Source organism: Cupressus sempervirens, chromosome 6 (assembly GCF_028749045.1).
Source record: "Cupressus sempervirens isolate cs-2001-9-10 chromosome 6, ASM2874904v1, whole genome shotgun sequence".
Classification (NCBI taxonomy): domain Eukaryota; kingdom Viridiplantae; phylum Streptophyta; class Pinopsida; order Cupressales; family Cupressaceae; genus Cupressus; species Cupressus sempervirens.
In genome coordinates, this window is record NC_143123.1 from 92,325,486 (window position 1) to 92,397,574 (window position 72,089).

At 35.5% G+C, this 72,089-nt stretch overlaps 1 protein-coding gene across 1 annotated transcript; it reads right to left on the reverse strand.

Moving 5' to 3' along the window:
• Window positions 1–5,512: 5,512 nt before the first annotated feature.
• LOC149551351 (uncharacterized) lies at window positions 5,513–47,610 on the reverse strand. The gene is made up of 5 exons (XM_089786887.1): window positions 47,086–47,610; window positions 46,878–46,915; window positions 6,775–7,057; window positions 6,268–6,554; window positions 5,513–6,088 (listed from the first exon to the last, which is right to left on the reverse strand). The coding sequence occupies exons 1-5, from the start codon at window positions 47,473–47,475 to the stop codon at window positions 5,635–5,637; spliced, it is 1,452 nt and encodes a 483-aa protein (XP_089643013.1). The 5' UTR covers window positions 47,476–47,610; the 3' UTR covers window positions 5,513–5,634.
• Between the last annotated feature and the right edge of the window lie 24,479 nt (window positions 47,611–72,089).

Here is a 72,089-nt window from a genome sequence, read left to right on the forward strand (position 1 = left end):
TTAGATGGGTTTTGAGCTATTTTACTACTCCCTCCTTCTCGGTCCTTCTTAATGGTGAACCGTCAGAGCATTTTGGGGCCTTTAGGGGTCTTCGCCAGGGGGATCACCTTTCTCCTTATTTATTTATCATTATGGTTGAGGGACTTGGTAGACTTATCAAGTCTCATGTTTCCCAAAATCTAACTCAGGGTTGGCAATGGAGAAATGGGTTGCCCACTCTTTCTCACCTCCAGTTTGTTAATGATACAACCCTTGTTGGAAGAGCTCAAATTTGGGAAGTTGAAGTCTTTTGGCTTAGCTTGGATACTTATTTGGCTACCTCTAGTCAAAAAATCAATGACCACAAGTCCTCTATTTTTTTCTTCAACACTCCTGAGCCTAACCAACGGAGGATTGCTAATATCCTGAGATTTCAGATTGAGTCTCTCCCTTTGACTTACTTGGGGGTCCCTATTGTGGTGGGAAGACAACTTAAGCTTTTTTGGCAAAGCTTGCTCAACAAGCTTCGAAAAAAAGTCAATCATTGGACTCATAGGTGGCTCTCTACTGCTAGCAAGGTGACTTTCCTGCAATCTGTGTTACAGGGTCTTCCCATATATAGAAGCATGGTTCAGGCTGCCTCGACATATTTTCTTAAGGAATTTGATGCTCTTTCTCGCCAATTTTTTTGGAGCAGCAATTTGCAAAATACTAAATGGAGCCTCATCAATTGGGATACCATTTGCAAGCCAAAAAAGGAAGGAGGCCTCGGCCTTCGTTATGCTATCTTGTGCAATCAAGCTCTTGTTGCCAAGCTCTATTGGCACTAGTGTTCTAGTTAGTCTCATCTTTGAGCCCGTATCCTATAACACAAGTATTTACCTAGCGTTGAACCTTCAGATATTTCCATGTTTCCTCTTGAGGGAAGAGGCTCCATGGTGTGCAATACCCTCAAGATTGGTACTCACTTGGTGAAGAGAAGTCTATTTTGGATATGTAATAGAGGAATTGAGGCTCTGTTTTGGAGTGATTCCTAGAATGGGCATCCTCCTCTCTTGTCCTCTTATCCGCACTTACAGTCTCTTTGTGATTTTTTCCTCTCTACTAGATGGAATAAGGTGGCTAATTATAAGGAGGCTCATATCTTGGGCCTTGTTGTTGGTTACAGATGGAAGAATTCTTCTGATTGGCCACCGAGTGGCTCTTTAGGGGATTGGTTGGAGATTTCTCACATCTTGGCTTCTAGGGAGTGCAACTCTCTGCAAGAACTGGATTTTTTGGCTTGGGGAGGTGCTTCTTCTGGCGAGTATTTTGTTTCTTCTGGGTACCTTGCACTGACTAAGTAACTATTTGGCAAGGTGGAGATCTCTTGGTAGAAGAAAGTTTGGAACAACTTTTCTTGGCCTAAGTGTAACTTTTTCCTCTGGATTTTGGTTTACAATTGTCGTCTTACTTGGGAGAATCTCTAAAAGAGAGGCTTGCAGGGGCCTTCCATTTGTGTCTTACGCCGCAAAAGCGAAGAGACCGTTTCCCACCATTTTTTCCAGTGCTCTTTTGTCAAGCAAATTTGGCACTTCTGGTAGTGTGTAGGGATGAACATGCTGGCATGTTTCCTCCTTGTCTAAGTTTTGGGACCGTCTAGGCCATCCCCCTTCCAAGACCTCTTTTCTTCAGGTGGCTTGGACTATTGGCCCTTCTCTTATTTTATGGCATGTTTGACTTGAGATAAATAGGAGGATCTGTCATGATGTGCAACTGGGGATCAAACACCTGTGGGGGAAAATTGCTAATTCTCTTCATGAAATACACCTGGATAAATGTGACTTTGGTGGAGGTTTGAACCCTAGAGATGCTTGTATTTACTCTCGCCTTTCCTTTCCTCTTCAAGGTGGTGCTCCCTCCCTCCCCCATAGACGCTCTAGGAATAGAGCTAGGCAGCGCTCTTAACGTGTTAATCATGAGGGGCATTGGACACCTCCCCAAGTTAGAGTTCTTAAAATCAACACTGATGGCTCTTCTCAGGGAAATCCTAGACCAGTTGACATTGGGGGAGTGGGGTGCGACAGCTCTCGTTATGTTCAATTTATGTTTTCTATCTACAAGGGTTACCATACAAATAACCTCATGGAAGCCCTTGCTATCTTGGTTGTAGTGGAGTAGTGTTGTCAACGTGGTTGGAGAAGAATTACCTATGAGACTGACTCGTAAGTGGTTGTGAATTTATTGAATAAAAGGCACCTTGTGGATGTGGATTGGCATTTGGCTTTGGTTATTCAACAGACCACTCAGTTATGCAATTCTCTAAATTCTATGTCTTTTATGCATATCCTTTGTGAGTGGAATGGTGTGGCTAATTGCTTGGCTAAATGGGCTTTTGAGCATGCATTGGATTGGAACATTATTAATCATAGGATGCTTCCCCCTTATTTATCTCAAAAGCTGGCTCAACTTGTGGACCAGGATAAAGTTTTTTAGTTTTCTTTGTTTCTTCTGTTGTTCTGTTTTCTTTGGTATTTAATAAAAAAATCACCCCTCTTTTAGTTAAAAAAAAATCTAAGAAAAAACATATACTCAAATAAAAACATTTTTAAAATTTTACTACCAAAGTTACATTTTTAATTAAATTTTATTGATATTTAATTCATTTAAATTATTTCCAAGATGTAATAAAATATTTTACATTAATCTACAAAAAAAAAAAAATTACGATAGTTAAAAGTGGATATAGAAATAATTATTTTTTTCTTTTGTCATTGAATCTTTTTAATTTACGTTGAAATTGATCCACTAAAATATGACTTCAAAAATTTGAAAATGAAAAATTACAAATAATTAATACTGGTAATGGAGTGATTACATTTTAATTGTATAAGCTTTCTCGTAGCATGCAATTGACCTCACACAAATGAAAGCCAAAATCTTAATAGCCCAACTAAGATCTAGATCACACCATTTGAGGTGTAAAACTAGCAGATGGAAGGTCCTTAAGGAAGAGTAGGAGGACATAGTTTGTAGATTGTGCAAAGAGGGAGTGGTGGAAATAGAGTGGCACCATGTGAAGGATCGCACTGCATACGAGGACATTCACAACCAACACAAAGAAACTTTAAAGGTGAACAACATAAAAGACCTTTTCGAAAGACCAAGACTCCTCAAGGGGGCCATCTTACTTATGCAGATCCACAACAAAAGGGACAACCTAGAGAAATCGCATCAGTCTGAATAAGGACTTTTATGTTGGTTCATTAGGCTTATGGCTTGATTGACATCATTAAAAACCTTTCATTCATTCATTTCTAGAACGTCATGAACAAAAACATGTATCACTTGACTAGGGCTTCTTTAGACAGGTGTATCAAACTTTCACCACCTGTGATAAATTTTAAAAGATGGGAATTTTGGGAAGAGAAAACCCTAGAAATGCAACTAAAAATTTCATCTGCAAGACTAGGTAGCATATTAATAGATATAGATTAGATGGAAGAATCTAGACAATAAATAATCCTCACAAAGAACTATTTGGCATCCGCAACCTTTTCTCAGTAACAAGCTGACATCCATCCCCAACAGCATAGTGACATCCATGGAAAAATAATTAGCACCTCTATCAAATGCACTTAACATTCTCTCTGATGTAACAAAGTTTTGAGATTTAGATTGCGAATAATAAGGAGCCGAAAAGAAAGCATTCAAAATCTAGGGCTTCTGATAGTCGTAAGGGAGCCTCTATGGCCTTTGGCATGTTCCTTTTATTTCCCTATGGTTGGGAAAGAGAATCTATTGCAAGAAATTTGTTGTTAGGTTGGACATCAACACTGACCTTTTTAAAACAAATTTTGCATGCATGACGACCTCTGCAGCTAGACTCTTTGTGACATGTTCGGGTTTGATGAATGTGTTGTAGCCCTTACTAACCAATGGTATGTAACATATGGTGACTCTGAGTGGAGAGTAAAGGCCCAATAGTGTTTGGCAAAGATGGAGCTTTATCATGATGAATCCAGACATGGATTCAAGCATACATTGGGTTGGCTTAATCAATGGGTCTGTTTTAGATAGTTTGGCCTTGGAACAAGAATTCCATGGGATGAGCAGTTTCTCGTAGAATATTTATCAGACTCCACACTATACATGGCCTATTACACTGTTGCTCACCTTTTACAAAATCGGGACATCTATGTAAGACTGGCACTACAGTAAACAAACAGATGAAAGAGGAAGTTTGGAATTATATATTTTGTGGGGGTCCTTTTCCACAATCAGATATTCCTATTGACTTGCTAAAGCACATGAAGAAAGATTTTGAGTATTGGTACCCCTTTGGCTTATAAGTTTCTAGTAAGGATTTGATTCAAAACCATCTCACCTTATCCACAATATTGAGGGTGCTAGTGGATGGGGTGGTCTTGTTGCGTGAGGGTTGCCTATGCCACCTACATGTGAAGAGAGCATTTCTTCTACTATAGTTGCAGGGGTCAGGGCTTCTTCAATGGATTTGGGTCCGTCTGAGGTGTAAGTTGTGTCTCCTCTCTAAGAGTGTTGCCTTGCTTGCGCAACCCCTAGGAGTTAAGCTTTGTCTCCTCACTATAAATGATGTAAGCATAGCCCCTAGGAGCCTCCGCTATAGCCACCACCACAGCCATTGCCTGTTCCACCTCCTACTGATGTCAATTTGCACAAATTGGCCGAATATTCCGCCTCTAAAAAAATGATCAGAAGTAAATAGCATGATAACCCCGCATAAGGGCCGAAGGGCATACCTATTACAATCCGCTCTAACTTTGCACTCATTGGGTAGTTGATTTTGATAATTATCTAGACAAGTTTCCAAAAACTTTTTTGTTTTTTTTTTGGTGTGGACAAACTAATTTTATCCCTACCATAATTGCTCCCAGCCAATCAAAAAGTAAGAATTATTGCTTCTAAATTTATTTAAAAAATAAACTTTTTTCTGGCCTTAGGAATTCATTATTAGCTTTGATTATAGAAATTAATTGTGCCCACCACCCAAAACACTAGTGCCGTCCCTTATGCAAGGCACGGACTAATAATAAACCACTATAGAAAGCAAAATCCAATTCCAATCAAATTAATTGTTTTCAAAAGCCTCAAAGGCTACTTCAAGTCATAGACCCTAACCAACAAGACATTTACAACTGAGAATTTTGCAGTGCTAGATGCAGCATTATAAGGACTGCCGAGATGCCCTAACTACATTTTCACGCGCAAAATCCACGCTAAACTTCAGCTACATAAGCTATGCTCACCAAAACCTCTCAAATAAAATAAACACATTTTTTCAAGATTGCAGTGTATCCTACCAGAGTTCATCGTCTCAAAACCATCCATAGACTATCAAAACGATTTTGAAGAAGGCATTGCAGCCTACCTACAACTTTTGTTTCGACAAAGACTGATAATATCTTTCGCATTCTATTTCACTGCATTTCTTGCACCCATCTATCAAACACCTCCTAAGGCAAAAAGTAAAAGAACATACTGACAATGCAGAAAACAATCTCCTGGTATCATGTTGTGTAACTCATGAATCTGAATTTTGGTTGACAGGCTATTAAAAGGAGTACAATGTAATTTGCTAAAACTAGTTTAGCATCAACTTACATTAAAAAAATCTGAAACACTAACAAGCCTTTTTCAGTGACTAGAATTTACGCCATCTGCAAGAAATTGCACTACCATTGGAAAAGTCTCTCCTAACCCATCTTTGATTAAACTGAAGGCAACCTCCCAAAGCCACAAGTCAACGGCAAGAATTAAAGAGAAAAGCAGCAACGCTAGGGTCTGGTATCTATCGAGTTGCCAGCCAATTGTCTTTACAACTCCATTCAAGAAGGGGGGAAGCTGTTTCTGACCACTTGTCTGCTGGTTTTTTATTGACCATGCAGTTTTCCAGGATATTTGAGTAGGTACAAGGTGAAATTCTGTCCGTAATCGTTCATCCATGTCTGGCATATGCCCACTTCCATATAGTATTGCTATTTTCCGGCAGCCATCTTTCATTGCTGCTCGCAATTCTTCTGTTATAACTCTGTTCCTTTCCCCAATGATGACAGAATTCTTCCCCAGCTCAAATTTTCCTTGATTCCACCTTCAAAATGTATTACAGATTTACTAGAGCTTCGACAATATATTCAGTTCTTTTTATACCGTAAAAAAAAAAAGGAAAAGATTCGTGACAAAACAGTTGAAAAATCTGCAAGAATAAACCAGAAACGATTTTTGTATCATTCCGCTTTTGCAAACTGAAGTAAGGAGCCTGATACATACTCTTTAGTTATCTGTTTTGCCAAAAACAGTTTTATTGCAGTTGCCAAATCAAGGCGAAACAAAGCTTTCATCTCTGGAGATCTACCAATTGATGATGATGAAAACCCACAAATGCTTTCTATTAGAAACATCCCCGCCAGCGGCATAGGAAAAAAACGTGAGAACAACAACAAATTTGATTTCCATGGATCAAGATCTTCTCGACCAAAAATAGACTTTGTGATCTCCTCACTAGGAACGGCACACATTTCTTCCGCCAATTTGAAAAAGTCCTCACCTCTTTCATGCTGAAGATAGAGATACAACAAAAAGAAATAATAGTAAGCCACATTTTTCCAGCATCCTTGATGACTGTCGTGATCCTCATAACGTTTATCGTTATCCGCGCATTGTGCCTTCACTATATGAGTACTGAGCAAAAAGACAAGACTGTATGGCTAGTAGAAGTATACAAATAACCAATGGAAAACTATAGCGTAGTCACACTTCAAGAGAGAAAAATATTACCTGCATCAGCTCGAATGTGTCATCATCTAGATCTGCGTGATACCAATTATCTCCCCGATAATCTAGACAGTCTAACTGAAAATGTAAACCAAGGCTCGAATCCAATAAACGGTCGAAAAATCCTATAATATCGACCTTTTGGTAGCCGGCTCCTGGCAACCGTTTAGGTGGTATAAAACGTGTTTTTGTATTTCTACTTGATTTCTTAAGATCCTCATTTGTAATCAATTCATATAGGACCCTGTCATAATTTGCGAGTTCCTGCTGAAGGACAGCAAAATACCTGGAAATCAACAAACTGGTGTGAATATCATCTAAAAGAAGACAACTTGCATGCAAAGTCAAAGCTGATGGATAAGCAAACCATCAAATTCAGCCGACACTTTAAAAAAAATTATTTGTTTACTGCTAAGTGAAATTAGTAGACTGTACAATTTCCACATTTTATAGAATTGCTACAGACTGTAAATTGAAAATACAAAATATGCACCCAGTTTCAAATTAAAATTTCATATTATGCACAGAAGCAAAAGGAGATCGAGGACTAGCAAAATAAAAATGAAGAAACAGAGGGTCAAAACCGGAAAAAGTCGATGATGGAAGCAGGTGGTGGCAATCAAATCACGTCTAGGAGAAGCGGAATGGGGATTGAAATCCCTAAGCACATCAAAAGAATGGCAACTAGGCATAATTGCAAAGAAATTTAGAGCAACGAAAGTTCGAATATCAAAGAATGTGGGATTCCAGGAAACTAATTGTGGAAAAAAAGGAAAAGATGCAGAAACCAACAAAAGACAGCTTTCAAAATGACCAAAGAACACCACTAATAGTAGTTACAGAACTAATCAATACAATCAGATAAGGTTAAAACCAGAAAATCCCTATCTGGAAATTTTGAAGTTGTTATAAAAATAAGACACCTTAAAAGGGCCGCCAAAGAGTGCCATCAATTAAGAAGAATTCGGAACTATATTTCCAAATTTTCATCCACGTAAAGAAATAATAGGAAAACCACGTATGGGTTTGACTATTGTACTTGCCACCAAAATTGCGAAATCACTTAATTCATGGCAACATGGAAAATTATTCGTAAGGTAGCTTAAGTAATATCACTATGAAAAAACCTCTGAAGCATCGACACACAGACAAATGTTAAAATAAATGTCTCCAAAGTTTATGAAAAACACCTAAGCATCTATGTATAAATATTATATTAACATAGATCTCTCCAAACTTTTTTTCAAAAACAATTAAATTTAATAAAACATAATTTTTCAAAAAGTTTGTCAAATTGAAATTAATGCAGTCCACGGATATCTAATTGATCTATTTAACATTTGTAACAAAGTCTATCATTCTTGAATGGATAAATCAGAAATCGTTTACATCTACCCACGATTTTCCACAAACCTCTTTGGGACGAGTAGTCTCTTCTGTGCAGGTCCAAATATTCAGAAAGTTTTTTAATGGACTGGTTAAATAATGTACTTGAGATTCAACAGATGCTATTTGTTCTCTACGAATCAAAGAGGGGCGAACAGAAAAAAAAATTATTATAAAAATAATTCTGTAGTTCAATATTATTAATTTTAATTTAGAGTAAGAAAAAAGAACGAGATCCATTTCTTTTTGTTCATGATCTAATATTCCTATATTTCAATCGAATGAATTTTTCTTCGGCATAAAAAAAATGCAACTTTTGTAGAATAAAGTTACCATCCCAGCAAGGTTTCATGTCGGAGTTTATCCAGCATTATTAAAAACAATGATACACTCTCCTTTTCCATTGAGAAAGAGAAAAAAACGGATGACGGAATGATTGATAAATTCACCATCTTTAAGGTCAGAGAGAAGAGCTATAGTGGATTATAGAACCGTGTCCCTTAATCTTTCCAAGTACCTCCAAGAGACACTAGAGATTCCCATTGCTCCTCTCCAGGGTCTTGGAACTTTTACATGCTTCAGAACCTGAACATCAAATAACAGATTACAGATGTTTACCCTTAAGGTTGCATCCTCTATCCCATGTGCTAGCACTATTTTGTTTATGTCATTTTGATGTGCTTTCATACATTGGTAGACCCTATGTAAACAACCGGTAAGAAATGCTTTTCACTAGGATTCTATGTGTTGGGTTTATGGTTGAATCCAGGCATTAGTCTTTATATTGATCTTAATGTTGACTGTGTTCGAATCTATGTATTGTCATAAACATTGTACCTCTAAGTTTCAGTTCTATTGAGCCCAACAATATCTTTGGATTGATCCAAATTGTCTTCAGGTTAATGTCTAATCCCTTGTGCGGGTTCCTTAGGTGGTTTTATTTCTCTACCTTGTTTCTATCATCCTAGATACCTTAACTCATGTCACCATGCCTGCCAATAAACCCATGCACCTTCTTTCTATTTTCTTGTGCGCACACTATCCATTCTTCTCTTGCCAGGCATCACCTTGATGGTGATTGCAGGTTCATGTCTTGAGATGGTGATATGGGATTTTCTTGGTGCACCCAAATCCATCCATGTGAAAAAAGATTCTTTTTCCATGCTTGTGGATTTACTTTTTGTGGGATGAACTGTTCTAATGTTATTGGAATGCGACTTCAATGCTTTTGGTAAATGTTGATTTTATCTGCATGTCTTCACCAACACTGTAAATGTATGGTATAATGCTCCAACATGGCCTCAGCCATGGGTTTCACTTTGATTCAAAATGGTTTGACCTACGTGCCCACCCTTAGCAATTCTAAGACATTCAACATGCAGACTGGATCTTATGCTTGCAAATTGAAGCAACAGCTCTCAAGATGGCACACATGATGGTTGAGTTTATTTTCAGCCATTGTGAAATCTCTTCATGCTTTTGATGGTTTCAATGGCAGTGGTTGAGTTACTTGTAGATTTTTTAAACTGTGTTATGTGCACCCTGTATCTAACTTTTTCTTGTTGTGGGCAACAATAAAAATTTGAAAGATTCCCAATGCAGCGCTGTTGTCATTGGTGATATGACTCAGCTAGTTGATGACTTGAGGAGAAGAGCACGAAGTTATTATTACTCCTGGTGCCATGTGCAATCTGTAAACAAGGGTTTTTCATTGAATTGGTGACCTTTTGTTAAGGGCTATATTTAATTCAGGGTATGGGCCATTGTAGACTTGAAACAATAATATAGTGACGCCCCATACTATTGAAGGTCGTAGAATATGACTGAGTTTCTCTTGTGCTGGGTGAGAAGATTTTTCCTTGTCTTCTTGTGCTCTGCACACATATCCAAGGAGGATTCTCTTCTCCTAGTGTGTAAATTCTCTATTTGCCAGGAAGTATTGATTGTGGCAGATATAGAAAATGATGTAATTTGGCCATGCAGTCATGGACAGAGGATCCAATTAAGGACAGTCCAACCAAGCAGAAAAATTAGACAACTCATTACATGTCAAAAAACTCAAGGCAATAATATTATCTTTATTGATTCATATTCAAGAACGAATTATGATCTGCTGCAATGAGCTTCCAACATGCTAAGCTCAACCATTTGATCACAAGAGTTTAAATGATACTATGAGAGAGTTCTATATCCTCTCTCTAATTGTTTCTTAGTTTCTTTATTGCCTTCATGTTGCTTCCAAATGATATTGAAGAGTGATTGTATATCAGCCTCAAGCCTCGTGAATGATGTAGGCTGGCCTCAAGGGTGCACAAGTGCCAATGTCTTAATGAAACATGTAGTTGACCCAAAGTTGCATGGATACAGATACATAAACAAATACAGATACAGTATTGAATACAGATACGACCATTTTTTAAGACCCCCGATATGGATACGGTTGGATATGATATTCATAGACAGTGCACATATATTTCACACAATTTTCTAAGTTGTTATAGGATAATTTCATTACTTTAAAAGCAACATACACATGTACTTGCCACATACATAATTATAAGTTGATTTCAATATTACAATATTCAAAGAATGATAGAGTTGATCAAGCTCAAAGACAATCCATAAAATTGGATAGCTGAAATAAAATTAAAAACATTTAATTTGTCTTCATCATTTGGTGTAGGTTTTGTTTATACCAACAGGAAACAATTGCATGATTGAAGTTTGTTTTCAATTAAGCATGATTTATGTCAAACGTTTAAAAAATTAAATCACGTAGCATTTGGTACAGTTGGAAAATTAAGGAATTTTTGGTACATGTGGATAGAGAATCTGACATGTATCCATGCCATATTGTATCTGTATCCAGTACGGATAGGAATGCAGGGGTACATGCGCCCAAGGTGGGGCAAGGAAAATTCCAGCTAGTCTGAGTTGGCCAAATTTGTTGGAAGGATCCCTCAAATTGAATGTATAGATGTTAAATTCCATGTGGTGAATTCTTAAAAAGAATTCTTGAAATCAATGGTTGTGTGTGAGCTTCCGAAGCAGATACAGAAATTTGTTTTTTGAAATCAGAGCAAGATGTTTAGGTCAGACATGGTTCTCAAGGAATTTTACAATATTGCCCACTTGAGTCATTAACGTACATTATAGAGTAAGTTGGATAAGAATGCTGTCATGAAAGCAATTTGTGCAGGCTTGAAGTAACCACTAAGCCAGTAACTTCGTTCAGTGAAGGTCAGCCCCTCTTCAATGAATATAGACAAATGAGTGTGAAAAATAATGACAGGTGCCAGGAAGAGACAGAGGCAAATATCACTGCTTGCAAGGATACATTTAAGCATTGATTATGTAAGTGCCATATTGTTGATGGTATGGAATTTCAGGGTAATGGATACAGTTATTGTGAAGCTGCTGTAATAGGACAGTGAAAGATTGGTTATGATGGTTGCTGGTACGAAACAAAAAATGACGAGACAGATTCTTCTTGTCTTAATCATATCCTAAAGGATGCCAACATCCTCCTGGATTCGATATTAATAAATATGGAGACATTGATGAATGCAAAGAAAGATTAGTGTGCCAATGCTCAGACTTGCTGCAAGAAATTAGAATACATGGGGTAGTTATGACTGCAATTGTGAAGCTGGTCATCTGTACATAAGAAAGCATGAAACATGGATAAGTATGCTGTTGGTACTATTAAAATTTAGATGGACTGCTGTATTGATTATATTATTAGCTTTGGCTACCGATTCTGTTGGAGCATATGCATCTACAAATACAATTACACAGACTCCATTCATACATGGATTCAGAAAGAGGAGCAATAATGGTGCAGCACATGGAATGGATGGGGAAGGAAATGTCCCAAATAGCTCCTTGAAATGCATTATAAATTGGGGAGCTTTTTCTGTTTTCTTAACTTTTGCTTTGAGAGGATTTCCTTAGATTCAGTAACTGCACAATGTGGTAAAAATTTCTAAAGAGTGGTAAGTTCAGACTTTTCCAACTTGATGGCTAGATGAAACTTTCACTCAATCATTCTCTGAAGCCGTCTGAGCCTCCTGTACATGTCTGAACTACTGTGGTAGGCAATTCATTTCAGAACTGTGCAGGTGGGCAATCAGGTGCAACTTATGTTTTATCCTTCATATTTGTGGTATACATAATGTTAATTACAGGTAAGAAAAGGTTATGTACTGAGAGGGGGTGTGAATCACTACATAGACAACAATTTAAACTTTTACCCTTTTAAACCGATGGATTATCACACTTGTGTTCCGATAGTCTAGTTCTAACTGATAGCTCAACCATTAAAAATAATCAATTCATATTCACAAAAAACAAATAACAAACCATAAAATAAAGTTGATGCATAACACAATAATTTTGATATCGCAGAAAACCCTTGGTCAGAGGGCAAAACTGCGGTGGGGATGAAACCCACAACTTTTTCACTAGAGTCGAAAAGATTTACCGATTAGGCGTACAATGGTGTTCCCTTCTAAGAAACTCACTCTGTTAAAAAAAACTGATACAATGCTAATTGTATCTTTAGTCTATTAAGACTACTCTGTTAAGAGATTTTATCCTGCATGTCTTGGCATTCACCCGGTTAGAGGCTTTAACATGACTACAATCAAACTCAACAGTCTTGTAAGAGACTCTGTAAATCTTGTAAAAAACTGATTAGCTAAGTATACAAGATCACTTGACTTGTAATGTGCTTCTTCTTAAGCTTGTCAGATCAGCTTATTCCTTCCCTTCTCAGTTAATCAATACACTTGCTTGTTCGTAATCTCTTATTCTATCTCTCTCAAAACCTGTTAAAATATCATGGAGGATCTGCTGCAATTGTGTTAAGCACTGCCATTGTATTTGGTATGTGTGTTCCAAATGGCACCAACCTCCTATATATATATAAAGAGAATAATCAATGAAGAGACGTCCCTTCATGGGACATGTCTATTCATTAATTAGATCATTAATATAATGTAAACTTTAATCATATATATATATATATATATATATATATATATATATATATATATATATATATATATATATATATATATATATATATAACAATAAACTTATATCTCATATATGATGAACACACATATAAAGGATACTCTGATAAAGGCATACGAATTGACTAAAACTTCAACACTCCCTCTTAGTCAAGAAGGATAAATATATTTTGATAATCAAAGGTAAAGGATGATCAGTATTTTGAATAACCCAAAAATGATCAATGAGATGATATCTAAGCTCTTTAGTTATTAAAATACCTAGTATGCATTTATACAAACAACCCAAAGATAATCAATTTGATGATATCTAAGCTCTTAATTGTTAGTCTCACAAAATGCATACTTACCTCATACCCAATATGCATCTATACAAACAACTCAAAGACAGTCAATTTAATGACATCTAAGCACTCAATTGTAAGTTTCACAAGATGCATATTCATCATGATTTAAGTACAGCACTTACTCAAAATGTATAACATAGAATTTTAGCCAACTAAAGCTGCCACACATCAACGCTCCTTTTAATTAGGGAGGTTAAACACGTGATCATATATCACCTCAATGCAAATTAAGGTTTGATATCACAAGTCTTGGTCTCCCAGAATATTGACATTTGATATCCACTAAGTACTTAAAAGGTTTTGATATCATATCTAATATCAAGAGTATCGGTCGCCTAGAATATCAATGATATTCACCAAACACTCTTTGAGTAATGGCCTTAGAGATACAAGACATTCAACATATACTCAATTTGTTTAATCTCATGATACAAGCTATTGTAAGATTGTCACCATACAATAACTTCTACAAATACAAGTGACATCATTTGGAAGTCGTCACCTCCTCATAATGGACACAGGGGGTAGGCCCATTAAAATCACACAGTCACAAGGTATATTCATGAATCACAATCCTCTTGGCAGCTACAATTTATTGATCACTGAAGAATCCATCTCAACATGGTTTACTCCCTCTGAATCAATATGATTGAGATCATTGAAGGTTGACTGATTCATATCCTCTATCTTAAGCCCCAACCTTAAAGGTGTCTACGGATGTGGTTTCCTAACCCTCTGTTATTTCACTGTCTTTCCTGTAGTGCAACCTTAAGATCCTTCTTGGACGGGAGATCCTCTATTCAATGCCAATCATATATGCATATGTTGAAATCATTAGAATATTATGCCACATAAATCTCAGGCATGTCGGTCAGATGGAGATCATATCAATCTCATATACTAACACTGTTAGTCCTTAGATCAATCTCTTACTATGAGTCCTCATATCAATTATCTCATTAATGATCATTTATGTAAAGTTTCCATTGTAAAGAGTTTTATAATATTCTATATCTATTCATTCTTATATTAATAAATAATTATTTATCCCATTAATATTCTATTAAACATCGAAGGAAAGACTCGTTAATGGAATCATAACTTTTGCACACCTTTATTACCAATCAATGCCTGAATTGCATTCCTTTTCTTCTATTCAACCTAGTACTTCCTCAATCTCATATTGCATTCAACCGCAATGTACTTGGCACTTATAATAATTGCAAGATCTTGTCTCACGTGCCTGATCCTTACTATTGGTTTTATCCTGCGGTTTTGGCAATATTAATTGGTTTGTGCTTGAAAATATCACACCTTTCCCATTTCCCCACCTTCGTTATTTCTTTCAGTTTGATTAGAAATTATGGGATTGATGTCTAATGATCTATCATTCTTGATGTTATGTCACCATTGTTGCTCGTGACTCCGTAGTTGCGGTAACTATTCTTCTTTTAGTAAACTTATATTTGTAATGGAATCATTAATATGAGAGGATTTAATGGGAAAAAAATGTTGTTTCAAACTTGCAATTGGGAGGACCATCATGGACAGTACTGCTGGGGAGGAGAGACTCCTTAATTGTGAATCTGAGCGGTGCAAACAACGATCTTCCTCCAACCACATCAAGTCTTAGCAATCTTATCTTGAGATTTAGTGCCAAAGGTCTCTCTATACAGGATATGATTGTCCTTTCAAGGAATTTAGAACTTTGGTTATAATGTCCAATTTTCTTAGATAAAGTTCAATTTAGGATTAATTAGTTTTTAGTTTATAAATAATTTTCAGGTGCTCATACTATTGGTCAAGCACGTTGTACTAGTTTCAAAACCCACGCATACAATGAAACCAACATCAACAGCACATTCGCCACTTCTGTGCAAGCTAGCTGCCCTTTCAGTGGTGGAGACGAAAATATTTCACCCTTGGATGTACAAACTCTCACTACCTTGATATCGACTACTACACAAATCTGTGGAGTCAACAAGGACTTCTCCAGTCCGACCAGGAGCTTTTTAATAAAGGATCTGCTTACTCTCAAATGACAACATATTTAAACAATCAGAATACCTTCTTAGCTCTTAATATTGTTTCAATTTGGTAACATGTAACAATCAGCTCTTATTTGGTCATTCCAAATCATTAGTCAACAATTCCCAATGCCGATAACTTTTGTATTCGTATGACGTTGATCAAACCCAATATACAAGATTATATTGGTCTTCTTCTCCTCTGCGTGCTGAATAATCCTTCTCCCCAATCGATCTCTAATGGACCAAAATTAAGATATTTCATGCACACCCTTTCCTTTGCAATTCGAAGGTGATTTTGGAGAATTCAACATCTTTTTTGTCTTGCTACTTGCTTCTCCATTCAGTCTTTTCTATCCTTTCTCACTCACATTTGCAGTTGGGCTTTGATACCATGTTAAAATTTCATGGAGGATCTGCTGCAAATGTATTAAGCACTGCCATTGTATTTGGTATGTGTGTTCCAAATGGCAGCAACCTCTTATATATATAAAAAGAATAATCGATGAAGAGAGATGTCCCATAATGTCTATTCAGTAATTAGATAATTAATATAATATAAACTTTAATCATAGTTTTATATATAACAATAAACTTATATCTCATATATGATGAACACACATATATAAAGGATAAAGACATCCGAATTGACTAAAACTTCAACAAAACCTTACTTTTCCTCTCTTCTTTTCCTTAAATCATCATAATCAATAACCCTAACCTTAATCTTGACCATACAACTTAGGTTTAGATCAACTCTAAATTCCTTCATAAGTTTTCCGATAATCTTGTACCATTTCTGATAGTGACTTCTTCTTTACTCCAATGGTGACATCTCCTTTACTCCGATAGTGACCTTAACTTAGTAATTTTGACATAAATGACAAACTGTTCATCAAATCTCCAACACGTAATACATTTAAAGAAGGTAGTTTAAAAAAGAAACAGAATACATCATAGGAGAGGACAGTATTCAAGAGGGGTGAGTTTCATGGCCTACAATTTATGGAGGGAAGATATGTTCAAATTCACTAAAACAAAGGGCAGAAATGTATACTTAATTGGCTGCCAAGGACAGAGGATAAAGAAAGTTTTGATGATATGAAAAAAAATGTCAAGGTATGAATCCTCAAGAGTCTTATGTGCTCTCCCAGGGCAGTTAACTTCAAATCATTCTTCACATGTCCTGCATGGAAGAGCATGTTATAGCAGTTTTGGGGTAGATTGACAAGTCAAATGCACCTGTAGCAGCAATTGCGAGCATATAGGCATCAGTTTGGGAGCAATAATGAGTGGTTAGAAATATGTCAAAGAGTAGTTTTAACTAACCCTCATCCCTATGCCACCGAAGCATTTTTTCCAGCAATCAAAGAAGATGAAGACTTTTCCCAGTGCTCAGAAAAAGGGCGACTTAGCAACCAAGAAAACACTAGTCCTTTTGTCTTTAATGAAGATTATGAACATTTAGGAGGCTGCAGTAGCTACATAATATACCAAAGTCTCTTTTTTGGGCAGTTCTTGGCTTCTTTTAACCAAGGTCTGTAGCTGACACTAGCTCCTTTCTCAGCAGAGTATTGTTTGGTAACTCACAGACCAATCATTTTTTACTGAGAATAGTCATATACACAATTTCTATCTTTTGAAAGCAATAGGATAACATCTTCAAAAGGATACTGCTGTTACAGAACCTTTTATCAATAAAATTCTGTAATGTCTCCATTTTCAGACAAGACTTAATAGTAAATAATTATTAAACAATATAATAAAGAACAATAATAAACAAAAATAATATATTGTAATCCTATAATATTTTATAACTATATAAATAAAATAATATATAATATTGATGACATAATATACTATATATATATATATATATATATAATCAACAATAAATACTATCATAAAATCATAAGGGCTATTAAGGAGAATTTCCTATCCCAAAATGGTGGTAAAGGGGATTTTAATATTTCAGACCCTTTAATGAATACTACTGTGAAGAATAAATCAAGAAGGGATGGTGTAGTCTGGTTGTCCTCTCCTATGGGCTGGTTAAAAGCTAATTTTGATGGGTCTGCTAAAGGTAATTTGGGTAGGGCGGGATGTGGAGGAGTTTTAAGGGATTCCTATGGTAGGGTTTTGGATGCTATTGCAGTTCCTTTTGGTATTTCCACTAGTCACATAGTGGAGGCAACTGTTGTGGTGTTTGTGGTTAGAAGGGTAGTGGAAACATTATCAATACTTTAAATAATAAAAACTCTACAACTTGGACTATGGAAGTGACTAAGCTGGAAATCAAGTAACTCTTCAATAATTTTGATAAGGTACATATATCTCACAGCTACCGGGACACTAATAAAGTGGTTGACTGGATTGCAAACATAGCCGTTAGCACGGGGAGATAGCTGACGTGGAAGGATGACATAAGCAACAACTTGGAGCTAAAAGGGCTAATAAATTTTGATGTGACAAGTGCAGTTGTGGGAAGAATTAAATAATTATTTTTATATGATCTGCAGGAGCTTGGGTAATAAGGATGGGTTTTATCAGACTTCTAGGGTGTAGCGTTTCAGTATTACTGTCTTAATTTGGCACATATTCTGGGTGTTGCTGAAGTCCCATTTTAAAATCTATTTTTGTTATTTTCGTAAGTGCCATCTTTCCTCAGCGAAAGTTAACTGTGAGTCCAATCTGCAAGATGGGAGGGGAGTCGAGGAAGCAGGAACCTTCAAGCTGCAAGCATTGGAAGGAGAACAGCCCTATTTGGGAGTTGCTTAAAAAGGTAAGGTTACTGGTTATCTTGAGAAGTTACATGGTTTTAAGCCACACATAAAAGAGGAATTTTTTAGAGACTCGTCTGGGGAGAAAGTGGCAATGTATGGAGTCTCCGTGTCAATTGCAGAGGATTTTCTTGCCGAGATAATTGGGCTTCCCAATAAGGGGAGAAAATTCAAAAAGGAAACGAAAATCTCCAATGCAGCCTTGAAGAAATTTCCTAATACCCCAGAGGAGGAGAAGAAGTTGGTGAAGGTTAGCGATTTTTTGGATTTAGATCAGATAAAGTAAATTTGGCAGGATGTGCTATCTTGTGTTAGGGAGTATTTCATCCTAGATGGTCGGTCTAAAAGGGTTCACAATTACCATTTTGTTTTTTTGAACCATTTGGGTATAAAGACAGGATCTTGTTTCCTTTTCATTTAAATTACTCGTTGCTTCAGGGGCTTAGGGCTCATTGTAAAAATGAGAGCAGATCCATCCTCCATGACGATTTAATCCTTCTTATTGCAGAATTTTGCAGGGATAGGGCTTTGGGGATGTCTATGTCCTCGGCTATGAAAAAACGCAAATTAATTAAGGGTTTCTTGGACAAGATAAGATCAGATTTGATAAGATAAGATAAGATAATAGTATTAATGTCCAACAAAAGACCACAAAAAGGTCTATGGGACTGAGAGTTTACAATAGGACATCAACCAATAGTAGGAGCACCAAAACAGTGTCCGAGAAAAGCAAACAACTACAAAAAGAAAAGAAAAAGATAAGAGAAGTGCATAGAATGCTAAGGCAAAGATTAGGAGTCCTTCGTTGTCGAAAAGAAATCAGTCACAGAAGGATAAGACTGCGAGAGGACATGAGCTCTGATCTGTCTCTGTGAGCTCCTGGAGGAGTGTCAATGACGAAAGAAACTACTGCAGAGTCTAATAGATCTAGAATGACTAGTCAAAGTAATGAGACTCAGACTTGGCTCAGACTCAGCAAGGGCAATTCAACTCGTGACCCGGCTCAGACTCGGTCATGACTCGACAGTGACTCAGCGAGTCAGGGTATATTAATAGAAAAACCTTAGAGAAATATTAAATATTTGATGACTTGGCGGGTCAAGATCACGGGTCATTTTGACCCGACAGGGGTAACTTGAGTCGCCGACTCGGGTGACTCACAGCAAGTCTCATTACTATGTGACTAGTAGAACTAGTAGAACCGGACGACCTTTTCACACCTCGTAACAGAGAGAAGGGTGAGAAAAAGGCAATAATAAGTTGATCAGAGGAATGTCAGGAAGGAAGAAGTAACTGTAAAGTACTATCACGAAGCAGATTGGCCTCTGGAAGATGAAGTCGCTGGTCAATGTAACTAAAGAATGTTGAAAGAGAAAAACAGTCTCGGAACAGACAATGAAATCCAACTCTGATCTCATAATTGATAGGGCAATGAAAAATAAAGTGAATCTTTGTCTCAACCTCTGCTAAAGAACACAGCAAATAGATCCATATGTCACTGTCAATATGATGGTCGGTCTAAGCCCAAAGGCGATGAGAACCAACTCTAAAGGATCCTAGAGAGATACGCAAAGCATGACACCAACGTCGAGATAGGTAGCTAGGACAAACAATAATCCCATCAAAAATCTCCAGAAAGTGCTCAACATAGAAGGCCATCCTTAGACATAGTCCATTAGGGAGGGTTAGTCCAAGTGCTGATAATGTATTGTCTGTAAATATCTAGTATGACATGTTCATTTAACTCCTGACAAGAAGGGAGGAGATAAGAAGGGGCATCTAGCGAGAACTGGTATGGAGGGAGGTGATCGATATCAATCCCGATCGAGCTCAGTAGAAAAGATGCATGCGCATACCAACAACGAGCACAGGAGCTAGTATTAGACCTCGCAGTCGTAGTAGAGGAACAGTATGCTAGGTATGAGTATCTATCCTGATCTCTAGTCAAATCCACAAAACCATGAAGGCAATGCAGGAACCAAATCAAGTTGAATATGGTCGCAAGTTTGAAGGGATGAGCTTCGAACTCAGCAAGAATGATACTATGAGGAGTGAACATGTGACAACTAATGATATGTCATAGAAGCAATGTCTGCACCCGTTCAATCGAGGCCCAGTCCAAGACAAGGAGAGAGGGAACCAAAACCACAGAGCCATACAGAACAGTCGGTCGAACAAGATAGTCAAAGAGGGATAACTTGGACGATGTATCCTGAAAATGGTGTCTGAAGCATTGTTTCTCAAGCATAGCAAGAGATCCCATACCCTTACTAACTCTAGACTAAATCATCAGTCTCATACTGAAGTGGGGTCCAGAAAACTTCACTCCCAAATACATATAAAAAGAAGCAATCTCAATCTCCTGCCCATGAAATAAGAAATGGAGATGAAAGGTCTTTAAGACCATAACCCAAGTCTTACCTAGGTTAACCACAAGTTGTCGCTGGTCACAAAAGGAAGCCAAACCATCAAGAAGCCTTTGTAAAATCTTAGGAGAGGAAGCAAAAAGAACCACATCATCTGCAAAAAGAAGAATGGAGATCAAGACCTGATGTAAGTAACATCCATCATTTGGGAGTGAGGACTTCAAAAGGAAATCCTCAAGCTCATCAATATACAAACCAAACAAAGTGGGGGAGAGAGGGCAGCCTTGATTAACCCCAATGGTGCTATGGAACGGAACCAAGAAACCCTCAAGAGTCCTAAATCTACCCACTACAGTTTCATATAATCTCATGATCAGAGTAACATCTCCGAAATTCCAATCATATGAAGCCTCTGAAATAGAGCCATCTGAGGAACAAAAAAAAAGCCTTGTGAAAATCAACAAAGCAGCAGTAAATTTTTGCCAATCTATGTCTAGCCTCCTCAATAATTGCCCACAAAGTGAAAATGTGAGCCATGGTTTGGTAGTCATCTCAGAAACCGGCTTGTCCTCTATCTCTACAACCTCTCATCTCAAGCTCTCTAGATAACATAGCATTCAGGGATGTGGCATAAAGTTTGGCAAACGTGTGTCTGATCATAATGGTCTTGTAGTTACCGGGGTCAAAAATAGGTCATGTCTTGTGAATTGGATAAATCAGATGTCTAGACCAAGAGACAGGAAAACTAGTGCAAACCACTCTAAAGAGTATAGAGAGATAGAAAACAAGAACCAAAGCACCAAACTTGAAAAGTTCAGCCTGGAACCCCTCCTCATCTACTGCTCTACTGCATCTCATGGATCTGATGGCCTTGTAAATGTTGGAAGGGGTGAACAAGTGGCAGTAAGGAGGCGGAAAGGGGTGGATAGGAAGCTGCCTAGAAATGTCATAAAGAGCAGTGGTGTGAGAGGTTAGGGAGCGAAAGTCAAGGATGGAGGACAGAGGGGAAGAATGGGGGAACAGGGTGCGCCAGAAAAGATGGGGTTGCAGATAAGAGTGGATCAAAGGGATTTACACCGAGACACGATAAAGGATTGTTTCTTACAACGAAGAAAACAAAGATAAGAAGAGTGAAGGTGAGCAAAAGCGGGGGAATGAGCCTCAGAAGCAAAACATACTGAGCAATGGAAGGCTTTGCAATCAACATCGAACCATTGGTTCATGTGACATGTATTATGGTGTTTTTTTATTGAGGGAGAGCAAAGAGCGGTGGGAAATGGAAAGGATGGCAGACTTCCAAATGGCCACAGCAAGCAAATCAAACATGGAGGAGGCCTCACAAGAATCACTAAAAGAAGCAGGATTAAAAAGCCTTGCAAGATGAAAGGAAAAGAACTCACTATCACCATCAAAGAAGTGGAAACAAGCCAGGGGGCAGGTAGTGGGAGTTAAGAGGCGAGCAGGCTGGAGAGGAGACAACAAGTGAGGAGAAATGCAAATACTGAGGAGAGCATGGTTTGCAAGAGGAAGGCGTAAGATGCTGAAGCTGTGAATGACAGGAATGAAGGGAAGAGAGATGAGGGCATAATCGACAACACTAGCACCCCCACAATGAGGCCAACAGGTAAAGAGCTCAGAACCCAAAAAACATGAGAGACCGTTCAAGATCACAAGTCTAGAGGACTCACAAAACTGTAGAAGATGGCAACCATAGCAAGAGATCGGCCCAAGAACATCATCAGAAATACGTTGAAGTCCCAAAGTAGTCAGATCAATCTCAATGGTGCAAATGGAATTAGAGCATTGGTCATAAAGCGAAGTCTGGAGTTCTCTAGTCTGCACATTGAAATCACCAAGACTGATGATGTCACCTAAAGCAGCAAATTGAGAGACTCTCATGAAGGTCAACATATAGGTCTCCATCTTCGGTTCCATGTATAGCATAAGGAGAGATAGCACAGGAAATAGAAAACATCAATACATATATCTCTCTAACGGTGACTCTTACAATCAATACAGACCCACATGAATCTGGCATACATATCAGAGTGGACAACAAAAGTAAATCTGAAAATATCATCTCTAATCAAACAAGCAATGCCACCAGACCCATGGACCCCACCAAAAGCACGAACCTCTTCTCTACAAATAGATAACCACAAAAAACCTATCAACCTCGGAAGAGGATGCACAGGGTTCTCGTGAGTCTCAATGATGACAAGTATATCAGTGGACCCCACTACATTGTGAAAGAGACCAAGTAATAACCATAGAGAACCATTACCATTCCAATAGTTAACAAGAAGAGAGCACATGGAGGTCTCCCTCTTGTCCAATTGTTGGCAAGACCGTTATTTGGTCTTGGGGGCCTGTCTTGCTTCCCATCCACAGGGGGAGAATCCCAAATAATTGCTTTGAGATTTCTAATAACTACCCATTTCACAGCCTGTCTAGCCTCTGCCACAATACCACGAGCATGTTTCAGCTCTACAACCTAAGCCTTCGTGAGATCTTCATCTAAAAAAATCTTAGAAGGGAGAGAAAACGTCTTCTTCGCTCTAAGGGCACAGAGCCTTTCCGAAAAGGTGAGAAACCAGATGAAAAGTGTGTCACCATGACCAATCCAACATTTATGCAGTATAATGTCAGAGATACCAACTTGCTCGCTAAGGAAAGAACGGCCAGTGGAGAGAGGGTTTGAAGTGGGAGGGAGACCACAAACTCGCAGGTTGAGCCAACGAGCATGTCTCACACGTTCATCCCCAATCTTCCCCTAAAAAATCTTATCCAGATTTGATAAAGGAGTAGTAACAGTTGAGGTATTGTAGAGTGAGGCCCATGATTTCACTTTCTATTCCATTTCCAAAATCAAAGAGGATTGTTTCGTTGCAATTTCAGATTGTTGTACTTTGATTGTATCTAATCCCTCTAGTTGCTCGATAATGGATTCCATATGGGATTTTAAGCCTATAGTTTCATAAGTAAAAGTATAAAAAAAAGACTTTGATCTAAGAGGTATTCGCACCTATGCATGTTTGAGGTCTTCAATTGTCTCGATTAATGATAACACTTGATCTTTGAGCATTTGATTATCCATTTCCAACTTGGTAACCTGGTCACAAAGCCTCTAGTAGGTCAAAGGTTGTGCATGTGATGAGTCTGCATCTCCATTTGTAGTCACCTTTGAACTGTATTTGGATGAAGCCCAGCAAACCTTGTAGCAAAATTAGACACAAAACAACAATGGAGGCTCAATCAATGAGACAGAAACCCTTGAACCGAGCAGCACACAGTATCTCGAGCATCAAACAGTGATCCAAGCAGCAACAGAGGTCAATAATATCGAGCCACAAAGGAGACAATCAGAACAAAAACCTAACACCCATGTAAAGGAGCTAGAGCACTGAGAAGGTCCCATGTGATAGAGTTGTTGCGAATACAAGCCAAACTGCAACTCCTATGTTAATAAGTCACTGCCCACAGAGACATCAATAACGGCTGATAATGTGAGCACAAGCCAAACAACTCCTGTGTGAACAAATAAAGTCGACAATGATGCATTCTCGCATGAATAAGTCACTGCCCACAAAGACACCGGTAATGGCTGAAAACACACCCGCATGAACTTAAATAGAGACACTAGTACACGCGAAATGGAGGACGATCCACGCTGCCCATAGAGACACCAATAATGGCTGAAAATACTCCCGCGTGAATTGAAAAAGAGACAAGTATACACGAAATGGAGGATGATGCACAAGATATGGAATGGAGGACGATACACCAGAAAACAAAAGAAAGATTGATGTAAAGAAAGGGAAGGTGGATCATGGTGAGAATAAGGCTGCGGAGGCTCAAGGTATGGAGATGGAGTTGGAGAATGACTCTAAAGCTGGAGAGGAGGTGATGACTCGGGAGAGAAAGAGGAAGAAGGTTTCTGAGACGGGAAAGAAGACAAAGAAGATAGACTCAAAAGATGAAATTTAGATTGAGGAGGAAACAAAAGAAACTGTAAGTGGTCGTGAAGATGAGGTTGAGACTAATAGCAGGGAATGAAGTTCTAACAATGAAGGCTATTTCGGTAGCCAGGGGAGCTTCAATGAGAAGTATGAGAATGAAGAGTGATTCGAAGAGGGTCTCTGATAACAAGGGCAATGTCGTTGAAACCCCAAAATTAGAGAAGGTGGAGATTGAAGTTCAGAATGTTACTTTTTTTGGAGACTTTAGAGACTTCTGTGAAGGATAACTCTTCCACACATGAGATTGGGGAGGGAAAAGAGAAACTTGAGGAAAGGAAGGATAGGTCTCCGCAAGCTTCGGTCAATCAATTGCGAAATCCTATGGAGATTGAGCTTACAAACCAGAATGTGGATGACCTGAGTGAGAAAAAAGTTGTCGTGAATGGAAAGACCCTGCTCAAAGGAACAGTTGATGCTATGCCTAAAGACCTTAATAGTGGTCAAGGTATTCATGAGGGTAAATTGGCTATTGGGGAATCCAGTGCGATGGATGGTGAGGAGTGCAGTGGTAACCTGGAATTTCTCCATAAGGCTAAGATGAAGGCTAACATCTCCCTTGTGGCAGACACTTTGATATACAATGAGATGAATTCTTTGAAGAGGATGGTAAAGGATCTGCAAACAAACCTGGAAGTTGGAAAAAAAAAAAGGATTGAGCTGGAAGTGAAGGTTAGGAATATCCCTTGTAAGCTTCTGGGCTATGAGGCTAATCTCGACAACTAGTCAAGGATAATGGGCAACATATGGATATGGTCAGTTCAAGCTTATGTGTTGTTGCTGCCAGCTTAGGAAGGAGAAGTGTGGAGGAGATAGTTTCCCCTATGGTTGCTTTGCTGAGTGGGGGTCCCAGCAAATGTGTGAGGCTGAGTACAAAGAAGGCCATTGAAGCGGCTCTAGGTTCGACTGTGAAAGATTCAATTGAAGAAGTTGCCACTATTGGGAAGAATCTAGCCAGAGCTGCAAAGGAGTTGGTTTAGTGACGTACTTCCTTTTTTGTCCTTTTTTGGTCAAGCTTCAAGGTTTGTAGTCCTGGTCTCTAGTTCCAGTCCTTAGCTTGTGTGCTAGTAACTATTTTATTTTTCCCTTTGGGCAATTTTTGTTTTCTCATAATTGAGTCTATATTCTCAAGTTTCAGGTCCTTGTAAAACTTGGTGTTTATGTTGTTAATATGGACATATCTTTTATGAATGTTTGATTTGTATGAGGTTTTGGGTCCCCTTAAAACCTGTTTTTACTTTAATCCAAATACAATAATTATTATCATAATGTAATTAATAAATAATAAATATAAATGAATGAATTAATGATAAAATAATATCATAATATAATTTCTATGTAAGGCAATTGGATTAAGAAGTCAACTAAGGAATAAGACTTACTAAATGATTAAGAATATCACCAATCATTTATAAATTTAAAATCAAGTAAATGAGAGCTTTTATTTCTTAGTAAGCAACTAAGTAAAGCATAGGACAAGTATTAAAGCCATGTAATGAAAAGAGAACCCCTGTTAAAGGAAACATGCTAATAGAGTGACAAGAGCTTATTTATTATAGTAAGAAACAAATATTGTGGATTGTGATTAGGCAGGTCTATTTCAATTGTAACCCAATAAACATTGATGAAGCGAAGAAGGAATTTGTTAAATATTATAAATAATGATTATTTTTATCAAGGATGATAGCCAATATACTCAAGATGTAGGCTATTAAAGTGACAACACAAATGATTTGTCGATAGTGGATATCGAATAAGTTATAAGTCATGCCTCTTAAAAGAATCATTTGTTTAGGCCAGGGTATATATATGTGAATCGGAAATGTTCAGTAAAGGCATAAAACATTTTCTTTATTATTCAGAGATATGAAAAAGTATTTTGGAGTATAACGCATGTGGAAGAAATCAAGGATCGATATCTACAAACATCATCTAATATATTTTGGTGGTGGATAAAGGAGCATAAAAGGAGAGGGACATCGTTAAAGCATAAGAGCGGCAAATAAATATAAGAATAATAAATTATCTAAAGTTTATAACTAAGTCACATAGAATAGAGAATTCAAAATGATTATCCCGAATTCTTAAGTCATTTTGAAAGGGAACGTAATAGTGGTATCAGAGCATGATCCTATCATCTTGTAGGGTAAAGATAAAATAATAATCTGCATTTATGAACAAAGATTGATCACCAAGATGAGGCAAGAATGACAAAAATACAGAACAATAATTTAAACATCGATCAGTATTAAGAACAAGTGAAAAAAAATCAGACTCAGCAAATGAGCTTCCACTCAAAAAAAACTTGCACTTGATTGGTGCCTTGTGCCTTGATGGATATTCGTCGATCATTCCATAACTCCCACATTGCAGTAATGATACTGGAAGCATTTGTAGTTTGCCGCTTTGCGCCCTCCACTCGAATTTAGTTGGAAATTTATAATTTTTTGAAACAAATGAATATTTTCCATTGTTGTTGTGAGACCACTATCATTTAATGTATCCTATGATTCCTATCACACAATATGTGTATCTGGTGGAACTTGTCATTTCATTTTTTTGAAAGTCATCGAACGTATACCACAACAATCATGATTTCACTATTTTCATTAGATATCCTTAATGATGTCAACCCATAACATTTCCAATGGTAATGATATATTGTCCTCCAAAGTGGGAATGGATAATATAAGGGAAAAGTTTGAAGTAGAGAATGTTACTTAGAAATAGTAGGGCCCATGCTAGTATGAATATACGAGTCCATAGTTAAATAGGATTATCGTCACACTCTCATATGAATATAAGATTGGTGACATAAGCGCCATCACAATTCGTTATCCAATATATAATTGGCGGTTACGATGTTCAAGCAGATTTAATCATTTTGATTTGAGGAAATAATGTAAGAGACAATCATGGAAAAAGAAAGGCATATGTAGATTATAAAAGGATGTATGTATAATTTTAAAAAGTGCAAGGTTATGAGCTGTAAAGGAGTAAGAACATATATTAAATAAAATTTTATTTATTTATTTCAACAAAGATGAATCTATGGTAAGAGACCCTACCTCTTGTGAAAGAGTATGTTGAAGATATGCATAGAGATTTGAAATAAGGTTGAGGAGGGATGGTGTGTAAAGAGAATGAGAAGAAAATCAAATCAAATACACCACAAGCTATATATGAGAGGTATATATTAAAATTATAAGAGGGAAAAAAAGAAATATAAAAGAATATACATTATTTTATTCGGTGAAGTAATAAAATAGTGGTGAGAAATTATTATGGATAATAACTATTCATCAAAGGATGAGTATCAATAAATTATGTTATAAAACAGAGAGAACCAATTGACAAAATATAATACATTCTTGAAGGATATTCTTAGTGAGTGCTCAAGCATGGTTTCGATGTTCTTGGTGAGCATCAAGGCTTGATCAATGACATTCTTAGTGAGTGTCAGAGCTTGATCGGGGACATTCTTGGTGAGTGTGAAAACATGGTTCAAGTGTTCTTGGTGAGCGTCAAGGTTTGATCGAGGACATTCTTGATGAGTGTTCGAGCTTGAGCAAGGGGCATTCATGGTGAGTGTCCAAACATGGTTTAGATGTTCTTGGTGAGCTTCAAGAATTGGTCAAAGACATTCTTGGAGAGTGTTAGATCTTGATTAGAAGACATTCTTGGGTAAGTGTCAAAGCATGGTTTAGACATTCTTGATCAGCGTCAAGGCTTGATGGGACATTCTTGGTGAATGTCAAAACATGGTTTAGGCGTTCTTGGTGAGCATCAAAGCTTGATCAAGAGGAATTCTTGGTGAGTGTCAAACTTGATTATGGCACTCTTGGAGCAAAGCAGTACTTAGCGGAGGAGAACATAAGTGCTATGGTGCATCAAGATAAGTACAAATTTTGAATTATTCAGAGTATTTCAATTTGAATATTAGGATCTTTTGATTTGATAAGCTTATACGTATAGTAGAAAGCATTTTGCATTTCTAACCTTAAATTGAAATTCTCATTTTAGGAATGTTGGATTGATTATTGGATTTATACTGAAGGTTAACAATGCTTGAGGACAAGCAAATTTTGGGAGGATTGTAATGTCCCCATTTTGAGACAAGACTTAATACTAATAATAATTAAAGAATAGAATAAAGAATAATAATAAACAACATAATATACTGTAATATTATAATATTTTATAGCTATATAAATATGATAATATATTATATCAGTGACATAATCACAATATATCATATGAATTATAAATAGTAAGCAATAAATACTGTCATAATGTAATTAATAAATAATAAATATAAATGTATGAATTAATAATAAAATAATATCTTAATATAATTTCTATGTAAGGCAGTTGGATTAAGATGTCAACTAAGGAATGGGACTTACTAACTGAATAAGACTATCACCAATCATTTATAAATTTAAAATCAACTAAATGGGAGCTTCTATTTCTTGGTAAGCAAATAAGTACCGCATAGGAAAAGTGTTAAAGCCATGTAATGAAAAGAGAACCCTTGTGTTAAAGGAAACATGCTAATACAATGACAACGGTGTATTTAATATAGTAAGAAACAAATATTGTGGATCGTGATTAACTAGGTCTTTTCCATTGTAATCCAATTAATATTGATGAAGCCAAGGAAGAATTTGTTAAATATAATAAATAATATTTATGTTTATCAAGGATGATATCCAATATACTCAAGATGTAGGCTATTAAAGTGACAACTAATATTAATGATACAACACATATGATTTGCTAATAGTGGATTTCAAATAAGTCATGCCCCTTAAAATAAATCATTTGATTGGGCCAGGGTATATATATGGATCCGAAATGTTCAGTTTAGGCATAAAACATTTTCTTTATTATTCAGAGATAAGTTTTAAAGTATTTTGGAGTATAACACAGGTGGACGCAGTCAAGCACTGATATCTACAAACATCATCTGATATATTTTGGTGGGGGACAAACGTGCATAAAAGGAGAGGGAAATCGTTAAACTATAATAGTAGACAATAAATCAAAATAATAAATTATCTTAAGTTTAATTCTTAGTCATATATAGAATATAGAATTCATATTAATTATCCTGTATTCTTAAGTCACTTTGAATGAGAACGTTACAAATTCAGTGATTTTGGCTTCTCATCTCTCTGTTTTTTCTGTGTAACATGATTATAGATGACCACCTCTAATGATTCTCATAAGTCTTAAAGTTTTTTGGTCTCATCCCAGCCACTTAAACAGAAAACACATATTTTGTAGGTTGTAAGATGTGCAATGAGCATAAATGGTCCAATGTTGTGAAAATTTATGTCTCCTCCAAACTTTGAAAACTTAAGCCTCCTTATGCAAGATTGATTAGAAAATATGCAAGATAGTTGAGTTATGTGCAGAAACAGCTGAGTATTGGATCATTTGTTTGCAAGAAGCAGTAGTATGATCCTAAGTGTTAGTTTGGTGCATCACCATAATTTTAGTTTTGGTTAGCATTCTATTCCCTTTCCCTGCTGAATATAGAGTAGGAAATAGATTATTTTCAGCTCTTCAAAGCTACAAATAGAGAATCAGCTTTATAACTGGAGGTCATCTCTACCTAACAGATCCCACACTCAGAGATCATTCCATGTTTCACCGAATTCTACTCAGCAAGGGTGCAAATTTGTGTAATGATAGAACCACTGCAGAACATTTATTGCAAACCATGAGGTGATATACTACAGTTGAATGCAGTAGGATCTGTTTGCACTACATGATGACTAGAAACCTGCAAGCAAATAAGCTGAAAGTATAATAGTTTTGGTTGATGCAAGTTCACTCTTACACCCTAGGATGTTGTTGTTTCAAACATTGATGGTTGTTGAAAAGTGATTCCCTCACTTTTCAGTGGCTAGAGGGAATCCAAGATGGTCAATCTCAACCCTAAAAATTCGGCTTGAATCTTTTTTGGCCTATCTTTCAACTTTACCATATACTCCTCCTGCAACCTGTTCTTAGTACTTCCAACCCTACCATCCAGAATCTCCTCAATGTCCTATTTTGACTCCCTTTATTGATATTGACTATGTGATGTGCCACCCTAAATGTTGTGGTAGTCTTGATTCTGGTTTGCGTCTAGCCCGCACTAGGACCCACCCACAATCAGTCAGCCACGTGTCCACGAGGGGATTGACTTGTGTTGGTAGTTTGATGGGACAAGAACCCCACACTAGTGGATTTTGTCCATCGTCAGTCAAAACTTTTGGTGTATTGGATGCCTTGCTTGGTATCAGAGTCAAGGCCTGAGGTTGAGCCCTGTAAAGCATGATGGGCTATGATATCCTAGCCTATGCTACAGGTGCGTAAGTTCTAGTTGGATGTATACCCAGGGTTGAGACCCACCCACGATTGGGTAGACTGTGTGTCCAAGAAGGGGCCGGCTTGTGTTGGCAATCTAGTGGACAATGTTCACCATCAATCCAAACTTTTATTATAGTGGTTGTCTTGCTTAGAATTAGAGTTGAGATCTCAATTTCAAGCCTATAGACTCTAATGGGCTATGATGTCCCAACGTAAATGCTACAATGGTGGAGGTTCCAACTAGGCATGTACCTAAGGTTGGGAACCACCCACAATTGGTCAAACACATGTCCGTGAGGGAGTTGGCATGTACTAGTACTCTGCTGGAACAATAAATCCATGTTAATGCTAGTGGGTGTCATTCCTCATCAATCCAAAGTTTTGGTGGACTGGTTGCCTTGCTTGGTATTAAAGTTAAGTCTCAAGGTTGAGCCTTGTAGAGCGTGATGATTTGTGATGTCCCAACCTAAATGTTGTGGCAGTCCGTCTTTTAATTGGACGTGTACCCATGGCCATGAGTAGACAACCATGTGTCCATGAGGGGGTTGGCCTATGCTAGAAATTTGGTGGGACAAAAACCCCACTCTTAATGCTATTAGGCACCATTCCCCATCAGTCTAAGGTTTTGGCATAGCGATTGCCTTACTTGGTACCACTGAAATAAACTTCCTAATTTCAGACAATATAAACTTGGACAAATAACCAACAGACTACAAAATGACTTGTAATTAAACAATGGTCCAAAAATTATCCAATATGTTGGCATAGTAAAATTTATGATATAGATAGTGCTCTAAGGCCTAGTTATTATAATACAAAAATAGGTATCTAGGTTTTTCAAATATGACACAAATTCAATCACAGTTTATAGATTAGCAAAATTGTCCCATGTATAGACTTATTGCCTTCCAATATTAATCATACATTTTAATCGACAAATCACTCAAAAGATGAGCTCTCATGAAATGAATATGGAAGAAACCTCATACTTGCATCTCTTTTATATTGTGCCCTCGCTGCCTTTAATCAGTTAAGATGAAGTGTTGCATAAGTGTCAACGATTAGCAAAACCCAATTTGCATCAAACCTGTGTTTAGTACAAACAATAGGCACCCTTAGCTTGTCTTTGCTCCCAGCATATCAGTTAGTTTGGTGTCCTATTACTTCTCTCGCCACAATGAAGGAACTTCCACTTTGTGTTCATTAGAATCTCACAATCGATGAGCTTGCTACCATCTAGCAACATGCAACAAGTCTATGATGATCATTGAGCTTTGAGTGCACTACCATTTCCAATAACTACTGCAATGAATTAGCACAGGAATTCATGAATCAGATCATACCAATGGCTAGAAAAAGAAGAATCACTAAACCTAGCAAATAACAATGTAGATAGTAAAGATATTTTTCGTACCAAGTAAGAGGCTCAAGTTTTTGGTTAGAGCTCAATTGCATTGTTTAATGCTAAGTAGTCTAAGATCTTAAATGCCTTGAACAGCTGCAACAGACAATATATATAAAGCAATGGGTTTGTAAAGGGATGACTACCATAGGTTTCCTTAGGGCCAATTACTTACAAAAATTTCTCTATTTATTTATTTATTTAACAACCATCCAAACTTCTCTCAAATCTACTAAATGACTTACTAAAAATATAAATAAAATTATTAAATACCTGGGCCTACTAGTAAATTAGTTTTCAAGGTCATCACAAACCTCTCGACCCTTAGCAATGTCAAGATGGGATGTTCAAAAATATCAACCCCCTCCTGTATTTCATCTTACAAGGGAAGTCATTAACATTTCACCAAATATTGAGCAATGATCTTACTCTTTAACCTCCTCTCCCTAACATCCATCATTGTTTCTGGTCGGAGGTCAATTTTTTCTTCATAGGAAGCTTTTGTGAGGGTAAGATCCATTTGTCCAAGAGTTGTGTTGAGGCATGAAACATGAACGTAATATGACTTCTTCTATCATCTGGAAGTTCCAGTTCAAAGCTACAGCACCAACCTTCCTTACCTCCTTGTAAGGCCCATAAAAAAGTGGTTTCAGCTTCTCAGCTCCACTCCCTTTGGTACAAGATTTTCTATAGGGATGCAGCCTTAAGAACACCAGCATTCCTTTGTCATAAATTGAGAAATTTTGTTCCACCTCTGTGATTTTTGCTCTCTTATGCTAGAGGATGTTTATTTTGCATCAAGACAACCCCTAGCCTTTTCTTGAAGCATCACAGTCAAGAGAAAGAAAGTGAAAAAATTGGGATTGCCAAACTGGGCATGAGCCATCACCTCCTTAAATTTGTCAAAAGCTTGCTAGACTGTTGGACTCCATGAGAATGCTCCCTTTTTCATTAAACTAGTTAAAAGGGTCGCAAGATGTGAGAATCCCTTGAAAAACTTTCAATACAAGCTGCATAAACCTAAAAATCCTCTTGTTTGTGTTTGATTCCTTAGCGTAGGTCAATCTTGGATTGCTGTAGTCTTTTCCTCATTGACGCTAACCCCTAACGCACTAATTTTGGATCCCAAGTACAAAAATTCAGTCAACCCAAACTCGCCTTTCGAAATTTTGGCATAAAAAAAATGTTGTTGAAGTATACCAAAGCCTTATCTACATGTTTCAAATGATCCTCCCATGTCTAACCATAAATTAGAATGTCATCAAATAAGACCAAAACAATTTTCCTTAATTACAAAATGAATACCTGGTTCATGCATAATTGGAAGGTTACTAGTGCATTGGTTATGCTAAATGGCATAACCAAGAACTTCCAATGCCCATAATGACACTTAAATTGTGTTTAATGCACATCTTCTCTCTTGCTTTAATTTGATGAGAACCTAAACCCACCAATCTGGAGAAGTACTTTACTCCATAAACTTCATTAATTAACTCATCAGCCTCAGTATGGGGTAGTGATTATTTACTTTCCTTTTATGTCATGCTCAATAGTTGATACACATCCTCATGGTCCCATCTTTCTTCTTGGCCAGCACTAGATAATGCAAAAGAGCTGGAGCTAGGTCTTATATGCCCCATATCAAAGAGATCCTCAATTTCCTTTTCAATCTCCTCCTCATACACCTTTGGATGACGATATGAAGTGATCATGACTGGTTTTGCTCCTTCCCCAAGCTCAATTATATGCTAGAGACCCCTACCTGGAGGTTGTCCAGGGGGAAGTTATTGAATACCTCACTATGCTTGTCCCAAAAAGATTGAATTTCCATATTGTGAGATCCCCAATCCTTTGTCAAATTGGTGTTAGTAATAAAAAAAAAATTTGTATCCCATGCTACTTGTTTCGTTAGAGAAAAACTTGACCCATTCTCTTAGCTGAAACTACATAGATCACTTATTAGATTAGCCTCGAAGAACTATCTTCTTTCCACCATGTTGGGATGAGACCTCTATGGTTAAATAATTCAAATCATATTTATCAAGCGCAACTATTGTTATCCTAGAAATCATCCTTCATTTTATACTCTCCCATCGTCAATTCCATTTGGAGAACTTTCTTAGTACAAAGAAGAAATGTTCCTCTAGTAATTTTTACATCAAACCCCTCAATCTCTTTAGTCTTCAATCATAGTCTACTCACTGCTTCATCAATGTAATTATAAGCAGCCCCACTATTAATAAAGATTGTTAAACCTTTTTCCCTTCACAACCCCTCTAAGATGAAAAGCATTATATCATTGTTCTCCTAAAGTGCTACAATTCTACATTTTGAATGCCCTACTCCTTGGTGTACATGCTATTCCTATTATACCTCTTTTTCAGTCTACACCTCATCACTTTCTGCTTCTTCATCAAAGACTCTATGTAATGTATCCATCCTTTATCCAAACACCTATGCCATGGCTGCCAAGGTTCTCAACATGTAAAACACAACTTCCACCTTCATAGCTCATTCTTAGACACCTTTGTTTGGTTTGTCTTAGAGGGTAAAGTCTTCGGAGGTGGTACACTCTTCTGAAAAGGTATCTACAATAGAGGAGGTGTTGTTTTCTTGGAATAAATCTTGTTCTTAATCGCTAAATCCTCAAGACTACGGGCTTTTGGATGCTTCTTGCAATGTATGTGGGCCAAATCCCCTCACTAAACCTTTGAGAGGTTCTAGCAATCCATCTATAAATTAAATTGTCTCTTTCTCCCTTTGTTGCCAATTCGGGTTTGCAAATCTGATTCTTGAATTTGTGAAAACAAATCCCATTATGATTTGTAAGGATTCGTAAGTGTGTGTGTGTGTGTGTGTGTGTATAAGAGAAATATACATAATTCTAAAACTAAATCATTTCATACAATGACTCTATGATGCTTGATTGTGCATCAATGCCAAATGTCAAAGATAAACATTGTGATTCATCATTCAAAACAAAATCATCATATCGAATTCACAAAACTTAGACTTACAGCTACAGTTCAGTAATAATTGAAACATGATTCAATAATCATGGAAGTGTTCTCAACCATCAAATGGATTATCTAAATAATATGGATCATTGGAGCATTTGCTGACTGCAAGTAATTCATCCTCCTCATTATTGGAGCCATAATCAGTTCCACTAGCAGAAGATGGTGTTGCATCATGTTCCTCATTATCTATATCAAGCAATGTGGCTCTCGCAAGACCCTCAATTGTCATATCCTAGTCAATTGACTTGGGTGCCGCATCCCAAAGATTCTCTGCCCCCTTCATGTATTTTGGGTCCTTACGTAATAGAAGGAGCAAATTGTTGTGCACAAACACTGAGTCTTCTGCTTTTTTGGAGCCCAATCGGTTATGCTTCACTGAGTGGATAAAGGAGTATGTACTCCAATTCTACTCAATGACAAAAGATCTAACAACCTAGAGATAAAATAGACAAAATTAAGTGTTAAAGGAGTATGTACTCCAATTATGCTCAGCGACAAAAGATTTCTAACAACCTAGAGATAAACAAACAAAACTAAGTGTTAAGATATACATTGCAAGTGGCGAAAACAAATAAAAAATATTAATTTTAAATCAAAAAACTTATTTGAAATAGGATCTTTATTGCAAGCGGCTAGAGGTACAAATAACCTGGCCCATGGAGGTACCACCATGTAATACAATTCATTCTGCTTTGATCATTTACAACAATAGGATCTACATCTTTTCCTGAGATGAATAACCCAAACTCTCTCCTAACATTTGCCCCATTGCTGGATCACTAAAGATCCTATTGAATGCCCTCTTATATCTACTAGCAATCTCAGCATCTCTATAAGGTGTCACTCTACCCAGTGTAGCAACACTAGTAAGTACCTCTAGGCTATAATACTTGGGGGAGAGACCATAAGCTATGAGATGCAAGGAGTAGTCATCTTATTTCAACGGTGAAGAACAAATGCTTCCAACTTTTTGCATAAAGTGTTTGTAGGGTCATTCTCTCTCTCCTTTGAATGACCTACAATATGAATAGCAAATGATGTTCATGTAAGTTATCTTGATATAAGTTATGTATATGAAAACTTTTTAAATTTGGTTGTATCTTAATAATAATAAACTTGGATAAAGTATTGTATTAAAGCTTACCACTTTGACTTTCTCCAACATGTTGTCCATGGCATCATAGATGTCCCCCAAGCATGGTTGATCCTTATCGGAAAACATAAGCATAGACACGATAGGATCTATGAATTCTAATACATATTTCACCTAAATCCACTGTTAGCCGTCTTCAAAAGCATTTCCCCTTTCGGGGACATAGCACTAACATTTATCAAATGACGGTTTTTGCAATCTTTCCATCCATCTGAGACAATAGACACACCTATTTGAACCCAAGAATCTCTTATGGGTTTGAGTTGGGTCTCTAAATTTTTTCTCTCATTGTGCAATAAGGTGGTGCGCAACTTTTCATATCCAAGGACCTGATTTATTGCTAGCATCATCTCCCCCCAATATGATGATCTAACTAAGTTGAATGGAACACCATTTGCAAAAAGGCAAAGTCCAACATTTTCATCTGCTATATCTCTCGACTCATTTTGAAAAGCCTTATCTAATGAGGCTCTCTTACGGGTGTTGTGTTGTGGTTTTTGTACATCATCATCATCCTCCCTAGAAGGCATTGGCAAGAAAGGATGTTTGGAGGCTTGCTAAGTGGGTGGTGTTATTGATTTTTTCCCACTAGAAGAACTTTGTTTCCCTTTGGAAACTATTTTATCAGCATTTTCTTGTTCTTTTAATTATGTTGCTATTTGTCTAGCTGACAACCCTGTCTTATCAAGCCCCTCACACTTATTAATACCTCTATCCCTAGTTCTAAAGAAATGAAGTTTGATTCTAGAGTAGGAGCTTCTATATTGTGCTTGGCAAAAAATAGATTTCCAAATTAACCCTCCTCCACTACAATGTGTAGTTCTTGTAGTGTGTCTCCGTAAAGGAGACCCTTTATCAATTTTTAATAGTTGGGATGCCTCCCCACCATTGAGCTTTGAATACTCATTGTGGCACTTGCAATCTATAACAAAAAATAGTTGAAAAGCTCGGACTTGGCAATAACTCAGTCAACCCAATTTTTTTGGAAAACTCAAAATCACCAAACAATCAACAATAAATCGACACTTTTATCAAACATTTGAAAATATATGAAACATATACTGATTTAATTTTAAGAAATATATATTATAAATTACATACAAGTTATAAAAAATATAGTTTTTAATATATACATATATCTAAATAATAAATATAAATATATATACGTTACTCTATTAAATATTTTATTTCTTACATATATAAAATTGTGAATATCAAAGCAAGAACCTACAACACAATGGTAAATTGTGAGCCTCTTATCTGGAAGGTCTTGGGTTCAAGTCTACTTAAGCTTAACAAATAATAATAATAATTAATCACAACAAATAATAATAATAATTAATCTTGGCTTCAGCCTCTTATCCATCAAGAGAAAAAATTGTAAATATCAATATAAAATAAAAAATACATTATATGTGGGCAAGAGCCCATAACACAACAGTAAATTGTGAGCCTCTCATCGGAGAGGTCTTGGGTTTGAATCCACTCGAATTAACACATAATAGAAATTAATCTAAGATTTGGCCCATTACCTATCAAAAAAAAACATTATATGTATATCAATAATTTTTATTTACATACAAATATAAATATAAACCTTAAATTTACATTATATATTTTAATTACCTATGGTCCCATTCAATGTATTTGAAATTTTATATTTTAGTTTTTTATATCTATATAGATCTAAATGAAATATATATATATATATATATATATATATATATATATATATATATATTCTTAAATTCATTATTATATTTTAATTTTTACATATATAAATTTGTAAATGTATATAATTAAAAATACATTACATGTTTTAATTATTTATATTTACATACAAATATAACTATGAATATAATATTTATATTATATGTTTAAATAAACTATGGTCTTATACAATATATTTTAAGTTTATATAGATATAGACATACATACAATGTCTTTTAAATTTTACATAAATAATTATAATGTTCTAGAAAAAAATTGTATTTGCTTCCATGCTTGCATTTTCCTTAACAACAAACATGATGTTTTCTTTTTCTCTCACACAACGCAGGCGAGCAGTGACATTTTAGAGTAATGGTCAAGCCAAATTAAATGACAACCCTAATCTTTCCTATGTATTTTAACTTGAAAATTTTCACTCTAAAAAATGATTTTTCGTTGAAGATATTGTGCGTTTTGGTGAGTTTTCTAGGGAAAAAATGGCAAGCATTTTTTAAAATAGCAATGACAAGTTAAATGACAGTAAAATCATTTGACTTTTTGCTAGCAATATATCGCACAAATTTTCAACCATGGCTCAAATGCATACCTTCAACAGTCAAATCTACCTTTGGGAAAGAACTTATCACTCCCCAATCAATCTCCTTAATATTCAATCAATTCACTTTACACTTGCAAGAATGAGAGAGTAAATGAGCCTAAAATGAGTAAGACTAACAAGTAAAAAGGGTTGTTTTAGGGCTAGGTGGAAAATATATATATATATATATACTTTTTCTATAGTTTTTTTGGGCATCATTGTTTTTTGGCCCACAAATTCGCATGGTTCCAAGCGGGGTCCATGCGGATTCACCTGAGGTCTGCGTTTGACGTTGCAAGTTTGCACGGTTTTGTAGATCTATGAATCTAGTAGACCCACAACGTCAAACACGGACCCTACCCGGACCGTTCCACAAATCTGGTCTGGGTACGAACCCGGATCTATTTAGGCCTCGGATGCACAAATCCAATAACTAAGCTTTTTCTAGTTACATCAAGAACCATTGCTACAAATATTTGTAATTATGCTATAAAGTCCTCCACTTTACAATCTTGCTTCAACTAAGCTAGTTCCCTGAAGTAAATTTTGGGATCCATTCTATCAAATCTTTTAGTCAAATTTTGGTGGAAATCTTCCGATGATATTATTAAATTGTGCCCTTGACTTATCATGCCATGATACCACCATTCATGAGCTATCCCTTCAAGGTGCAAAGTGGCAAATTTGATTTCCTCTTCATCAAACATTAGATTTAATGAGAAAGGTGTCTAATTTCTGCAACTAGGCCCTTGCTGATGAGTTTTCAAATCCATTTAAGGTTGGGATGGTGACCTTTGCCAATAGGTGTTGAATGTCCTTCCTTCCTTTATATCCATTTTCTCCATGCCATGTCACTTTCTTCATTTCATAGTAGTCCTTCAAAGTAATCTGCATGTATGAAAAGGCTTAAGGCATAGTATGAATCAATCCTCCACTGAATCATGTTCTTCTTTATATTGATTGATTCATCCTTATCAAGAAATTTAGCTCTAAAGGTCCTTGTGTTTATTGAGGCTGAGGCTTTCTCCCTTCCTAAAACTTTCTCAGTACTTGGTCTGCTCCCATCTTTTTTATGTATAGGCCTATTGTTGCTCAGCTGCTGGCCTAAACCTTTCAAACGTTAGACCATTTCTCTTATGATATCCCTTATGCTAGACATCACTTCTCTAGATTCTTTCATGAATTCCACAGGATGATCTTTATTATCTCCCATGGAGGCTCCCTTCCTCTTCTCAAGCAATTGGTAGCATTGTTCCATGTCACTCATAAGCAACCCACAAGATGGCAAGTCAAAGGGATTTGATAACAAGCAAGACAATCACTAGGAGGGTTCTCATCCCACCAAAGCACTAGCATAGGCCAAAACCTCATGTACACACGACTGCCCAATTGTAGGTGGCTTCCAGCCCTAGGTAAATGCCCAACTAGAATCAGCACCATCATAGCATTTAGGTTGGGACACCAAAGTCTATCACACTCCGTAGGGCTTGACCTTGACACCTCAGCTCTAATACCAAGTAAAGCAACCACTACACCAAAATCTAGGGTTGATTATAAATGGCACCCACTAGCATTAAGAGTGGATTTGTTGTCCTACCAGAGTGCTCGCACAAGCTAGCCCCCTCATGAACACACGCTAATTGTGGATGGGTCCCAACCTAGCGCAAATGCTCCGCTGAAATCATGACACAACAACATTGAGCCTAGGATATCACATATTAAGACTTCAAACTTTAAAATATGAGAGATATGTCCAATCATTTATGTAATTCAACTTAATTTATATTTTCTATATCAAATCTCTTAAGATTTCTACAAAGACTAAATTTCTTGATATTCAACTTTTTTATGTTTCATGTGGAAATTTTTTCTTGCTCAAATATACCATCACTTTGTTCCAATTATAAGCTTCTTGTGTTTCCTTTTCTAATCATCCTTTTCCTTATATCTAGCATTCATCTTTCCAAGCGACTCTATACTTTCTACATGAATTTCTTCCATATGTTCTACAAACTCTACTACTTCTAGACTTCTCCTCATTACTGTTTTTTCTTATCACAAACACATTCTTTATAATCTTGCCATATGCAATCTCAAATGGTCTCTTCCCTATACTTCAGTTACTGAATTATTGTACACATGCTCTACCAATGGTAAAACTGTATCCCAATTCCTCATGATCTCTACTACCAGACATCTTAGAGAACTACCTAACTTCTTGTTTACAATATTTGTTTGTCCATCAATCTATAAGTGATTCACTGATTTTATTTCAAATTTCTACATCTTCTTCCATGATTTCTTCACAAGAATATTCAAACAATATTCTTTGGCAAGCCATGCAACCTCTCAACTTTTTGCAAAAACAAGTCAAATATATGTATTTCATCATTGTTCTTCTTTCATTGAATGAAATGTGCCATCTTAGAAAAGCTATCTGCAACTACAATTATTGAGTCATACTCTCACTATGTTCTTGATAGTTCTAATAGAAAGTCCAAATTTAGCTTTCCCAAAAGTTTCTCCAATATTGGTAATGGCTAATACAAATCAACATTTCAAATACTTCCCTTTTCGAACTAACAAGTTGGATAAAATTTCCTGGCATCCTTGTAAATTGGCAGCAGAAAACAATTGTACTCACAAATACAATTGTCTTGTCCACTCCAATGCCTTGCTAAACTGCCATTATGCTTATCCTTAGATTTTCTCTCATTAAACTTCTTGTATGCATGATTAACTTTCTTTAAGCATCTCAATTTGAATCAAGTAGCCTAACTACTTCTATTCATGATTATTGATTCCTTACATGCCTTCCGTGCCTTCACAAAATTAGGATCAGGGTCATCCAAATGTTGTAGCTCTTTGAAACTAGCAACTGCTATTCTCATTTCTATCAGCAAAGTTTGTCTCCTGATCAATAAATTGGGGTAATTTGTTTGATTTTCCACTCCTACGTTTTAATGCAAAAGTATAATTTTGCATAAGTTGAATCCACTTATTGTGTCTATGGGTAAACTTACCGTGGCTATTCATGTATTGCAATGCTCATTAATTAGTGCACAACACAAACTCCTTGTGAAATGCGTAAAGGCAAAATTATTAACAGAAATCAGAAACAGAATATTTGGTAATGCAAAATACACCTTTGTAAAATATTTAGGGAAACCTTACTTAGACTTTTATTCAGGCAATATCCAAAGAACAAAAACTTCCATCATACTTATGAAGTTTAAACAGAAAGTGGGCTAGCATTACCAATAACTCCAAAAAGAACAATGTTTTCCCATATGCATCCGAAATTCTAAAAAGAAAAAAGAGAAGACAGGAATTTCTTTCAATTTGGGTTTCTTTTTGCCTAAGTTTACCAATTTGGATGTGGACTCAGGAAGTGGATGCGGGAAGTGTGAATTTTTTTTTGGGAGGGATGCAGATCTCTCTCTCTCTCTCTCTCTCTCTCTATATATATATATATATATAATATTGCTAAACATATATATATAAATAAAATTGCTAAACATTATATATATAATTGTCTATCGACTAGCTCTCACAAAATGCCCAACATTGCTCTCACAAGGCAATATATAATTGTCTATCTGCTGAGAGTTTATTGAGTGCTAACTGCTGTTACAAATTGTTTATCAGCTGGCCATACCAATCTGGGCAATGTTGGGAGTTTTGTGAGAGCCATCCAAGGTTGGAGTAGGACTTTACACATTCAAAGGCTTCCTCGCTATATTCATACCTGCTAGAGGGTCGTACTGCCACAGGAGGAGCTGTCTATGTTAGGGACTGCTACAGCAGTTCCATGTAAGTTTGAAATACTCCATTAAGGGTGTCGTACAAGTTGATTGAGGCCCATACCAGGCCTGTAGCTGAGTTATGGGCAGCAACTGAGTCTATCACAAAGTTTTGGGCAGTGATTTAGTCTGTAAAGTTCTAGACAGCAATAATTCTCTCTCTCTCTCTCTCTCTCTCTCTCTCTCTCGCTCTCTCTCTCTCTCTCTCTATCAATTCCTTGCTAAGTTTTTGTGCTAGTTTAATATAAACCACAAAGTAAACATAACAAAAATCTCTGCATATGTCAAAAGGTCTCTGACATAATGGTGGCAATTACAAGAGTGTGATCCAGTTTCATATCCAGCCTAACTATAGTATGGTTGCTTATAACCCCCAAGAAGTCAACATGTGAGGTTGTGGGGTTCTAGTTGTGATATATAACAATAGGTGAAGCAGGTGATAATGAAAAAACATAAATGAGATCGTGCAGTTATGGTCCTGGTGTAACAATGTGATCAATAATAACTATGCACATTGATGAAGGCAGCCCATAACATCACTATAACATGACAATGATGTCCCCTGTACTGTATGGCATTCAAGTCACAGATATTACTATTGTCCTAGAATCCACCCCATCAGACTTAGCAGCAGCATCACTACTTGTGGGTTTAAAGTATTCAAGAGTCAAATCATACCCTCAAGGATTGGGGCATTAACAGAATCTAACAGGGTGTATCCCAGAATACAACTGGAATGGGCAGCAAGGTTTCCATACAGCATATAGAGCATCATGCATACTATTATTACCCTAAAGTCCACCCAACAAACCTAGTGACAACATCCTTCCCTGTGGGTCTGAATTAGTCAAAAGCCAAATCAGACCCACAAGCTGCCATAAAATCCAACAGAAAAATAAGAAGTGTAGTTTCCATAAAGCATATAGTAATAGAACATCACCATTGAATCATACTATCTTAAAGGAGAAGAGAGAAAACATGTTTGTGTGGTTACGGTTGTAGAATAGGAATGTGATCCATGCAAAAAACCAAGGGAGAGGGAAATGGGTTGTGTGTTGGTTTAGCCTCTCATTGGCCCTCGTAGGCTAAGTCAGATGTTTAGAGGGTCTCAGTTGGCAGAACCATAGGCCAATTCCCATCCCCGGGGACAGGAGAGTTCAAGATTGCTTTTTGTTTGATTCGGTTTTGACACACCTACTATTTATTGTAAGTGTCTATTTTAGGGAAGTCGGGGTTTCTATTTATAGAAGGGATCCTGAATAGGTTATATTGCAGCGTGAACACTTTTGTCTTGAGCAGTTATTCCGAGAATTGCTATTTATAGGAAGTCATATATATGCAGTTACTATTTTTGGCAGGGGCACCTCATCATGGCATATGCACTGGCCCTCCTGACCTCCAGTTGACTTGGTGGTTTTAAATTCAATGGCACAAGGGTACATCGGGATGTCACGATGAGTTTTCGGGATGCGGCGACAAAGGGCCTCAATTTCAAGAGGGCAGGGAACAGTGGGGGGATGATGCTAGGGGATATTGTATACTATACATACAGAACTTGAAATGTTAGTTATGAAATAATGTTTCAGTATAAGACACCAAATTGAAACACTTGAACATAATTGCAACATGAACCAAAACCATTAAACATTCAACTTAGTATCATAGTACATACCCAACAGTAACATCAAAAAGCAAAATCCAAACAGAAATTCATGTGCTCATCCTGGTGGAGGCATGGCTGCAGAATGGCAGAGTTGGGGGTGCTCAGGAACTCCAAATAACCAGTACGGTGACAGGTATTTCAAGATAATTATTTATTGTGGGGGGAAAGGGAGTCCCCAGGTTTCATTGTTATAAAGTCAATTATAAAATAGTAGAGTGAACGGGCCAACTTATGTAATTACTGGCATTTAATGACTTGATTCAAAAATGAACCCATTTACTGATATTAACCAAGGTTAATGCCATTTGTTAAAAAGAAAATGTTTTTAATGTGAAAAGCAAATGCCAAAAATTGAGCCAAGTGAATTATAATATAAAAGCCTCCTCAAGGAAATCAATTTCATTAAGTGATGGTTGCTTTTAAATTGGTTTTGAGTTTGTTTTTGGGAAACTGTGAAGAGACCAGGGTTTTTGCAATTCATCTGCATTGGAAGGGCAACAATTCTTCAATGTTTTTAGCAATTTGAAATGGTGAAAGGCCTATTGAATTTTCCATATCAGTGATGACCTCATCTAGGAGCTATAATTGTGCTTCAATTCCATAGTTCGGGGAGTTTATTGAATCCGATTGAAGAATAATGGCAGAGAATTGTTAATGGCGGCCAGCAATAAAGAATCACAGCATTTAGACATAATTTGTGAAGTTTTTGAAACAGCCGACTCATTTATACAGCTCACGTGAGCCTTTTAGGCATGGTATTAGGGCTCTTGATCTGAACGCTTGGCATTTTTTATTTAAATTCACCTCTTGATTTCGGCAACTGGGAAAGTATTATGAATGCATGGTGATTTTGAAGTATTCCAGAAAACTCATACTGGTAGCATTTAGTAGCCAGGTTCCTTTAAATTCTGCAAGTACAATTTCAATATCAATAACTGCATTTGTATGTCAATTGTTATTTATCAATGAAATAACAAATCTCTGTTGCAATTGTTAGTATGTGAAGTTTGTTCTATGCATTGCCAGTGATTTTCAAAAACTCATAAAAAGCATCAATCTTCAAAACACAAAAAAATATATAGAACAGTGCAAAAACTTCAAAAATCTATTCAAATGTTAGACTGGTTAGAGACTGAGCCAGCAGGGTCATCACACAACCCATGCTTACCCCCACACAGCACTTAAGGAAGCTTGATATCTAAAAATTTACCCAAGTTAACAGAAAAGAATGTCGTTCAAAAGGATTTGAGGAGGATAAAGAACTTCTTACATTCTTTGGCATGGGTGTAGGAAAGCAAAGTTGTGGGACTAGTAGACCAAGAATATCCTTTTTGGTTTATTGACCATGTCAGTTGTCCTCTATGGTTGTGAAGTTCAAGGAAGTAGCACATCAGACCACAAGTGGAGACAATTAGAAAGAATACAAAATCATCTAATCACTATCAGTCTCAAAGTCAAATCAATGGTCACCTATGAGATACTTAGCATATGGTGGCATCCGCAATAATTTATTTGTTAAGCTACTTAAAAAAGGTATAAAACATGTATAAGCATTGATAGCACAAAATAGTTTTGGAGGAGGAATTAAAGCATAGGAGACTTGGAGGAAGCAAAACAGCAAAAAATGGACATGCAGAACATTAATTTTCAAGAATGTTATGAAGTAATAAGGAAGAAAAAAAGTAATTGTTACAAAAACTTAGGATTGTCACGTAGACAACACAGATTGGACAAAAAAGTACACTTTGTTAAAGAAGTTGGTATAACAAAAGTTCAGAACTGTCATGTGGCCAATGCCGATTTGACAAAAAAAAGTACACAGTGTCAACAATTAACCCCACATGGAAGCGTGAGGAAAAATCCTAATTGAAAGCTGCAATTTAAGAGAAAAGATTAAACTTTTAATCTTGCACTTTAAGGCCAGGTTATCATCTTAGATGCAAAACAATTAGATGGACAGTCCCGAGGAAGTGTGATAAAAAGACCTTTCTTCTTTTATAGTAAAGGAATAGTTGAAATCAAATGACACGTCATCAATGACTCTGCAGCTTATAAAGATATCAGTTTGAAAACAATTTGAAGATGGACAATTTGAAAGCTATTTGAGGAGACAATATTTCACAAATCAATGAGATTCATAATGGAAAGAGCTGGCATCCAAAGCAAACTGACTTTGCGTCAACGCTAATAGATTTTCACAATCCATGAATTGTCTAATTGTTGCTTCTGGATTGTGTGTACATTCTTGCATTGACTTTGTGTCTTTTGAACCCTTAAAAAGCTGTGTCTCATTAAAATTCCTTACATGTTTGCCCCATATGGACTTGAAAGCCTCCCAAACAATTAAATTAAATCAAGAATAAACACAAATATAAAATAATTGCCAATCACGATGCATTAAAAAACACCAAAAACAAAATCAAGCTAAAAAATTACTCTTTATCAGCATAGTGAACAGCAGCTACCAAGTCAACCTGCAAAGAAATGAAAACCAAATTAGGGCTCCTAACAAATTTTAGATATAAAAATTACAAATATACAATAATTAAAACGATATTATATTTTCACTATGAGCTCCAAAGGTGAATTACGTTTTCAAAAATGGTAATCTAACTGATTTACACAAGAATGATGGTTATTTGACCTGGACTCTGGGCTGCAGAATCGACCACGGAAATTTATTGCGGTAGCTTACAATGGCAGTCTGCAAATCGTCTCCACCGATTTCATTTTTACGAAGCCTTGTAAAATTTGCTATAGAATCAAATTTTGGAATCTCTCCGACGTAAGTATATTTCCCGTTTTTATTTTCAGTCGATTCAAACCAATTCCAAAATGATTTTACCACAGGCAATTTACGGCCTAAATTTCTATCCTTGCTCAGACGCAGGCAACCATTCTTTGTATTGAAATACTTATTGCTTTTATGTGATGATTTTGCGCAGCGGCGGGTCAGGGGGTCGAGTACCAGGGAATTCACAGAATGCTTGTTGAGGAGCAGCAAATTTGTATTGAAGCTAACTATGCAGGTCATCTTCAAGCGCTTTTCTGCTTATGGATGTAAATCGCTATGCACATCCTGACATTAGCAAGATTCGGCAGAATATCTTCACTTATGCATTTTTTGTGGTTTGTTTAATTGTTTTAAAGCTTGCTCTTCTTTTGCTCTTTATTAGTTCCTGCCGACGGCAGGATACTTATGCATCGATGCGATGCAAATAACTTTTTCATCCCACCAATAGGAGGCACAGATTTTTATGCTTTTAAGCATATTTATAATGTTGATACATTTATCTGTGATTTTCAAATATGAAAAAAGTTAATTATCTTTAGTGCAATTGGTTGAGAGGTAAAATAGTAAAGAGGAAAATTATTTTTCATTACATACAAATATAGAATTTTCAAACACTTTGCAAATACATTGATTTATAATAAACTTTATCAATGTATTAATTACAACTTTATCTCTATCAATGCATTACTTACAACTTTATCTCTACAAGTGGATTAGCTTTTTAAAAAATAATAATTTTTCTTTTCCACCTCACAAATGGTCTAATCAATAATAATTATCATTATCTATTTTTCTTACCATATAGATATTTTAATCAAATATAGAGTTAAATGTTATATCTTTGCACTTGAATTTCTAATTTTTTAAAACTTTGATTTTTTAATAAAACTACTTAAATTATGACTATTATTTCACTTTTATCAAAAAAAAATTAAACAATTTTATTTTTCAATTTTATTTGATAATAGTGTTTGGAATATGTATAATTCATAAGTGCTACAATTTAAAAATTATATCATTCACTATTATTATTATTATTCATTTAAACAATTTATCATTAAGTTTAAATATATTTAAAGCTTCAATATACATTTCAATATTAAATTAATAATTATATTTTATAACAAAAAACATACTAAAGGAAATACAAAAAAAAAAGTTCAATTCTAAAAGATATATAAATTATTATTAAGTTTTTCTTAACTATGTACGAAAATTCAATAGTTATATTCTATTTCTTTTTTATTACATTATTTTTATTCATTAACATTAAATTTATATGTATTACATCTATTTACTATTTACAAATCTACATATGAAATTATATAGATATTATTTCATAATTAAAAATTCCTTTATTCTATGAAAACATATGAGCCATCTTGCAATTCTAGACAAAAATTAATGCATTTGCAATGCTACTTTAGAACTATGTAACCTTATTCTCACTCACCTACACCTCTACAACCATTATGCTACTACTAGTTGTCTCTTACCAAAAAAACATCAATCTATTAATTTCACATACCCCAACGTCAGCAGGAACTATGATGCTTGCGTCTCTTGTTGACAATGGCATTATCCCATAACATAATAATAATATATTATTTATTATTGTTGTTGTTGTTGTGGCCCTGATTAGTATAAGGGATCAATTTTCTTCAACTCATTTATGCAAATGAGTTTTATTAGTGTTCTAATGATGGTGTTAAATTATGTTTTAATAATGTATATATAGGCAAGAGTCTATAATATACCACTAAATTGTGAATTTCTAATCTAAAATGTCTTCGGTTCGAATCTACTAGAGTTAAATAAATAAGAATAATTAATCAAAACATAATAATTGATCTTGCTTTGACTTCGATCAAAAAAATCAGTGTATTTATTGTTTGAGGATTCAAATTTGTAATTATTTTTAGGAGAATAGAGGTTTTTCAATGTATGTGTTATTTTATGTATACTATCCTATACATTTAAATTAAAGATTTGATTTTTATTTAGATTGAGAAATATATGTTTCATAGTGTATGGAATGCAAAGCTTCTTATGAATTTAAGAGTGGATTTGAATAAATTAATTAATTAAGTTGTAGTGTGTAAAATTGAAAATTATGGTATGGAGAGTTGAATATATTCTCTCTTTTGGCTTAACCAGTTCTTGTTGTTCAATTTAGTAGTTTTGATATAAATATAAAAAAATACTATGTAATATATGGTTGAGATAGTTGGCAATTATGTAGTTATGATGGTAGTAAGAGTTTGAGACTTAAGCAATGATTTGTAAGTAAGCTAAAATAATTTACTGTGAGAGTTAGTTTTTTGGAATTTGTTGATGTAATAATTGATGCAATCATAATGGCTAATGCAAACTAAAGATATGGGTGACTTTGATTGTCTCAATTCATGATAGTTGGTCAAGTTTAGTGAGCGATTATGTGCGATGGAAGATAATTGATTGTTATGGAATTTTTATATAGAGGGATACAAAAAAAGGCAAGTTGAGATAGGAAGATTAATTGTATGCTTCCAAAAGGGAGGTGAGTTTGAATTATGATGGGACTTCTAAATGGATTTTAAATAGAGCTAGGATTGTGAAATAATAAGGGTGTTTAAAGCCTAAAGAGAAGCCACTAAAAATGTTAGATGAAATACATAAGGTTTAAGACTCAACTTATGCCAATGAGATAGTATTCGCAATGAGAAACACAAAGATAGTTGTGAAAAATAGAAACAGGGCAAAAATATATTCTCAAAAATAGGTAAGTTTCTAAAAACTTAGTGTTTGATCGGAAAAATAAAAATCAGGAAAAGTGATTTTTTGATAATACAATTTAATTTCTAGGAACAAAGTTCCCACACAAAAATATACTATGTAGTATGTGGATTTGAGACATAGTTGGCAATTATGTGGTAATGATGGTAATAATAGTTTGAGACTTGAACAATGTTTTATGTATGACAAAATGACTTAATGTCAGAGTTAGGTTTTTGGGATTTGTTGATGTAATAATTGATGGAATCATAATGGCTAATGCAAACTAGAGACATGGGTGACTTTGATTATCTCAATGCATGGTAGTTGGTCAAGTTTAGTAAGTGATTATGGACAATGAAAGATAATCAATTATTGAAGAATTCTTATTTAGAGGGATATAGAAAATGACAAGTGAAGAGTGGAAGTTTGCATATATATTTGATCTATCCAATCTTGATTATTTAATTGTTGGCAGTATAAGTGCGTAGAACATTATAAAGTTATACGTGAAAATCTTCACCGAAGTTGACTCTATTGCTCGAATGAGCAGAGGCATTGGTCTTTTTATTATTGAAGTCAGAAAATCTATAACTTCCTTCCTGCAAGCATTAAATTCATTATAAGCAAACCTTATACAATTCATGCAATTCAAACACTCAGCATTCAATTTCATTTTAATTGAGTTCAAGGACCTTGCCAGCCGGAGAACTCCAAAGCTTATATTCACTTTAGAAAAGCTCTTAACCAAGTGATCAGGTTCAAGGAGAAGGTCTATGCGCCTAGGTGTAGTAGAGCCTGAAGTGCAATGGAATCAAGGTGATTCTCATTCATTGGCCAGAACTAATTGGGAGATCCTATTGGAGAAGTAGTGGGCTCTTGGATTTCCAATCTGTGGTTTTGGGAACCAAAAAGTAGAACAGGCCATAATACCAAATTTGTTAGATGAATATATCAATTAATAGAATTATCAATCTAATTTATTCAATGGTTTTGTTGAAAACCAAAATCATTAGTGTTTAGTTATATGCACACACTGAAAAAGGATTTAAAATAAGGTGTCCTCAATGAGCTAAAGGGAAATACAAGAAATTAGTCATTAATAGATGGACAGAACAACTTGAAGGAGTCATGTTGAGGCACGACCGGAAAACTCAACCATACAAGATGGCTCTTTGAAGGGCCACATTAAAGTTTAAGCTTCCAAGAAATCACAGGGTTATAAAAAATGATTCAAAAAATTTAATTAAAATCATAAGGTAGAATTACTAAAAAGTTTATAAAACTAAAAGGTCTACTATCATCTTTGTATAAGTTATCTGTGCAATATAAAGTAATTAACAACTGAAAAGAGAAAATAAACAAAAACTCTTGATTGAAGAATTCATTAAAAATTTAAAATTGATAACTTAATAATAACAATCCTCACAAGGCTTGATAACTTACATGTAATATCTATAAAATATAATGTCTAATATTAGGATCATTAATAACTTTTGGTTTACAAAATCATTACTACCTTGTATTTAAGGAGAGGACTCTAGGATGCAATCAAGGATAGGCTCGAGTAAATTCCAACCAACTAGATATCCCAAAATAGAGTAGGGATCAGCAACCCGAACGCCTTAAGGCATTGTACCAAGAAAGGCTTAAGGGCTTGAGGGAACACATACTGTGGATTGGTGTCTAAGCAACTTGATTACACTTGAAGCTTCCTTAAACCTAAAGTAATTTCCAACATTATCATTATCTAACATATGGGAGGAGTATAATGTTATCAAGGAGGGGCTTGTATAAATCCAAACTGACAGATTTTATCCCAATAGAGGGGCTTGGTAAGAAACCCATAAGTTGATGAGATGCGAACATGGACTTGTAAACTTTGAGGGAGTCCAAAGTTGGTCTCTAGGCAACTTGGATAGCATCTATACTTGTTATCCAAAAATCTAAATAATAATATCATTGAATAATTGAAATTATTATTATGGTCATGTTCTTAAGATTTATATACGTTATGATTAGCTAAGAAAGTATCAATCATGACCAACCCTAAAAGGGGACATTACAATTGAATTGAATTGTTATGTGGTGGGAATGTTCTTCTATCTTTCATGTTGCTAGGGGAGTTGCTTGATTAGAGATGGCCTTTTCAATTCTACTTTAGTGGTACATTTTGACACCTTTGCTAGATTCTTGTGGATATGTAGTGGTCGTACTAGCCATCATCACAGTGATATCTTTGTGGCTATTTGCTACTTTCCACCAACCAGTCCACCTTATGCCATGCAGAGTGCCGAGGACAGGGAGTTTTTTATGGACTTGCATGAGTACATCTCCAAGTTCATGGCGATGGGTGATATCATCATCTTAGGAGACTTTAATGCATGGACTAGGGATCTATAGACTCTTATTCATGATCGTGGCTCAGACTTGACTTTTATTGTTGAGACAGATTCTGCCAACCTAGGTCTTCAACCCCCTTCCGAGGATTGTCGCAAGCCTCTCTCGTGCAATGGTCACCACCTCCTCCAACATTGTGAGTCTTCTAGTCTAGTGAGTCTAAACAACCTCTCTTGCTTTCCAAGTTCTGAGCTCTTTACTTGCTAGCCTCATTGTGGTGGTACGAGTGTGGTGGACTATGCTCTCACTTGTGCCTCCATCCCTTCCATCTGCAGTTTCACTATCTCTTGCCTCCCTTTGGCCAATCATGCCCTCCTTAGCCTCATTGTTTACTTTCTCCCCACTCTTGCCTCCCCTCGTCCACTCCTCATCTGCTATGACTCGCCCCCATACCCTTCTCCACTTCCCTAAGAGTGATGTGACCTTTTCACCCCCCATCTTAAATGACTCTTCCCAATCACTTCACTAACTCTAGTGAGACTTCTTCCATCTTTGACTTATTGGCCATTGTGATTTGGGAGTCGACTCTCCTCTCCATCCCTCACTGCACCACTCCCCCCTCTCGCACTCCCAAATGTCAGAACACTTGCCTTATGAACTAGTGATTTGATGATGACTGTAAAACCTTCCACCTCTCCTTACACTCAACCTTTCCAGCTCCCTCCCCCACTTACACTCACCTGCAACTCTCTTACCACCTCTTCCTTCGCTACAAGAAATGGTTTTTCATCACATCTTAGTGCAAATCTTTTTGTGACATGCTTATTCCAACCACAAGCTTTTCTAGTGCACCCTATTCCCCCGCCATCCCCCTACCTTCCACCCTTGATCTCCGCTCCCTCACCTCCCATATGTCCACTCTTTATGACATTCTCGACCAACCCTCTCTCTGCCTCACCCCTCCTTCCCACTACCACTTATTCACTCCCTCTTGCATTTACGAGGCAGTCAAATCCATGAGTTACAATAGAATGAGGAAGGGTTCTAGGTTGAGCTCTTCAAGCTTAGTATCTCGGTGTTGGGTTCCTTCCTTCCCATGCTCTTCAACAGAGTGGTGTGTTCTGGCTTTCCTAATTCTTGGTCGAGACATGTGATCTATCCAACACATAAGACCAGGGCAACTTTTGACCTTGGCAACTACATGACCATCATGATTGGACACACCTTTTCCAAACTATATGCCATGGTACTAAACACTATCCTATCCAAAGAGCTTGACATGAGACTTTGTTGGGCTAGTGGTGAGGTTGGTTTTTGGGAAGACTATTAGACCATGGACCATATGTTGACATTACAGACTATTATTAAGGAGGCTCGACACTACATGGTGAAAGTCTACTGTTGTTTCATGGACTTTCGTAAGGCCTTTGATTCCATCCCCTGGGTGGCCCTTTTTCAGAGCCTTAGAGACATTGGGATTTTAGATACTTTACTAACAGCTATTATGAGGCTATATGAGATTGTGATGGGCAGAATTAGGACTCTTGAGGGCTCCTCTCACCCTATTTAGAACCCCATAGGAGTGAAGTAGGGCTGCCCTCTCTCACCCACTATGTTTGGCATCTATATTGATTAGCTGGAGGCCTTTCTTAGGGACTCCTCGCTCCTTGACGATGGTTGTTACTTGCATCCTCTAGGAAAAATTTCAATCAAATTAATGAGATTTTGCAATTTAATCTAATTTCAATTTTGCAATACAATCTCAATCATTTTACAAAATAAATGTTTTTCCTGCTAATCAAAATTCAAACTCTAAATTCAATTTCACTATCAAAATTTTTTTTTTTTTTAAATTTAAGATTTTCCAAAATGACTAAATCTAAAATTCATTTTGAAAATGTTCAAGCTTGTTCAATTAAATCAAATTTTCAAAATCCGTCCAAGTCCAAAATTGGCAATTTTATCCTACCAAGTATCATTTTAACCATCAAAAAACATCATGTTTAAACCTGTTAGGCCTAAGGATGAAATTACATGTTTCAGAAAATCTAGTTTTGCAGCAAGTGAAAACAAACCAAACCCTTCCTGGCCCAAAAATCTCTGGACAACTCCAAATTTTGCTAAGGCAACCAAAAAATTCCCAACACCCATGAAAAATTGCCAAGGCTTACCCGAAAAAGGGGGTCCCCAAAAATTTTGGGGCGATGGTGTGAAAACCTCACAATAGTGTTTTTTAGAGTTCATGGATCTCAATCAAATTTATATATTGTTCACTACAAATCTTTAAATTCTCAACCATCAAGTAGTTGCTACTTATATCAGGTCCTAATCTCCATTTTGTTGTTTGTCAATCGTGTGGTTCTTATGGCCTCCTCCCCAACTAGTGTCTACTTGATGGCTTGGCATCCTTTGTGACTCACGATAGCTGGTTGTGAACCTAGATAAAACCTGAATTGTGGTCTTCAATTACTTGAAGACCTCTAATCTCTATTTCTACTTCTAGGGCAACGAGATCAAGATTTCTTCATCATATGCTTATCTAGGGGGTAGGTACTCTAGGCACCACTTTAGCATGACCTATCATGTAAACCCTGGTCAACAAGGGGAATGCTTCCCTAATTTTAGAGAGACAGTTCTTAAGACACCACTTTTAGAACACTACATCCAAGATGTCTCTTTTGGACTCCCTTGTCAGGCCAATCATGCTCTATGGCTCTGTGGTTTGGGGGCCCTCACTCCTAGAGTCAGATTGGACTCCAGTTGGAGAGTCCAAATCCTACTTCTTGGGTGCATCCTCAAATTTCATTGATCTACCCCTAACAATGTTCTTTTGGTCGAGCATGCACTCATTCTTTCAACCTCAGAGCCATCTTTAATTTGGTTTGGATCCTTCATTGTCTTCAGAGCTTTGTTGATTCTATAGAGGGGCATCACAAATACTCTTACCTTTCCTACTGCTCCTCTCAGGTGATTTCGAGCACTAATTCCGCTAGAAGAGCCTATTGTTAGTACACTTTGACTATCGCTTTGCTAGGTTTTTTCTGTACTGTTATGGATAGTCTTCCCCCTTCCAATTCTCTAGATGGCCCTGCTGACCTCCTTCCCTCTCGAGAAGAGCTTAAGGAGCATGTTCGACTCAACATCTATAGATAGTATATCTGCACAACTTACAGTAACCCCCAAGGGGGCTCCATCCAAGGATGACATTTTATACTGAGCACTTTTTGGATCTCCAAGACAAGCTTACTTTTCTCCCCTCGTACCTTGCACGTCACTATAGTTGCCCTCGTTATCTCCTTTGGTTCTTTTTGAGTGGGCTCCACAAACTATGTATTCAGATGGATCCCCATATTGATAGAGGTGCCAAGATCTATTGTCTTTTCCGATTGGGAGATACAGATACTAAGATGCACTTTGTTTTTTGATGCCCAATTTACTATGAGATCTAGGGGAGATTCTACAACCTGTTCCCTGAGTGCAAATCCCTCTCATCTTTCTTCAAACATACCAACAAGCGATGCCCTTGCTCTCTACCTCCAAGAGACCACACGGCCCAATGGTCAACCCCTACAACTCCAATTCCTGTCGAGATAGGTTTTGGATCAGCTTATCATCTCTTTCACGTCCGCGTCTCTAACCTGGGGGTTGAAGAGGTAATTTGGCCTGCCTAGCTCATAATACACCAAGTCTAAAAGGCTTTGTAGGAGCTACTTTGGGTTATAGCACAACACAACCAGGGTTTCTCGAAGACAGTTTGGGGCCCACCCTTGCCCTAGACCTTATCCTTTAGTCAATGAAAAATAATTAGAAAACTAAAACACACAGAAGTGAGGCAACGAAAATTTAAAAAATTTATTTCAAAACTAAGATTGAATTTGGCAACATTCTACGAATTAAAGAACAATATTTTATTTTATGAAATTTGAAGTGGTGCCTCACATAGAATATTTCGTACCTGTGCCATGTTGGAATCTAATTTCACCCTCAAATGAAATGTAAAGGCATAATAGAGGATTCTATAAGTTGCAGGATTATTGATTATGATTAGGTCAAATTGATATTTAGGTTTGTAAAGTTCTAGAAGTCATTTCTATTTAGATATTTCTGAAAAAAGTTCATTTGTTATATGTCAGTTAATTTAGATGTTTCCAAAAACAATCAAAGGCCTCTATAAAAGAGAGGCACAATGTAATGTTTCCTTATCAATTAGGCAATGAAATGATTCTTTAGTTTCTATAAGTGCCTGTATTGTGTATTTTGTGTTTAATTATCATTTTCGATCCAATCCATCCACCCCTTTCAGTTTGGTATCAGAGCTATCTTGGGTTTCTACAAGTGGCATAAGAGCCTTTGTTAAGAAAATCTTGTCACCATTTTTGATAGATGAATCAGAGATCGATTGAACAGAATTGTTGACTGTGATAAAAGAGAATGTGAAATTTTGGTGCAACCAATGTGTGAAGTTCATATGGTGAAGATCATATCTGGTGAAATGGAGAAGTGGTGGATTATTTTTGTCTGGCCAATGAGTCATATCATGTGGAAGTTATAAAGAATTGCTGACTATGATAAAAGAGCCGAAAGGACAAAATTGTTGATTAAAGAGGAAGCGATGTTTTGGTGTTGCTAAATTGTGGAGGATTGATTTGCATTACAGAAAAGACAATTATTTCAAAGAAGACCACATAGGAAGTGTTGAGCAGATGTGAGAAAGGACAGAGGAAAGAACGAAAGATATGGTCATTTGAGAAATTCTCCTATTCTCGTTAAAAGGAAAAAGAAAAAAAAAGATATGACATGGAGTCAAGTTTGATATTTATGTAGGGTTTGTTTTAAGTTGTTTGAAGATTTTATTAAAAATCAAGAAGTAAAAAGACATTTAGAATTATCTAAAAGAAAGAGTGAGCATTTTATTGGAGGCACATGTTTGTGGAGGATTTCTATTGTTTCCATGAAAGAGACTATTGTTGTGAAGAAAGCATTGAAGTGTTTGTAGAGTGCATTGAGTCTATGAAAAGAGATCATAGTCACTATCAGTAAGGAGTGTTGATATGAATCATGGTAAGTATGAAATTTGATGTTAATAGTTGATGGTGACAAAGGTTTTCAGATTTGTGTTTTAAGAGGGAGTTTGGATTTTCATTTGATAGATTTGAGTTTATTAAAATGGGAAAACAATGTAAAAGAGTGTTAAAGGAAAATATAAATTTGAATAAAACTACTTAAATTATGACTATTATTTCACTTTTATCAAAAAAAATTAAACAATATTATTTTTCAATTTTATTTGATAATAGTGTTTGGAATATGTATAATTCATAAGTGTTACAATTTAAAAATTATATCATTCATTATTATTATTATTATTATTCATTTAAACAATTTATCATTTAGTTTAAATATATTTAAAGCTTCAATATACATTTCAATATTAAATTAATAATTATATTTTATAAAAAAAAACATACTACAGGAAATACAAAAAAAAAAAGTTCAATTCTAAAAGATATATAAATTATTATTAAGTTTTTCTTAACTATGTACGAAAATTCAATAGTTATATTCTATTTCTTTTTTATTACATTATTTTTATTCATTAACATTAAATTTATATGTATTATATCTATTTACTATTTACAAATCTACATATGAAATTATATAGATATTATTTCATAATTAAAAATTCCTTTATTCTATGAAAACATATGAGCCATCTTGCAATTCTAGGCAAAAATTAATGCATTTGCAATGCTACTTTAGAACTATGTAACCTTATTCTCACTCACCTACACCTCTACAACCATTATGCTACTACTAGTTGTCTCTTACCAAAAAAACATCAATCTATTAATTTCACATACCCCAACGTCAGCAGGAACTATGATGCTTGCGTCTCTTGTTGACAATGGCATTATCCCATAACATAATAATAATAAATTATTTATTATTGTTGTTGTTGTTGTGGCCCTAATTAGTATAAGGGATCAATTTTCTTCAACTCATTTATGCAAATGAGTTTTATTAGTGTTATAATGATGGTGTTAAATTATGTTTTAATAATGTATATATAGGCAAGAGTCTATAATATACCACTAAATTGTGAATTTCTAATCTAAAATGTCTTCGGTTCGAATCTACTAGAGTTAAATAAATAAGAATAATTAATCAAAACATAATAATTGATCTTGCTTTGACTTCGATCAAAAAAATCAGTGTATTTATTGTTTGAGGATTCAAATTTGTAATTATTTTTAGGAGAAAAGAGGTTTTTCAATGTATGTGTTATTTTATGTATACTATCCTATACATTTAAATTAAAGATTTGATTTTTATTTAGATTGAGAAATATATGTTTCATAGTGTATGGAATGCAAAGCTTCTTATGAATTTAAGAGTGGATTTGAATAAATTAATTAATTAAGTTGTAGTGTGTAAAATTGAAAATTATGGTATGGAGAGTTGAATATATTCTCTCTTTTGGCTTAACCAGTTCTTGTTGTTCAATTTAGTAGTTTTGATATAAATATAAAAAAATACTATGTAATATATGGCTTAGATAGTTGGCAATTATGTAGTTATGATGGTAGTAAGAGTTTGAGACTTAAGCAATGATTTGTAAGTAAGCTAAAATAATTTACTGTGAGAGTTAGTTTTTTGGAATTTGTTGATGTAATAATTGATGCAATCATAATGGCTAATGCAAACTAAAGATATGGGTGACTTTGATTGTCTCAATTCATGATAGTTGGTCAAGTTTAGTGAGCGATTATGTGCGATGGAAGATAATTGATTGTTATGGAATTTTTATATAGAGGGATACAAAAAAAGGCAAGTTGAGATAGGAAGATTAATTGTATGCTCCCAAAAGGGAGGTGAGTTTGAATTATGATGGGACTTCTAAATGGATTTTAAATAGAGCTAGGATTGTGAAATAATAAGGGTGTTTAAAGCCTAAAGAGAAGCCACTAAAAATGTCAGATGAAATATCTAAGGTTTAAGACTCAACTTATGCCAATGAGATAGTATTCGCAATGGGAAACACAAAGATAGTTATGAAAAATAGAAACAGGGCAAAAATATATTCTCAAAAATAGGTAAGTTTCTAAAAACTTAGTGTTTGATCGAAAAAATAAAAATCAGGAAAAGTGATTTTCTGATAATACAATTTAATTTCTAGGAACAAAGTTCCCACACAAAAATATACTATGTAGCATGTGGATTTGAGACATAGTTGGCAATTATGTGGTAATGATGGTAATAAGAGTTTGAGACTTGAACAATGTTTTATGTATGACAAAATGACTTAATGTCAGAGTTAGGTTTTTGGGATTTTTTGATGTAATAATTGATGGAATCATAATGGCTAATGCAAACTAGAGACATGGGTGACTTTGATTATCTCAATGAATGGTAGTTGGTCAAGTTTAGTAAGTGATTATGGACAATGAAAGATAATCAATTATTGAAGAATTCTTATTTAGAGGGATATAGAAAATGACAAGTGAAGAGTGGAAGATAAATTATTTGCTCCCAATAGGGAGGTGAGATTGAATTATGATGGGAATTCTAAAGGGATTTTAAATAGAGCTAGGGTTGTGAGATAATAAGGATGGTTTAAACCTAAAGAAAAGCCACTAAAACTGACTAATAAAATACCTAAAATTGAAGCCTCAACTTATATTGTGAGATAATAAGGGTGATCATCTTCAAGCACTTTTTTGCAAGACTCTGAAAATATCTTCACTTCTATCATTTTTTTGGTTTGTTTAATTTCCTTTAAGCTTACTCTTATTTTTCTCTTGAGTGAGATGTCATTATCTATCCATGATTATTATAACAAAGCTGTTTACAAAAAGGGAATTAAGTGGCTAAATTGTAAACTAAAAAGTAATATATACTAGGAAAGTTTGAAGAAAAAAAAGCGTGTTTCTCATAAAATGTCTCCTAACAATTGTTGCAGACCTATCATATTGGATGTATGCTAGAAATCATCACGAGTGCAATACTTTGAGATAATATAAATCTTGATTATGGCTTGTTACATTAGTAAACTTTAAAAGCGAAGTATGATTTTTAGTTTCAAACCTTTACACAACCAAAATAAAATGCATACTCCATCAAATCTAGATGTAACATGCTTCGTATCTAAAACAACATAAGAATAAGAAGGGTCTTATAGAAAATTATCCATGAGAAATGGAAATATATGTCAATTTTTTAATTGAAGAGGTAGAGTATTTCAAGTTTTTATTTTCTTGCAATAGTAGAAATAGTGATATGCATCACAAGATACATGCACTTTAAAGAAGAGATTCAATAGATAGCTCCAATATACAAAGAAATGGAGATACAAAGATCATATCACAAGAACAATAATAGAGAAGGAATGACACATGGAAAATTTTCAATCCCTTTTAATCTATTGTGAAATATAATATACAAAATGAATGAAAAGATTTAAGTTAAAGCCACCACAAGATGATGCAAGCAAGTATATAAATTGTCTTTTTATGTTTTTAAGAAAATAAAAAATGTACCGTTAAGAAATATATGCTATATAAAAATCTACAACAAACTGACATGTAAATGCCTCAAATATAAAATGTAAAATCTCTATATTGAAATAAGGAAAGATGCAAAGAAGAAAAAAGATATAGAGGCCCCTTTAGTAAATTCTTTGCATTAATAGTAGGAATGACTGTCCAGCTTTGTTAAAAACTTAAAACAAGTTATAGCCTAACAAAGATATGTAAAATATCAATAATGAGTAGAGAAATATACCTTTAACTAATAAGGTTTCATGGAAAAGGAGCTATCAAAATGAGGAACGAGTAAGAATATATACAAAATCAAGTTTGGATTAATCTTTCACCAAGTTATATTGGATTAGGAGGCTATAACATGTTGGAAATGTCTTTACCTGGAATCAAACTATAGTCATTTTCATAACAATCTCTTAATGTCTCATTCATTTTTACTTTAGCAAAATCTTACCATTACCTCAGTTGGAGAATAAATATTAGTAGAACTTGCACACTCTAAAAATGCCACATGGATGATAGAAGAGTCAATTATGAAGATTGGAGAAAAACTAGAAGAAATAGGACCATTTACACCTTGTGTCTCAAAATGTAAGTGTAAGAGACAAAAGATGTTTTATAAACCTTGAGTCTCATTAGACTAATAGGACTTTAATAGGAAGGTAGAATAGGAGTATTTTAAGGCTGATAGAACTCTTTGAAGGGTTGGTTTGATCCTCATATAAATCTCCTAAGGAAGGTGTTCCAATCATTGGATTAAGTCTTTGAAGAGTTTGAAGCATATTTCCATACTTTGGCCTAGTTTAGGGAACTTGTCCCTAAAGTGAAAATTGACATCAACTTTGATTTGAACCCTTGGACTTTGTAGGGTAGTTTTGGGTATTCAAAACACTTGGAAGGGTAGAGTAATTTTTGAAGAAGGTGTGTGTTTAAATTGGGAGTGAAGAAGTTGAGTTTCAAGGCTTATAAGAAAAGAGGTCCATAAAGCACTCATTTGGTTGTGCTCAAAGGAAAGGAAGAATAAAATAATTGGTGAAAGATCTACCATGAAGAAAAGGCCTTCAATGATTGAAATTTTAGATATATTCCATGGCTTCAAGTGTACATGAAAAAGGGTAGTAAAGTTGCATGAATGTATTATATTTCAACTACACCTTCCAATAAATATAGTAACAATGGTGAATAAAAATGTATTAGTGTCTATCATGATTATGATAAAATACTAAATAGAGCTTTCACATTCTACAAGAGCATTTCTAAATTTAAGGTAAATACAGTAAATAAAGAACAAGAATGGTAAGTGATGGATCTATGATGTGTAATGATCCTTAAGGATCTTGTGGGTGTTGGAGATTCTATTGGAAGATTTAGTTGAAGTAGTAGTGTTGGGGGAACTTGGAGGTGTTCCTTGTTGGGAGAAGTTGGGTAGTTTCTTGAAGTAACACTTTTTGAAGTGAGAAGTTGTATCTCACAAAAACTTTAGAAAGTTTATCCTTATTGAATAGGACCATTGATTGGATCCACCTTGCTCCTTTACATGAGAGTCCAAAGGAACCTCATAAATTTTCCTTATCCTAGGGCTGAGTGATATGAAGTTAGAGGTTTGGTTGTGATTGTCATAAATAGGGTGTGAGTAACTATCATAAGGATAGGGATTATGATGTCAAGTTGTTTGCAAATAAAGTTGGGAAATGTTGAGTATTTTTATGATTCAACATAAAGTTCAAGAGGTTCTCCATGTGGAAGTGAGTTGGAGCATCAAGGTATTAGGTATGGATCCATTATATGTATGATATTGGTTAGGTTGAGTGATGAAAGGTTGTATTTGGTTAGTCACAAAAACTAGATGGAAAGATGATCAACATCAACATCTGATATTAAAGGTAAGTGGTATGTGAAAAGTATTGGATCATAAGGTGGAGTTCAACCATTGATAGGTCTCTTGAATATGAAGGATATTTGGTACAATCATTCTTTGTGAATGTGATTGGGTAATGAGATTCACTTTGTTTCAAGAATAGTTTACTATTCTCTACTTAACAGGGCCAACCATGTGAAGGTAGAAGCTCAACTACCCCACAAGATAACCCTAACTTCCTCGTTAACATCAAACATTCTTTAATTAATTAATAGAATTTAATATTCATTCATTATCAAATGAAGTAAAAAAAAAATGAGCATCCATGTAATAATCTCATAATATCCAAAGCTAAAATCTAGCATTCATTCATTCTTTCATCATTAACCAACTATAACATTCATTAATTAACACATAGCAATCATTAACGCATAATGTTCATTAACATTTATCAATACACAACAAATTAACCAATGTTTGTTAGCACATATCATTCATGAACATTCATTAGCACATAAAATATTCACTTATTGTAAAATAAGGAATATTAAAATAATGATTTTTTGTTTTCTTATTTTTAATCCACTTGTAAACAACAAGTGGTTCATCCCTTTCTTCATCATGTTCCTCATATATTGTCCTCACTATAAGCCTGGTACAAGGATGAGACCGCTCTTGTAAAGGTGGGTTAACTACAATAAAAAATAAATTGGTTAAATCCATGAGAAATTTTTATTATTCTTACAAGTTTGAATAATTTAACATAACTTTGCTACTCTTTACCTAAGGGGGCAACATCATCTTATAGATCCATGTAATTTTCTCTCCCCTTGACCTTGGCTTATTGAACACCCTTTGCAGCTGAAATATAAAAGGTTAAGTTAAGAAAAAACTAACCGCAATTAAATTTGTTTTAAGGAATAACATTTTCCTTATTTACTTCATGTGTCTTTTGTGCTTTCTATTAGGTGGTCAAGGTTTTTTGTCCTTTCATTCTTGGCTTTTGTTCATTTGTTGGCACTGTCCTTTTTTGTCCTATTTTTCTTGATGGGTGTAATGTTTAATCTCTAAGGTTTCCATGTACAGGGTTTTAGGGGCCCTTCAAAACCTATTTTCTTAATTAAAAAACATTTGTCCTCTTTACTTAATGGATAAAATTCACTTGTAGGTGGGTCATTCTCCACTTGTTTAGCATGGGCTACATGTTCTAAAATAGTAACAAAAAAGGTTACATTAATTACTATACCAATTCCAATTAAAAATAATTAATTATTTTAATAACCACATAAAAAAACCAATAGTAAATGATAACCTACAATCCTATAATCCAGATTAGGGCCTTCACCACTTGTGGATTGTGCTCTAGAAGTGGCATCATGCATTCTAATGTCATGCACATTTTTATCATTCATTCCTTATTTTAAAAAAAATATAGTCACTTAATGTTGAAACATAACATCAAATACACTATTGGTATAGTATTCAATTTTAAAAAAATCATTTAGATTTTTTACCTATGTGACAGATCCGATAATTGAAACAAATTGCCCACTCACTTCTTGAAGCCATTGAACCACGACTACATAGCCTTCCTTGCAAGAAATTTTCTTGACCTCATTTGTAAGTGGTTGGTTGAACTTAGAGCCCTACATTTTTTCCAACATCTTGAATTTTTCTTGCATTATTTTATCACAACAAATTTGTTTGTAATTTATAAATATTTTGATATGATATTTCATTACTACTTACTCTAAAGGCATCTTCTTGGTCCATCAATATCTTCACCCTCTCATATATTTGAGGATTTCAAGGGTATATTTTTTACCACTTAACAACTTTGGATGTAGTATCCCAAAATATATGTAATAGTAACATAGTCTTCATTAAAGCTCTCCCCCATGATTGACGCAGATTCCAATCATTTTCCCTAATCATTAGGTTGTGAGAATAATATTATTAACACTACTTATTTCAATACACTCAAGAAAAGAACATAATAAGATAACTTTTTCTTCTATCTAATTTGAATAATTACAATGAGGTTTTCTCGTCGAGAAGAAGAGCTAGGAGTATCAAAATCCCTATTAGTGCTATGTTGATCCATGTGGCCTTGAGACAAACATCAAATATAAAAATGTTAGCCAAAAAACTTAATAGTAAAATTTTGTGTTGAGGTCATTGTTTGGAGGTTGGTTTAAATGGTGCATAGTACTTACATCCCCATTATAGTAGGTTTGTTTATATCTATGCAGTTAAAATTATAATCAATGAGAAATTCTTCTTCTACATGTATTTATTTTATCGAACATAAAATTACATGATTTCCCTTGTACACCTCAAATATGCAATTGGGTTGCTTAAGAGTTAATCAAGGTCACATACTATTTATAAAACCTGTGATATTCTTCTTTTGGTCTTCCATCAATGTATTTAGTCAATCTTTTACTTTTATTATTGGCTTTTTGTTGTATATCATTTATAGAGAGTGCATACCTATGCATACTCTTTTTATATTGAACAATATGAATCCAAAATTTGTAATCGTAACAAGGTCCAACATACTCTATCAATTCAAAAACTTTTTTGTAAGAGATGTTTATGTCATCCATGGAAAATAGGCCCAAACTATGCAATGGTGATGGTGATGGTACTATATGTTAGTACACAATTCTTTTGTATATGTTGGTGTTGGAATTAACAAGTGGGAAGATTTACTTCTGAGAGTGGGGGTGTGAATAAGAAGTAACTAACTTTAACCTTTTCAAATTCTTTTAACTGAAACCATTCACATGCATCTAATTTATCTAATTAACATGAAAGTAAAAGACATGCATGAAAATAGATAACACACAAATTTGGTAACCCAAAAACCCTCCAAAATGAGAAGGAAAAATTGGGGTGGGGATGACACCCACAAAATATCACTGCAGCAATGTGTAACTTGTTCAAGGTTACAATGTTTGACCACTTCCAATGGTATGCCCTGTGAAAGGCATGTCTTGTTAAAGACTTTACACCCTATAAAAAGTGACCTAGTTAAAGGATTTCACTACCCTGCTAAAAGTAGGCCTGGTTAAAGGACTTTAGTACATTCACTTGGAATGCCACCCTACTAAAGGATTTACAAATGGCTGCTAGGCCAACCTAAGTCCATAGGATTTCCATAACTAATAAAATTGCTAGAAAGTATTAGAAAGCCTTGACCTAATTACTTGTAATCCTCAATTGCTAATTACAGATCCCTATTATGCTTTGACTGATCTGATCCTTGCTTGATCTGATATATCACTCTGCGAGGTTCTAATACTCTATTCTTCAACAACTAGATTTTGCAATGCTACTTTGTTCTAAACTCCCTTCTGAATTTTGCTATAGTTCACCCATACACTTCTCTCATCCACACATACAATGGGGTTTCACTCTCCTTTAAAAGATTTCAAAGACTTAGGATTAGATATGAATCTACAATCAATATTAAATCTTCATTTCCTGCTCAAATCTTGCACTTTTCTTATTGGTTGCATGCCTTCTCCATTTTTCTTATTGGTTGCATGCTGATTTGTTAGAAAAAGTGATTGAAATGATAAAATATAATAAAATGAAATAGCATGAAATAATAGATTTAATCCAAGAGAGCAAGAAGATTTTTACCATACAAATGATACAAGATCAATGGAGCAATACCAAAGATAAGCAACACAAGAGACAAGGATTTGATAAGGGGAAAGCAAAGAAAACCCCTTGTGAGTATTATGAATGAGGCAAAAGCCTAAGAATGAGAAAGAGAGAGAGAGAAGAAATACAACAAAATAGCTCATTTACAATAGCATCAAAAACTTGATGTGAATAATGGAGACTAGATGAAAATGAGAGAGAGAAGCATCTCTTTTAAAGAGATGAGAAAGGAGTTGCATGTCTTTGCATGTGTGACTCCTATTTCTATGAATGCCACAATTCATAATAAGTGTGTGCAAAGTGTCAATATCCTCTTAAGGAGGAATATCTATTTTCCTTATTAAAGGAAATACAAAAAAGAGTTGTCCTCACAAGTGGACAATAGGACAAGAATGATATGTCCTTTACATGTGGACTAGAGGACAAATAAATAATACATAAGGGATACCTTGGTTTATCCCAATAAATAAATAAATACAACCAAGGAAAGATTATTAATTCTAACATGATTGCATAGGTAATGTAAAAGATTTGATCGTATCTTCAAGATCCTTCGAGATTCATCCTATGTCGGCTCCAAAAATGGTTTACATCTGAGTTTGTGAAGATACAAACTCATATGCTAATTCTATGTTTCTCAACTCATACTAGTTGTTGATGCTCAGTACATATAGGAAAATTGGCTCACTCGGCTCTTATAGAAATTATGTTTCACTCAACACTTATATTCTACTCAACATCTACAGTGACTAGGCATCTATACTTTGCTCGGCATCTATACATCACTTGGCACTTGAACTTCACTCGGCACCTAAAGATTGCTTAGAACCTAAAGTTCACTTGGCACCTATTGAATTTTCTAGCTTGGCACACATTGTAGCTTGGCTTCTGTATTATACTTGGCATCAACTAAAGAATTGGTTAAGTGTGTTGACACTCAATTGTCAAAACCAATTTGAGACCAAAAATCTCCCCCTTTGACATGAGTGGCAAAAACACTTAACTTAACATTATGCATCTGATCTCTATCTTCAAAACTTATTCAAAATTTTGTATACCTCAAAATCTTGTGACTCCCCCTGAGCTGGTGTGCCATTACCATTCATGCAACCAAAATTCTTGTGTTGAATGTGTCTCATGTTGATATATCTGATACTCTTTGCCTTATCTGCCTTTGTCTATATCTATATACCATGTTTTTGCTTCCTATACTCTGCATCTATTCCCTATCACATCTTCTTGCAGTTGCTACATCCTTTTGGCTTTATGACTTCCATCAAAGAATGTGTTATGCAACCATTCTTATTTACATCTCCCCAAAACATTATATCATCTCCCCATGAATATATTCTCCCTCTTTTTGACACTTATGTCAAAGGGTCCTAAGGATAAATAGAATACTTTGCCAAAAATGTTTTATTTACCTCCATAATCATCTTGAGAGAAGCATCCCAATTATCTAAAGCAATCTCAAATGACTTGTGTTGGATGGTTGTCTCTACTGTAAGATGTACAAGGTCTTTTAAAGTAGAAACATTAGGATCCTTCTTTAGAACATTTTCTACACAGGCTTGTTCCTTATGGAGTACTTCAAGATGTGGGGTAATGGAAGATTGAATTTTCATCAACTTGGCCTTAATATTTGCCTCTTCTACTGTCAACACAACTAACTCTTTTTGTGTGTGAAGTGTAGCTGCAAAATGCTTCTCACTCTGAGTTGGATCTTTTGGTAGTCGAGTGCTAGAAATCTTTAGATTTCATTCCAAGCTCATTATTCTTTGGTTGGTTTCCTGTGTAAAATATGAGGAATCACACAACTTGTTGTACAATGAGAATACATTCTCAAGTACTTTCTTCACTTTTTCAATCTTCTTTGTTAATTCAACTTGTGAAAGTGTTATTTCACTTGATATCTTCTCATTCACTCTCATTTGAAATTTCTTTTCTAACCATTCTAATAATTTAACATTAGTTTCTAGGTCCTCATTCTATGCCTGGTCCACAATGATGGACAATTGCTCCATAATGGGTTGGGTTTCATTAGGTACTTGCAAGCTAAATGCATCAAGAAATATGTCTTTGATTTCCACCAATGCTTGCTTCTACTTATACTCATTTCTGAGTATCTCTTGTCTCTTCCTCTTCTCTAGTGCCTCTTGCACTTCGTTTATCTATTGTAGACTCATGATTCTTGAGTCATAACTAGGTATGCCTATTTCTTCATCAAGTGCAGGGTCTCCATAGTGACATACCCTTGCAACCTTGGTGGAGCTTGAGCCTGGTGCTGAAATCTACAATGGTACTGTATCAGTGCTCGACTTCTTGTTAGGAGTCCCTAAGGTAGGCAAGTTCACCAATGTTTGTATTGCCTCTTGTTCCTTAGGGGTTTTCTCCTCCTCTTTCTCCTCTTCTCTACTACCTTGATCAATAATGACAATTTGAGGAGGTGCACCTTGTCCTTGTGCAGTAGGAACATATTGCCCTACTTGTTCCTTTGCTTGCTCCTTGGCAGTTGTTGTCACTTTTATTGTAGAATCAACCTTAGCAAATTTGACTTGTTCTTCTTGCTCTTTAAGCTGATCTATTGTAGCTGTGGGAGGTTGTGTAGATTATTCTTGAGTGCTTTCCTTCTCCCTTGTTATCTTTGCTATAGCTTTCTGCAACTCATCAACACTCACCAATACTGGGTTTGTACAAAGTTGTGCCTGTAATGTAGATTGGTGAAGGATCTTTTTGAGATCCTCTGTAGTTAAAGGATTGATGTTCTAACCTAAAGTGTCGAGAAAATCCTTTACAATTACTATTTCTACAAGTGTTGTGTGTGGAGGACTTGGTGGTGGCAGTTGGGTGTCTTGGACACTTTGTTTAGTCAGCTACTCTTTAGTTATTGCCTCTTCACCATGTGTCTTCTCCACTGTCTCTTTTTCTCCTTCATCCTTTTCTTTCTCTCTTTCTTCCTCTTTCTCATTCTCTTTTTCTTCTTCATCATTTCTACCCTCAAATTGGTCTTCCTGTCCTTTCATAGTTGTCAAATCATATATTAATTTCCACATTTGTGTGGACTTTTCGACAACATCTTCTATTGGTTCTGTAAAATTTTGAAGGCACTATATTTGGGTGCAAATTTTCTCCCAAATTTCTTACTAGCCTTTGTTATTTGACCTTTAGTAAGGTCTAGCATTACATGAACCAATTTAGACTACCTTATTTCTTTCTCCATCTTAAGACAGTAATGCCATTTATTCTCAACCAATGAGCTTAGCTCCTTAGGCATTGATTTGTCTAGTTCAATTGGGGTTGTCTTGAACTTAGCCATCATAGTGTAGATGGACTCTTCCACTATGCTCTGTTGTTCTTTTAACAACTTATTGAATTCAATGGTCTTTCGACCAGTTAAATCAGCATTATATCTAATATTATTACAAATTCTTTCTAATTTAGATTTGGTAGAATGACTTACCAATCTAAATTGATCCTCATCAGACTATATTCTTTCCTTGTCTGATTCTGGGGGTGCAACATATCTTCTTCTCTTCTTTTGCTCTACAGGCCTTTCTTGTTCTATTGCCTTTTGTTTCTTCTACACTTTTACCCCTTGTTTTGTAGCCCTGGTGTCATCCCTTGTACTTGGCTTGGATGGACTTGGCTTTGTAGGTTTCTTCTTTGCTTTGGACTGTGCAGGAGGTTGTTTTTGAGCTTTTCCCTTCTTAGGCTCAGCCTTTGGTGCTTCTTTCTTGGAACCTTCCTCTTCATTTGCATCCTTCCCCATTCCTTTGGTGCCCTTGATCTTGTTCTTCTTCATCACCCTCAACATCTTCACCTTCTTCTTCAACTTCTTATGTAGTGCCTTCCCAAATTTTTCTTTTAGCTTCTTAACAAGCTTTTCCTTTTTCAAAGTGGAGGTAGTCTTCAAATTCATATCCACTTTTGATCTAACCACATCATAAGTTCCAAAAATGCGGTGCTTCCTTGTCTATTTCTTCTGCCAATAATGCAGTTATTGTTGTTGATGCTTAATCTATGTTAATTTCATACCCAAGAGGTCTCATCCATCTCACTCTTGGTATGGCAGCTTGAATGTATGTATAGTCTCTATCTACAAGGAAACATACATCATTTACATGTTTCTCCACTAAAGAAACTAGAATTCTAAGCCTTTGCTTCATTGACTTCTTAAAGCCGTCAAAATAACTAGTCATCAAGGTCTCAAAGTTAGCTCCCATCTACTTTATGTATTCATTGACTTGAGCTATGATAGACCTATCATTTTTCCATTCAACTTTTCCAAAAGAAGTAAATTCATTCTGAACATAAAAGAAAATGCATATAATAATGGCACCAAATTTGCATTGGGCTCCCTTGGTTCTTCTGATTGCTGCTAGATTTTCATTTATCTGTTGCCGTTGCAGCTCTACAAGATCATAGGTATGATCTTTCTTCACCAATTTGTAGCCTACATCTACTGCAATGTAGGGCACAGTGTTGAGTCCATTGGATTGATAAAATTTATGTGGAATGACTCTAACAGAAAAATCAACTAGAGGGTCTTGGATAGTGTCAAGTGTCATCCCTCTCTTATTCCACTTTGCACTTGTGTTTTTCTCAATTGCCTCCTTGGCATCACTCCTAAGAGTCTTTGGATGATCTAGGGTTGGGTACCCCATCACCCTATGCACAATTCACTTCGTGATTTTTATAGGACCATCCTCCAACCATAAGCTACCATCATGCATTCAGCTCAGCACTAGCCTAATCCTTTTTGTCTTAAACATTGTAGGAAATTTTAGGGCACATGTTAAACCCTTGTCTTCAACAATTTTGTATTTGTCCTTTAATACTCCATTTTAACACAATTTCTCATATGCCTCCCTCATTTCCATGTCACCTATAGCTCCAATCTTGCAATTGTAGCATTTCCTTACATATTGAACCATTACAACCTTAGGGGGTATGATGGATAGGGCTCCAATTGGGTCTTTATTACATGCAACTTCAGGTATTGGATGAAAATCAAGTTGTCTAACCTTGTTGGGCACTAACTGGACTTCAAATGATTCTTTTTCTTGGGTTTTTTAGAGCTAGAAGCCATTTTTCACAATCTAGGGTTTTAATATGAAGAAAACACGAAACTACATAGCTTGGCATAGTCGTAAATACCTTGAAATCAATGGAATCATGCTAGAATGTTGTTGAAATCTTCTTATACACTAGATTCTCTACTTTGGATTTGCTTTGCGCTCTTTCTCGTCTTTTCTCTTTGTTCATAATGAAGAAAATGATTGAAAATACAATAATATACCCTTTTTTTATTGCATTTAATGCTTAGTATGTTTAGAGTTGTCCACTTGGCTGTTGAAGGATTCTACATTACTTGGCTTCCATTGTCTTTCCACCACTTAGCTTCCATTGGAGTATTACTTGCTTGGCTTCAACTGAGATTTCTTCTTTACTCAGCTTCCTCTACTAACTCAGCAATACTTGTGAAATCTTGAACTTTTGACTTTGCATCTTTATTCATGCCGATCTATTCTTTTCAATTTTTTCTTGTTTAGGAACTGATGTATGATAAAGCTTCATAAATTAGTCCCTTATGCCTTTTTTGCTTAGTTTGATGAAGTGTGACCACTTGACCTGTTAGGTGAAGTGATCCCTTTATTTGATGTGCTACTCCTATCTTTCTTCTTCCA

What these genes read in the sequence shown, in the direction of transcription:
- LOC149551351 (XM_089786887.1), bottom strand. Translation starts at nt 47,475, where the DNA reads ATGACCTGCATAGTTAGCTTCAATACAAATTTGCTGCTCCTCAACAAG. An exon ending in ACACATTCGAGCTGATGCAG is followed by an intron (nt 6,555 to 6,774) that starts GTAATATTTTTC and finishes CTCTATCTTCAG; the next exon opens with CATGAAAGAGGTGAGGACTT. An exon ending in GCAAAACAGATAACTAAAGA is followed by an intron (nt 6,089 to 6,267) that starts GTATGTATCAGG and finishes TACATTTTGAAG; the next exon opens with GTGGAATCAAGGAAAATTTG.